Raw genomic sequence first — 72,089 nt, forward strand, 5'->3', positions numbered from 1 at the left:
CCATTTAGGAGAGCATCCTTAACTGTGTATTTGTCTCTCTTATAATTAGTACATACCTTATATGACTATTTAGGATAGTATCTTTGGTACAATGTGGGGTATAAAGACTGTGTGAGAGGGGTGTTTGGGAGGCTTGTGCCCCGATGGGCTGCTGGAGCAGGGCTGGAGCCCTGTTTCTCAGTGTTGCTGTATGCTGTCTCTGCTGAAGTCTTCCGAATAAACAACCTTAAAACTTCATCCGAACGGAATATTATTTTTCCATAACACTTCTACTTATAAACTATTATAGATTATATATTGTTTTATTATTACTTTATACATAATATTATTTATTTTGATTCATTGTTGTTATCTTCTACTTATAAGCTATTATAGATTATATATTGTTTGATTATTACTTTATACATAATATTATTTATTTTGATTCATTGTTGTTATCTTCTACTTATACGCTATTATAGATTATATATTGTTTGATTATTACTTTATACATAATATTATGTATTATCATTATTACCATTAACATTATTATTGTCATTTTATTTTCATCATATCCTTTATTATTATTTGATGATATTGGGCTCCAAGTCTATGCTAATTGTGGCCTTGTCCCCAACCTCAGCCCACTGCTTTGTACATTTTGATTTTTGTTTTGTTTGTCTGTTGGGCAGCTCAAAAGGGAAAAGGGGGGGGGGAAAGAATGCATTGGGGAACTGAATGTTCAACACTGAAGCGGTCATAATGTTTGCACTGTGAATACATAATTTTGTTTTTAAAGAAAGCAGATTCTGTACACTTTACATTCATTGTCATTAGTCACTGTGTTTTTCTTTTTTTTCATCGATTGTCATCAAATCTGATTTCTCCATTTTTGCAACGTCCATCCATGAATTTCATGTTGGGTTCTCCTGTGAAAACTGAATGTTCTACACCAAGTCATTGTCAGCCAATCGGGCCATAGATTAGTGCTTGTGCCTGGAAACGGAGATGACAAGAATGAAATTCACCACTGCCAGTATACTAGGCAAATGTGTGTTATTTGTTTTATACTGCCAGCATTTAACTTTAACAGATTATATTAGAGGGTATCTGTTGTGTAAATTTAACATTTCCCCGGTGAGAGAATGAAGAGTTGATACTAATGTGCATTTTAGTAGATGTATGCAATACAAAAGATGACAATAATCATGTAATATAATAATGAGAAATTTAGAGTAAAGAATGAAAGGAGAAAGGAAAAGTGATGAAAGAAGATGGAAGACAGAAAGGTGGACAGGGTTCGGTTGCCTCGAAAGGTAACGGGAGTCTGACACCAACCTGGATATTGGGGTAGCTTAAATACAGATTCTACAAGGATACAGTACATAAATATTTGTATTATATTTCTGAGGACTGATATTCCTCTGTCTGACCAAAAGATGTGTTCTCAGTACTTGAGAATGGAAGATGTCTTTTGTCTGACTATGAAATGTGCTGCTCCACTCTCAGCAACTGAGAGCGGAGACACTCCCCTGATCAACTATGAACATGTGTTCCATTCTCAGTGACTGAGAATGAACTGCTATACACCAAGGCCATAGTCACTGCCTTAGCAAGAATACTGATGCCTGATACGAGACACATTCCCCTTGTATTTATAAAAGGGTCTGCCTAGCCTGGGATCAACTCCTTTTTCGGTTTTCTGATCCGGTCTAAAGCGGCTATAACTCACGGCGGAACCGACGGCGGAAGCCCAGAGCGCTGTGCACCTCCAGAAATTATTCCCCTAGTTTAAAATGTGTATAGTTTGGTATAATAATTTTGTTTATTTTGGTATTGAGTGATTGATTGAATATTTTATTAGACAGAAATGTAAAAACAGCACAAGTACAATCCAACACTTTGTCCAGCACAAGTACAGTCAAAAACTTTGTCTAAAAGGATATTGGGGTCCTAGGTATAATAATCGTTTGGTATATCTTTTTGACTGTCTAAACGACATTAAGGCTAGGATGGCTCTTAACCTTCTAAGTGTAAATGAGAGTAAAACAGAGGTCATAGTATTTGAGCCTAGTGGTCCTGGTGTTGTTCCCTCTGACCTTGGTTTCCTGCAGCCTTATGTTAAATCCGTCGTCTCAAATCTTGGCGTCAAATTTGACAATGTGCTCAAACTTGATAAACAGATAAATGCTGTGGTAAGGACCAGCTTTTATCATCTAAGGCTGCTCGCCCAAATCAAGTCTGTACTTTCTTTTAATGATTTTGAGCGTGCTATTCATGCTTTTATCACCACACGCTTGGACTACTGTAATGCACTTTATGTTGGCTTAAACAAAGGCTCCATTGCACGTTTACAGCTAGTCTAAAACGCTGCGGCACGTCTCCTAACGGGAACCCGCAAGCATGACCACATTACACCAATTCTGGCTTCACTTCACTGGCTCCCAGTTCGCTTCAGAATTGATTTTAATATTTTATTGTTTGTTTTTAAATCACTGAATGGCCTGGCACCTCAGTATTTATCTGAACTCCTAGAGGTGTATAACCCCCCTAGGTCACTACGGTCTGTGACCCAGTTGAAACTTGAGGTCCCAAGTTTGAAAACCAGAGGTGACCGAGCCTTCTCGGTAGCAGCCCCCATTTTATGGAATGCGCTCCCCTCCCATATTAAACTGGCCCCCACCATCGATACTTTTAAATCTCGACTTAAGTCCCACCTTTATGCCTTGGCGTTTGACCCTGTTTGAGTGTTTCTGTGGTCTATGTTTTGTTTCACTGTCTGCTGATGCGGCTGCGTCGTATTTTCAGTGATGTGTCTCTTTCTGTTGTTTATTTTGCTTCTTTTGTTGTATGTTTTGCTTCGGTGTTTTGCTTTGTTTCTGTGTTTTTTAACTTTCCCAGTGTATTTTTTTTTCTTTCTGTACAGCACTTTGGTAACCCTGAACAAGTTGTAAAACGTGCTATATAAATAAAGTGGATTGGATTGGATATCCATCTTTTACTCTAACTTGTAGCGCAACTAGCGAGACTAAACTAATTAATTCTTATTATGTGGGGAACAAAAACAATGCAACGCCTCCCTTTTTTTAAATCGTGGGATACATTTTTTGATAAAAAAACATTCATTCAGACACACAAGTAAGATGAATAAAAAATCTATATAAAAATCAATAATCAAAAAGGAATATAAATTGTACTGAACATTCCTGGATTTTTTATATCATCCAAACTGAGCTGCACGGAAGCCAAAGCAGACCTCAACCACTCAGTCTAAACCAGAGGTACTCAAAGCGGGGTACAGGGACCACCAGGGATCATTGAGGGGGTTCCAGGGGTTCCCCAGCAAAATGATTTAATATGGCATCAATTATTCATTTCGATATTTGAAAATAGATGATTTACAAGCTCACAATGCATCCCTTCACATGACATCACAAAGCTTGTAAACCTGGTATTTGTCACGCCACCGACCCGGGAATGAAGTGAGGACCCAATATAGGCCTGTGACAAACAGCCAAAAAGGGCTTTAGTTTTCGAGATACCCCTCCCGGAGGTAGGACCAAACACAACATAGTTTTTCCTCATCTATAAGGCCTCCCATACATGAAATGGATTGTTGTATAAAAATATTTTACTGCAAAAGTGGTGAAATTGATATATAAAGTTATACACCCCAAACTAAAAATACCCCCGTCTGGGGGTTGAGGCATATAAACTCATGTAGATTCACAATGGAAGCTCTGATAGGTTTAAAACTTGGCATACTTGAAGCCGGGACTTCCTTCTACATATTAGTGCCAATAATATTTTGTACTTGTAAAAAATAATTTGTATTTGTAAACACATTTTGCATTTGTAAAAAAAATATTTGTACTCGTAAAAATAATATGTACTCGTAAATAAAATATTTGTCTTCGTAAATAAAATATTTGTATTCGTAAATAAAATATTTGTATTCGTAAATAAAATATTTGTCTTCGTAAAACAAAGTTTTGTATTCGTAAGACAAAAATGTGTGTTGTAATTGTAGAATTACATTTACAATGAACATTGTGACCAGAAAAAAACAACAGCTTGCGCGCTCGAAGATCTGTTCTACGGATTGCAAAACTTTATTTTTGGCACTCTGCACTTCCGGGTCTGAGCCAATCACGTGAGGCCTTTTCCACTACCCAATCATAAAGCTCCATAGGTCTCCATGGCAACACGGCAAACGGGGTTGCCATGTTGCAACCCCAAGAGTTTTAACTGCAACATAATTCCATTGCTCAGGAAATAAACAACGGATTACAATAATATAACATTCCCTATAATCAGTAACATGTAGGTGATACCTATGTCTATCAAATATGGTTTTATTGAAAGGCAATCAAAGGCTAGATCGAGTTTAGAAAGCAAACAGGTCATGTCTGGGGGCCTCAGTGCGGCTGCAGAGTTTGATTGAGTGTGAGACTAGGACCCACATGCCATATGTCAAAATGAGCGGCTTCATCGGGAATCGTGCGCGTGTATTTTGCTAAGAGATTGGTTACATAGTTTAATTGATATTAATGTATTAGTGCATTAAATTTCCCCATCCACTTTAATGGGAAAATTAAAAAACTCGACTTCAAGTATTTTTTTTTTCCAGAAACTGTAAGGGCTAGAGTTACAAGACTTGGAGGGGAGGTTCATAATTTAATCCGAAATTATCAAAAAAAAAGAAATACACCAGTCGGCCTCATGGTGGCGCTATAAAAGCCCCCTTTACGTTTTGGCCTATAACTCTTGAACCGTAGGTCGTAAAATAAAATATATTTTTTTCCCCCTAGATTCATTGGGCCATGACGCAACTCCCCATATAGGCCACGCCCATTTGCGCCAGGATAGATTTTCCGCCATTTTGAATTTTCTTCAAAACACACTTTTAGCTCCTCCTCCCACATATTTTGTCCACATTTCACAAAAATCGGTACACATGATCTCTGGACCCATGTGATAAACATCTCCAAACCGAATTTTGATAGTCCATACAGTTCTTCCATAAATGGCTTCCAAAATTTGCGGGAGGGGCCTGTTTTACAAAAAAAAAAACTCCTCCTCCAGCATTATAGGCTTGACAGCACTGCCACTGACCTATAGGGTGTACCAACGTCGCGTCACCAAAAGTTCGCCACGCCCACCTTTTCGATGCTACAGCCCTTGAGGGGTCAGACTGTACATAGAGACACGCTTAAGACTAGAGAGTGACGGTGGTTTGTGTTTGTAAACATTAACTTCTTTGCCGACTACATAGTGATAGGGTGACCACCTTCAAACAGGCCCATTGAGGGACAGATGAAGTGATGAACCCGGTTCGCGGGACACATGCACGCGCGCGCGTGCATGAGGACCCCCTGTGCGCGCGCACATTTTTTTTGAGGTTCTGGGCGGGTTGGGTTCGTCTTTTTTCCAGTTTTTGGTTTCTTTATTTCGGTTTTAGGGTTAGGATTAGGGTTAGGTTAGGGCTATGTTATTTAATTCTTATTTTTGCCTGATTTTACCGATTTATTATCCAAAAAAACTCTTTTTTTTTTCATATCTTTGATTTTCGGGAGATTGCTCTGCTTGTGCGGGACGCGGGACAGAGGGTCCAATTTCGGGACTGTCCCGCGAATCGGGGCGGGTGGTCACCATAGTGATCATTGCACACTGCACATGTGTGGCTGGTCTATGAGAAAGCTGTCGCAGCTCTCCTCTTCAAAATTCAATACAGTGTGAGGCTAACAATGTAGGCTATTCAAGAGACGTAGTATGGCTTGGATCTCAGCTGTACCACACAAAGATTTAACGTTCAAGAACCTACCCAAATACAGCCGTGTTTGTTCACGTCATTTTCTCAAAGGTACATTTTTACCAAAAACATGAAACTGCTATTTTGTTTCTGCTAACTAAAAGTAACTAGGTAATGCAACTATAGGGTGGTCCAGAGTGTTAAGTGACTTTTTTTCCCTCTCTAATGATTTGACACGCGGGCTGCTCTGCTCATAGACCGAACATTCCACTACCGTGCGAGGTCTCCAACTTTAACAAAAACTAGACGCGTAGCAATTCTGGGAAATTGCAAAGTGTGGTTGCGCCGATACCGATGATTTAGTGGCAGCGGTGGCCTAGTGGTTAGAGGGGCGGCCTTGATACCGGAAGGTCCCTAGTTCGATTCCCCAATTCATCACATCAATCATGAATCACCGCTGAATAGCCCTTGAGCAAGGCTTCCATGCAGGGTCCGGCTGGAAACAAGCTTCGTGCTTAGTCCGACACCCTGGGTAAACAACAAACTTTGCTTTGCTTTGCTTTGCCGGTCGCGGGTCTCGGCCGCTGGGACTCGAGGGATACGCCGGGAGGAATACCGTCGCAGGCCGCGCGACGTGCCATTCGAATCCAGTGCCGATCGGATCCTGCGTTCGTGATACGTGCTGTTTTGATTTTAAGAAATAGGCCCCTCCCACTAAATAAATAGGCCCCTCCCACAAATGTAACGGGCCAATCATATTGTCACGTCACTCCTGATATCGCTTTCATTACATTTTGAAAGGATCGTTCCTCCCAAAAATCATGTTTTTGCATCTAACGGTTACGTTTTGTGCATTTGTGAGGCCCCCTATGGGTCAAAGTGGAAATGCTTTTGGGGATTCGTTGAGTAAACCACCCTCGACATGTGATTTAAATTTGGGATTGACCGGAGGTTTCGTTCGTGATTTCTGGCGTTTTTGGTAAAACAGGCCCCTCCCACTAACTTTGGAAGCCATTTACGGACGAACAGTAAGGATTATCAAAATGCCGTTTGGATATGTTTATCGCATGGGCCCAGAGATCATGTGTACCGCTTTTTGTGAAATCTGGACAAAATATGTGGGAGGAGGAGCTAAAGGTGTGTTTTGAAGAAAATTCAAAATGGCGGAAAATCTATCCTGACGCAAATGGGCGTGGCCTATATGGGGAGTTAGATTTTTATTTTACGACCTACGGTTCAAGAGTTATAGGCCAAAACGTAAAGGGGGCTTTTATAGCGCCACCATGAGGCCGACTGGTGTATTTCTTTTTTTGATAATTTCGGATTAAATTATGAACCTCCCCTCCAAGTCTTGTAACTCTAGCCCTTACAGTTTCTGAAAAAAAAATACTTGAAATCGAGTTTTTTGATGGGGAAATTTAATGCACTAATACATTAATATCAATTAAACTATGTAACCAATCTCTTAGCAAAATACACGCGCACGATTCCCGATGAAGCCGCTCATTTTGACATATGGCATGTGGGTCCTAGTCTCACACTCAATCAAACTCTGCAGCCGCACTGAGGCCCCCAGACATGACCTGTTTGCTTTCTAAACTCGATCTAGCCTTTGATTGCCTTTCAATAAAACCATATTTGATAGACATAGGTATCACCTACATGTTACTGATTATAGGGAATGTTATATTATTGTAATCCGTTGTTTATTTCCTGAGCAATGGAATTATGTTGCAGTTAAAACTCTTGGGGTTGCAACATGGCAACCCCGTTTGCCATGTTGCCATGGAGACCTATGGAGCTTTATGATTGGGTAGTGGAAAAGGCCTCACGTGATTGGCTCAGACCCGGAAGTGCAGAGTGCCAAAAATAAAGTTTTGCAATCCGTAGAACAGATCTTCGAGCGCGTAAGCTGTTGTTTTTTTCTGGTCACAATGTTCATTGTAAATGTAATTCTACAATTACAACACACATTTTTGTCTTACGAATACAAAACTTTGTTTTACGAAGACAAATATTTTATTTACGAATACAAATACTTTATTTACGAATACAAATATTTTATTTACGAAGACAAATATTTTATTTACGAGTACATATTATTTTTACGAGTGCAAATATTTTTTTTACGAATGTAAAAAATATTTTTACGAGTACATATTATTTTTACGAGTACAAATATTTTTTTTACAAATGCAAAATGTGTTTACAAATACAAATTGTTTTTACAAGTACAAAATATTATTGGCACTAATTTAAGCCCATACAAATGTCAATATCTGAATGTAACTAGGAGATACAGTAATTTGAACACATACTTACAATAGGCGGAAATGTAAATCTAAAGAAATGTTTTCTTTACTTTGTAGTGAATCTGACATGGATTGTCATAGCAGGACATATGATGTATTGTTGGAAAGGTGTGGTTCTACTGAATCCAGCAATACCAATTGTGTAAAAATAGCTTTAATACTCATGGAGCTATGCCACTAAACGTATAGGTGTCCCAAATGGGGAGAACATGAAACAGTCCTAATGAAATCTACAGTATCACACCGATTAGTTTTATTTTCAATTCACTTATCAAGGGTGGAAAAATATGAACACATTCACTTAGTGAAGAAGTCCCTAAAATGTATGAAATGTCCCAAACTTGAGAAAATGTGAAATTGTTAAATTTTTTATATAATATATGCAACTCCAACAATGCAGAGAAAAATGCAGGCCTACAGTACAACTACTAACAATTATTTAGAAAATTTGGCTGAGGAAAGCCAAGCTCCAACCATTTGATGCTCAAAGTTATCCTCATAACGTCAATTCTGTAGAGTTTATATCATGTGACATATTTGGTTACAGTCAAGTTTTACTACTGTACTATTGCTCTATCTGTATATTATTGCCTATGGGTTTCTTCATAAACTGACAGGTATCATTGCAAATATTTTGAAATGTGAAAAGATGAGAAGGACCTTGCTAAATCAAGTAGCTAATCAGCTAACTGGAGAGTGACCTAGCTTAAAGGAGTAGTTCACCCAAAAAATGACTCAATTACACACAATACTGTCATTTTGTGGGTGAACTATTTCTTTAAAGTTCCATTTAGTGTAACAGAGCCTGTCCAGTGGCCTACATTGGCAAGCACCCTGACTTTGTTTCACCAGAATGGAACAGAGCCTTAATTAGTATCACTGGCAACAATATGGTTACTGTAGAGCCTAACAGTAACTTTTTTCTAACTTTTGGGTTAGGGTTTTTACAGAATGTAGTGTGATGAACAAACGTTGGATCCAAATTGTTGTATCATCTGTGGTAAACATTTAGACAAAGTAAAGAAGCAAGATCCATAATGTCAAAAAGCCCATAGCAGAAGACCTTCAATTCATACTAAATGTTGCTCAACAGACAGACGATGATGTTCATAAAACCCTGTCTTTAAATACAGATAACATACTTTCCTTCAAAAATAAAAGGTAGTATATCTTATCATGTATCATGTAGATCAAACAATACCTGCACCATCTCATCAAGAAGACTGAGTGGGGTTCTTACAACATTGTTAACATATGGAAAGATTGTTTCATGTGTGGGAAGGCCAGAACAAGACCAGAACATCTGACAGCTATTATTACTGGTACAGGTAAGAGTACCAGAGACAATTGGTCCGTCATGCAGCATCAGAAAGGTTGATGAAGTTGTATATCATCGGTTGCTCTCATACCCGTATCTCATTGTGTATGATGCCAGATATCATAAAGCTGCCTTAAAACACGACATCTTTAAACAAAATGCAGCTGCCAGACAAAAATAAAATAAAATAATCAGAACACCAGACCAGTGTCTTTGACAAAGTTTGTATTAAGCTCACTGAAGTCATTGACAAAACTGTTTTCTCTGAAGAAATTAAAGTGATGACACAAAACTTCTTGCCTGAGAGTTATGATGACGTACTAAACACACTGGTCCATGCTTTTTCTCAATATACTGTATCTGCAGCTCTTGTAGTATTTGCCTCTCAAAGAGATCTTGACTTGGCTGTTGTGTTTCACAGTCTTCTGTCTCTTCTGTTTTTTCTTGGAGATGTGCAGCTTCTCTCATTGCATACTGTACCATGGGCACACCTTCAGAGCATACCACATAAGACTTTCCAGCTCGTTCTACAAATTGTAATGCTGTATGAGCTTTTCCTTCAGTTGCCAGGATCTTCATTTTGTGTGTTGGCACATCTCATCTTCTACCTCAGACCCCAGTGTCTTCAGTATGTCATCATAACTCTTAGTTTAGTGTCATCACTTTAATTATTTTAGAGAAAACATTTTTGTCAATGACTTCAGTGAGCTTAATAAAGGCTTTGTTATAGATACTGGTCTGCTGTTCTTTTTCTTTTATCATCTGGAAGCTGCTATATTGCGTTTAGAGATGTAGTGTTTAAGGCAGGTTTTATGATATTTGGCATCATACTCAAAGAGATCTGCATACGAGAGCACCCGATGATGTACAACTTCATCAATCATTCTGATGCTACATGATGGACCTTGTCTCTGGTACTCTTACCTGTACCAGTCATAATGGTTGTCAGATGTTCTGGTCTTGTACTGGCCTTTTCACAAATAGAACAATATTTTTGTGTGTTAAACAATGTTGTATCAACCCTGCTCAGTCTTCTTGAGGAGACTGGTGCAGGTATGCTCTCACTATCTTTTTTTTTCATTTGCAACTGCTCATTATTGTTGGTCTTACTGGAGTAGTTTGCTCTATCATGATACATATTATACTATACTATGATAAGATATACTACCTTTATTTTGAAGGAAAGTTTATCATCTGTATATGGAGACAGGGTTGTATGAACATCATCATCTCTTTGTTGAGCAATATTATTGAAGGCCTTCTGCTGTGTGCTTTTTGACATATGGATCTTGTTTCTTTCCTTTTTCTAAATGTTTACCACAGATGATACAAAGATTTGGATCCAATGTTTGTACATCACACTCCATTCCGGTAAAATTAAAAAGATACACTTCAGAATTTGCATCAGTATCTATGTTGTACGTACACTACTGTCTGTTAGGCTCTATGTACAGTAACCATATAGTTGCCAGTGATACTAATTAAGGCTCTATTACATTCTTGTGAAACAGAGTCAGGGTTCTGCTATTATCAATGTTCATGTGTCAATGACATGCTCTGTAACACTAAATGAAACTCTAAGCTAGGTCACTCTTTAGCTAGCTGATTAAAGGTAGGGTAAGTGATATTTTTTAGTTTTTTTTTGTTAAAAGGTTAAAGTACTATATTCTGATAGTAATCATTGCTACAGAGTGTTTGTTCGGTCACAGGGCCTCTCCAGCTCTTTAGTACACAGATAGTACATTTTCAGGTAGGTGACAACATTTGAGCCAATCAGGAGAGAGCACTGCAAATGCATTTTCTGTTTAATAAAGAGCTGGAGAGACATGGGAGACTCCTTATATGGACAGGACACTCTATAGTAACGAGTACTATCAGAACATAGACCCATTTTGCAATTATTTTAATAATTGCAAATCACTTTTGACCTACCTTTTAACTAATTGATTTGGCAAGGTCCTTCTCATCTTTTCACATTCCAAAATATTTGCAATGATTTACCTGTCAGTTTATGAAGAAGCCCATGTAGGCAATAAGATAGAGCAGGTGGAGCCCAATACTGTAGTATAACTTTACTGTAACCAAATATGTTAAATTGTATAAACTCTACATAACTGAATGACTTGCTGTTATGAGGATAACTTTGAGCATCAAATAAATAAAACTAATCGGTGTGATACTGTAGATTATAGATAGTTTCATGTTTTCCCCATTTGGGACACCATATACGTTTACTGGCATAGCTCCATGAGTATTAAAGCTACTTTTGCACAATTGGTATTGCTGGATTCAGTAGAACCACACCTTTCCAACAAGACATAATATGTCTTGCTATGACAATCCATGTCAGATTCACTACAAAGTAAAGAAAACATTTCTTTAGATTTATATTTCCGCCTATTGTAAGTATGTGTTCAAATGACTGTATCTCCTATTTACATTCAGATATTGACATTTGGTCTTTTCTAGAATGTAGAAGGAAGTCCTGGCTTCAAGTATGCCAAGTTTTAAACCCATCAGAGCTTCCATTGTGAATCTACATGAGTTTATATGCCTCAACCCCCAGACGGACAGGCTTTATTTTTAGTTTGGGGTGTATAACTTTATATATCAATTTCACCACTTTTGCAGTAAAATATTTTTATACAACAATCCATTTCATGTATGGGAGGCCTTATAGATGAGGAAAAAACATGTTGTGTTTGGTCCTACCTCCGGGAGGGGTACCCCAATTTTTTGGAGCCATTGTCACTAGCCTAATAATGGAGAGAGAAACCAGGATAACAGCACGGTAACTTTACTTGGGATATAATAATAATCCAAACACATGGTACACCACACAGGGCAATCGAAGAACTTAACAGCTAACAGAACACTGGGGAATCAAGGTACAAACAGGTGGCAACCTTATTTTTAACTCTATGATGGCAACGCAAACGTTTAGGAACCAGCAAGAAGATGACATAGGAAATCCATTATAAAGCCAAGGCAGTCATTAGGCCAACAGCTTGCAGCTGTGAACCCGGGTGGAACTCTCAGTCTCTCAATCAAGGACTCACACGGGGGAGGGGGCGAGCAGAGAGAGGTAGAAACAGGGAAAGGGCAGGGGACAGACCCAGGACTGACATTTAAAAAAAAAAGAGTCTTGGATAAAATGTGAAAAATTAGGCAATTCTTCTATGGGGGTCCCTGGCACAAAATCTTTTCAGCTGAGGTTCCACACGCAAATATATATTAATTAGTCAATCAGTCGTGGGGCTCGGTGTGTGAAGTGACTTTGACCAGCAGGATGCAGCAGTGGTCTGTAGGACCTTGGCTGTGGGGCTCCTTCACTAGCCTGGTAAACCCTCCCTCCGGAAATCTCATTTCCATTTGATTTCAGGAAATGAGATTTCCGGAGGGAGGGTTTACCAGGCTACTCCTTCACTACTCCAGGGGTTGCTCTATGGAGAAATGAAGGCTCCAATGGACTAAACAGTTCCACTGTGAAGGGAATGAGTCTGTTCTCCTGGACTGTGGAACCTCTCATAGCGGTTTCACACTACGGCCCCGGGTGTGCACCCTGGGCCACTTGGCTGATGTTGTGGTAGTGTGAACGTTGCGTATCGTTCCCCGAAACGGATCCCCGTTCCGTTCCCGAAACCACCTCCGGAGGCAGTCTCGGATCCGAATCATGCGTCCTCGGAGACGGTACGCTGCAGTGTGAAAGCAAGCGTACTGTTTGACGGAAGTGGCCCGCTATTTGGAATAGGTGACGGTATATAAACTCGACAAAAACAGTCAACAAAAACACGTCGCAGATCAATCCACAGGGGTTCAACCATGGCCGGATCCCGCGGGTTAATTTCATCATTAAATTATAAAATGAACCCGCGGGATGATGAAAGATTTAGTACCGCATCATCCCGCGGGTTAATTTTATCATTAAATGACCAAATGAACCCGCGGGATGATGCGCTAAAACCCGCAATATTTATATATAAAACTTATTTATTTATTTATATAAAACATTACATACAGAAATAGAATGAGAGCGCGAGATAGAAAGAGAGGCCGTGTCATGGCCATATAATGACAGCAACAATATATATATATATATATATATATATATATATATATATATATATATATATATATAATAGTATATCTTGTGGATATCTTGTGGAGTTTCAGCTACTATGCATCCCAGAAATATATAGCTTATAAGGCTTTGTAATTTGAAATTTGTAAGTAAATATAACTCATTTAGATGTAGGCCTACGTAGGTTTATGGTTTCCCATGGACTATAGCCGTTTCACTCATGATGCAATTTCTCTTTCACAACAGATGCATACATGTGCCAGATAATCCCCACACAAAGAGAGTAAAAAAAGAAAAGACGTTACTTTATTTAGTAAGACATGAGAAACAGTACATGGAAGTACAATTCACAATACAAGGTTTCAGTCATTCAGTCCGACTTCACTGTATAGGCTAGTTGCCTTTTCATAAATTATATATTTTTGTACTTAAGCTGTCGTGAAAGTTTATAATATTTAAAGAAATGTAAGGTTTCAAATACAAAAGTAGTAGTTGTTGTGAAGGTTAGCAAACTGGACATTTAGACTGAATGTTTCCTGTATCCTCATCTTGCGCAAATGCACACAAGTGTTTCACCAGGTTTTATTTGTGTTGTTTCTCAAAAGCGTGCATCCGTTGTCTGTCAACAACACGCGCGCCAACAACACAGCAGTCTGTGCCTTGACTTCTGTGCGCTCGCGTCGCTGTGCGCTCAGTGCGCTCCTGACTCTCTCCCCAGCGGCAACCCTATATTTATGCGCGACCAGCACAAACATTGTCGCATAGTTGATGACGTCTGTGTCCACTGGGGAAGCACTATGTGCATGCCGCCACCTATAGGATCGGGGGTATATATGCAAGTGTATTCGGGCGCGTTAGAGACTTGGCCAGTGTGAATGCTGGCCAGCCAAGCGCACTCGGAAACGGAGCGGTCTGGAGTGCGCACCCGGAACCATAGTCTGAAACCGCCGTCAGACTGACAGACTCACACCTGCTCACCTGACAGAACTGTTGGACTCACCTGCTCAGGTAAAAGCCAAACTACACTTATTATTTTACAATCAAGGTAATCAATCTTTTTTTGTCTGTGAATTTTTCTCACGTCTGCTCGGAGGCAGACTTACATGGGACCAAAGCTTGGGTATGTCATTAAAATTCCTCATGCAAAATCAATTACAATAGTGTCAAACCTCAAATAAAATAGGTATGTGCCCAACATTTGTCATCAACACATATAAAAAAGAAAGAAAAAACATGTCAAACGATCTTTGTATGCATATTATCGACATGATGCAAATTCAACCGATTTTTATTTCTTTTCAGTTGATGTATTTAGAGATTAATTATTAATTCCCTCAGCATGTCTGCCGTTTTTGCAAGTGTGGCCACAGTTTTGCCTATTGGTCTTTCATGCCAACTCCAATGTTGCTCTATTAATTTATATCTAGCTGTGTCTATTACTCCATTTCCAATTCCGATGTAGGAGTCAGACAGTGGAGGGTTCGTCCAAAGGGCAGATTCCCCTCAGTAATCAATAAAGCTCTGATAAACATTATTGGATATTGGCGGATTCCAGAATCATCTTTTTTTACCTCGGCAAAGGTGAGTGAGCAATAAATATTGTTCAGTAGAAAGGGCTTATATAATATCCATTCCAAGTTTTATTAGCCTTTGGTCGTGATGTTAAACTTTGTAAAGTAACTTCTTATTCATTCATCCATACACGTGAGAGTTCGCTATTACTTTATTAAGGTTCGCTTGGTCTACAAGTTGTCAAATGGGTGCATCCAGCCACATTGTAAGCTTGTAGATCTGTCCATTTTGAGGAGTGGTGATGTCGTATGAATGTATATACTATAATGCATTTTATTTGTTGTGCACTTAAAATCTCAAAGAGTAAAAACATTTGCATAAAAACAACACATTATCAAAGAAGTGTTAAAAAGAAGAATTTTAAATCACATCGAGGCACAAGGCCTAAGAGGTAAAAAAATCAGTGAGTCTATGTCATGGTTGATGTTTTTGAGGTTTCTGAAACGGATTTGGCACTTGGGTTTGGTGTGATATTTCTCTCTAGTAGTTGTAAAAACTCAGATGCAAGGTGGCAGGAGGGGTCAACATGAATATTCAGATCACCAAGGATTGCAATATTGACAGGTGTGGTGCTGAATTATCTGAGGTCAGACATTTCTGAGCTAAAAAATGAGTTTGGCTTTGGTGGGCGGTAGATGAGAAGTATAGTCTTAAATAATTTGCAGCCCACTGGGCTATCTCAGGCTCAGGGAAATTACAATAATTGCAACTCAAATGACAGACATGAGCTGCATTTTCCATATTCGCCACAAGGGGTCACAATAGCCCCATGAACTCACATAACAATATCTCAACTATTTTACATCAAAGTGCAAGGAGCAGAACAAGATGAAATCATACTGATGATCACAGGATGGACCAATGGGTTCCCAGATTGTTATTAAGGTAACACCAATAACCATTGTGCTAATTGGTAGCTCTAGAAGTGTTTTTCTTTCTTTCTTTTTAACATTTTAACATAATTGCAGAGTCATCTCATAACTTTTTTTGCAAATAGAATATAAAAAATGACAATTGGCTGTGCCAGAGAGATGATTGTGAACTCAAAGATCAATTTCACAATCAAGGTCATGGGTAAAATGACACAATCTGCCATATGGCCCATATCTGAGCAACTGAGAGACATATTGAGGCCAGGTTTTGTTTTTATCTATTACATGGTGAATAATAGCCTACTTAAAATCTTGTCTCCAGTAGAAGTTTGATTTTAGTAAAGAATCATTGAAGGTTGTTACACTGACTTTTGATATGTGTCAAATAATCTACTCTGTATGGTAGTTGTTTTACGTTTTTTTTTTTATGTGTTTTATTTCTCCATCTTATATTGACCACAACAGGCAGACAGACAGACAGACAGAAATAAGTGTTTTAGTAAGGTTTCTTCATTGCTTCTTAAAAGGGTGTCCACTAAATGTTGGAGATGTGTGTGTGTGTGTGTGTGTGTGTGTGTGTGTGTGTGTGTATATATATATATATATATATATATATATATATATATATATATACATATATATATATATATATATATATACATATATATATATATATATATATATATATATATATATATATATATATATATATATATATATATATATATATATATATATATATATATATATATATATATATATATATATACATACATACATACATATATATATATATATATATATACGTATATATATATATATATATGTATGTATATGTATGTATATGTATATGTATGTGTGTATATATATATATATATATATATATATATATATATATATATATATATATATATATATATATACATATATACATATATACATACATACATACATACATACATACATACATACATACATATATATATATATATATATATATATATATATATATATATATATACATATACATACATACATATATATATATATATATATATATATATATATATATATATATATATATATATATATACTGCTCAAAAAAATAAAGGGAACACTTTGATCCCTTAATTCTTTTGAGTTTTTTCATGATCTGTGTACATACTGCTAACGAAAAAACTCAAAAGAATTAAGGGATCAAAGTGTTCCCTTTATTTTTTTGAGCAGTGTATATATATAGGGCTTTTGAGACAGAATTTCCCCCAAAAAATACCTAGTGTAAATAAATGAATAAATAAAATATTTCACATTTTAAACACTTTTAAACAATATAAAAAAAATGCAATGTTTAAGTTCAATCTTCATCTCATCAAAATAGTTCTGTCTACTCTACTGTGTTCTGTCATATTTTCCGTTAGCTGTTTATTGTTACCATGACAACAACCAATCACAGCGCGACCATCCGATAGATAGATACCAGCGTTGCCGTTGCCAGATTTTGCGAGAGAAACAAGCAACCGGGTCTATGAAAACAAGCCCAGATGATTCAAAAGAAACCTATATATTTTGGCTATTCAAAAATAGCCGATCTACATCTGCTATTTTCCAAAGAAAGAAGAGGAAAATCTTCCCTATTTAGAGTAATTTTAACAACACAAACCTGGCACAAAACATTTTCAGATGTTGGGGTGTGTGGACAAATATATATTATATTGGTGGTCCTGGACCTGAAAATGTTTGAGAACCACTGGTTTAAACAACATTAGGAAACAAGCCCCAAATAAGCAACCCGCAACCGCCATTATTTACAAGCAACTTTACAGAAAAACAAACCCAAAGTCGCTTATAATAAGCGGACATGGCAACACTGCTACAGAACCCAGAGCCATATAAGAAAGTTACGACACTAGAGTTGACTCCCATGAAGAATGGAATGCGGAAGTGCCCTGTCTGTCTCAATAAGATAGTTCCAATGTTTGGAACTATATCCCATCGCAGCCCGCTTTGCGGCGAGATCAAAGCGTGACGTTACTCTCTCTCTTCTACACTCTGACTGACAGAACCTAAGTGGGCGTGCGGTACGTTGTTGGGTTTTTCTATTTGCAGCCAATAGGAGGACGAGGGCGAGTTCAACAGGCGGGGTGTCGGCGGCGGTTCCGTGATGTGATTCGACGGGAGGCCGGTGCCCCGCCCCCCTGGTGGAGACAGGCAGACGGACAACAACGGAAGGGTTTAGTTGCACGTTGACAGGAGGAGACAGGAGTGTCATTCATAACGGTTCATGGAGGTCGAGGAGGCGCTCTGTCACACACACTGCTGCAGACACACACTCTCTCACACACAACAACACAGACACCTACTCATAACTGAACAGTTGACGATAATTGACGTTTATATTATTTGTCTCATATCATTAGTCGCCGGGTGTAGCACGAGGAGGGCCCGTCGGTAGACAAATATAAGGTTTCGTTCAGCTGGCTAGCAAGCTATTATATAGCTATAGACTATAGTGACTATAACGGTTACACCTGCTGTGAAATACATACCATTCAATCATAGTGTAAGTTGGGTTAATTAGCAGCTGCTTGCCTGCTGTCTGAAGAGGTGATGGACTTCCTTGCTGGCTGCATTGGAGGTGAGTGACATTGATTGATTGATTGATTGATTGATTGATTGATTGATTGATTGATTGAATACTTTATTAATAGTTTGCAAAAAAAAAAGCACAGAAAGTACAGTTCTATACAAAAAGATGCTAAAATTATTAAACCCAAGAAAGCACTCTGGCTTGTTTCCATTGGAGTCCTGTTGTGTAAACAGCTGTCTTTTGCTTGATTTGTTGTGATTAGTCACTGATAATGATGAAATTAAGTTTCATTGAGTATCGGGGCTGCAGCTGTCGATTATATTCTTAGTGATTATTCTATTGATTAGATATAGTTTGGATAGTAATAATAATAATAATAATAATATAAAATAATTAAAACATAGATATTGTTATTATAATCGACCATACATCCATTAGTCTGACTCATTTTGATTATTTAATTAGCCCTATTTTATAGTTTTTTTTATATTATAGTTTGTCGTACAGTAGTGTTTTGCATACATAGCGAAAATACCTGAACATTTATTATTTTATATTAAAATTGATTATTTGTATTAAGTGATTAAATTACTAAATTCCATTAACTGTTGTACCCCTTATTGAGTTGGTTAAGGAACACTTAAATGACAGAATTATTCGCAGTGTTTTATTCTGAGACTCTAATAATGGACCAGTCACTGTCTAAGAGTTAAAACACTGAGGATTTTGCAATTGTTTTGATATATTGGTATCCCTTAATACAGGACAGTCATGCAGTAAAATTCTCAGTGTTCAATTAACTCTGAGAGTGAACACATGGAACCAAATGGACCCGTAAGGGACCATGTGGTTCCATTTGTACACTTTGAGAGTTAAACAATTAATTAACTATGGATTTTAAGTTTCAATGTTGTTTGCACAGAGTCAGACAGCCCCACCTACAACAAGGAGATGGATCACACTTGTCCATTAAAATCGGAAAAGTCATTTTAGATTTTTGCTTTGGCTATTCAAAAATATCAGATCTACAAGCTCACAGCGCCGTGCTGCCTGTGAGCTTGTACATCTGCTATTTTTGAATATTTTTGAAAAATCTTGATAGTGTGAGAACCACTGATTTAGAAGAATCAGCCTCAGGTCTTAAGGGGTTAGTTTTAATATATTTGCATAGGGTCCGCCAGCCCCACCCACAACAATGTGATGTTATCTAACTGTTTAGTTTTAATGTGTTTTTATAGAGCCAGACAGCACCACCCACAACAATGTGATGTTATCTAACTGTTTAGTTTTAATGTGTTTTTATAGAGCCAGACAGCACCACCCACAACAATGTGATGTTATCTAACTGTTTAGTTTTAATGTGTTTGCATAGAGCCAGACAGCACCACCCACAACAATGTGATGCTACTCCATCGCATGAATACAAGTGCATTTTCTAAATTCCACCGCAGGACGGCACAATAAGCACATTACCTACATTCCTTAATCGCTGTTTGTCTGTGTTTGACTTGCAGTAGGGCTGCTGGGCGATATGGACAGCCACAGAATCAAATATCACAATATCGTTGACCATAATACCTCAATATCTATATTGCGACGATATTGTGGGGATGACTATTGTTGCCTTCACACCCCTATTCCCATAATGAGATGGAACCACGGCAAGAACAGTCAGGTATAAGTTTAGAAAAGGACATCGCATTGCTTTAATACAGTCTTTAAAACCTGGAAAAGACTTATGCCATATCACAATATTATAGTATCCAACATTCCCAGACAATATCTATTCTAGTCTCATAGCATGTTATCGATATAATATTCATGTATTTCCCAGCCATAACTTGCAGGCCATTTAGTTTTGTAGCGAAGGTGAAAAGCTGTGAATAAGAGACATAAGAGACACAAGAGACAAGTTTATTTCCTGTTCCTGTTGCAGTGTTTGTGTCAGTAGCTAACAGGAAATAAACTTTGACGCAAGCTGTTCCCTAGCAATGCAATTACACTGACAACAAGTGACATGGTCCATAGTCATGCCTGTCTGTCAAAAGGATAAAACACAATAAAGCTTGAGAGCTTATTTCCATTGTGGTCCTTTGAGAGAGAGAGAGAGAGAGAGAGAGAGAGAGAGAGAGAGAGAGTGTGAGTGAGTGTGTGTGTGTGTGTGTGTGTGAGTAAACTGTGAGTGTTGTGAGTGTTGTGCATCGTGATGTGTATTGTGTTGTGAGCTTGTATAATAGATCAGCTATTTTTGAAAGATTTAGGAAAAATTACATGCCCAAAATAGTGACGTGAAGTGGTTAAGTCTGTCTGACTGTGGGTTTAATAAATATCTAATATACAGGCAGCGGTGGCAGCGGTGGCCTAGTGGTTAGAGGGGCGGCCTTGATACCGGAAGGTCCCTAGTTCGATTCCCCAATTCATCACATCAATCATGAATCACCGCTGAATAGCCCTTGAGCAAGGCTTCCATGCAGGGTCCGGCTGGAAACAAGTTTCGTACTTAGTCCGACACCCTGGGTAAACAACAAACTTTGCTTTTTGCTTTACAGGCGAATAATAAGCATGCACATCCATCCATCTAAAGTGCCAGGTGCAGGGCAGAAGTCAAAATGCATGTATCATGCTCCAAAAGTTTTTAAATGTATTAGCTTCCACCATCGTACGTGACATATCGAGCCTAAGTTGCTGAGTAGGAGCCACTTAGGCTCGATACGTCACGTAATAATAAGTAATTGTTTTGGACATACAACGTTTCCACCTGAGAGCGACGATATCCGGTTGTTATGATGGCCTCCTGCACGCCCATATGTAGCTATACATACATATAAGGGCGTGCATACTATACATACTTTGCTTTCGTGGAAAAGATAACATTATGTACAGTACCGAGGTGCTCCTAGCATGGCTGAGCTAACGTGCTGACAAAGAATGCTGGGTTATTCACAGCGTTATGTTCCAAGCAGTCGTATTTCTCCCGGACGTCCTCTAACGTCTTGGGAAGAATGTAAAGTGTGTGTGGTGCGGGACACGCTCTGCCTTGTAACATTAAATATTGAGGCATGGCAACCGAAGATAGACAAGGTGTTTGGAGCTGGCACCCCCCAAGTGCACACATGCCACACTAAACCCTGCCCACACACACACACACACACACACACACACACACCCATTCACAGACCAATCAAATTCTTGTCAACAGTCAATGATGCGGAGCCTGCAAGCGAGCTAGTTCAGGCAGATACACTTGAAAGGTATACACACACACACGCGCCACTATGTGGGTGTACACTGTACACAGTAGGCTATATGTGACGTGTCATACTACTGACGTGTCAAGCAGACCAATCTGACTGCCTGTTCAAGCTCACTTATTCTCTGTTGTTCCTCTGCTGTCAGTGTCACCGAGGTTTGGTGTGTGTGTGTGTCTGTGTGTCTGTGTGTCTGTGTGTGTGTGTGTGTGTGTGTGTGTGTGTGTGTGTGTGTGTGTGTGTGTGTGTGTGTGTGTGTGTGTGTGTGTGTGTGGTGCTGACTTGGTGGTGCTGACTTCAGCACCACCAGTGTGGGATCTGCTTCCCGCAAGGGTTCTATTTTCCCCTCGTTAGGGGTTGTTAATAACAACCCCTCCCGAGGGGAAAATACATAACAACTTGTTGTGTATATAATGTATCTCCCTGCTCTTAAATGGTTGTCCTCTCATGCGCTCAAAAGGGAGCAGATCTACACAAATATCATAATTTGATATAATATTCGCAGTTTCGCACTTATATTTACATTTTTAGAAATGAGATGTTTTCAATCTATTTGTGAGTTATCCGACTGAAATGGGAGTTATAGTCGTACCCATGTCCTGTCCCATGGGATTAAAATCAACTACTTTCAACCTGGTGTCCCTAGTTTGGCCATGTCATTATCGGGGGAAAAAAATGGAAAAAAGGTATATATAGCAAAAATGGCAGATCTAATAAGCTTGTCGTTCTGCTAGTTTTTATATTTTTGCGTGACACTGCAGTTCGCAGCCCCAGAGGAGTAAAGGCAAGGGGTTAACTAAATAACATGGTTAGAAAAGCTTTAGTTCATTCAGGCCTATTACCGTATAGCTACAGTACAGTGTAAACGTCTCAGCGTCTGCGTAACGTATATCCTCTACAACCTACAATGACACATTTAAAACATGTGCGGTGTGACATTGAGGAAACCCCAATATGACGTCATCAATGCTCCCCATCTGCTATCTTCTCATTGTGTGACCTGTGTTCAAGGTTGTAAATAATAGTACTGTAGTTCAACGAGGATAACGACCCACCACCGCCCTCATCGTCTCAAACTCACTGCATGTCTGGCATGTGTTCTCTCTGCCAAGCTTACTTACAGCCAGGGCCGTGTCCTGATAGGCCCAGTTTACCCTGAGTCATGTGACCAAGCAGGTGATTAGACAGGATTAGCTGGCAAGCTAAGTTTACTAGTTTACTACTAGAGTGATGTCATTGTGAGCAGCGTTTTACCCCCAAATCAATAGGATGGTGCAACAGTTAATCCAACTGATAAATTTAGTTCAATCAAAACATGCAAAAATATCTATATATTTTTGCATTATGTAATCGAACAAACGATTTGGGGGGAAATAGAAATTGGAAAATGACCCCAAAAAAAAGCAAAAATAGCAGATGTACCAGCTCACAATAGATGATGTATCCTGAACTTGTAGGTTAGACAGTCGGTGGAGCTCCGGCATGCTGAGTGAAGTTTTCATGAGGCTCTCGGCGAGGTCAGAGAGGCATGTCGTATTGGGTTACAGCAAAGCGCAAAGAGTCACGAGTGACAAGTTCCAACCTGGCACCAGAACACGGGTATAATGGCATGAGACACTCTAGGTTATGTAACGTCCAGAGAAGTGCTGAGGGTGGTTGGTGCTGGGCCTTTATTCACTATGAGGATGAGGCAGCGTATTCCCTGTGGCAACATCACATTTCTCATGCTGCATGATTGCTGTACTGTACTTGCTGCTGGAAATTCTTTAACCATATGGCCGTTCAAATTCTGAGCCAATCTAGCCAAGCTTGTAGATCGTCTATTTTCGGTGCAGAGATTTGGTGTCAAGATCTGAGGCCGATTATTCTAGAACATTTGGTCTAAATCAGTAGTAAATCAACAGTTTCATGATTTTTCCCAAAAACATGAAAAAAATAGCAAGCTCACTTCGTGCCACACTGTGAGCTTGTAGATCTGCTATATTTGAATAGCCTACACAAAAATCCAAAATGACACAGATGTTTTCCCGGTTTTAATGGTTTAAAGTATACTGTATAGCCTACTGTGTAAAGTTAGGTTTTAAGTCGTTACACTGGTTTGATGTCACATCTACATTTAGAAGGTCTTAACCACATTAACCCTGGTGTCCCTATTTTGGGCAAAAAAGAAAAAGTCAAACATTTTCAAAAATAGCATGTGAGCTTGTAGATCAGGTATTTTTGCTTTTGCTTTAGATATATAAATAATGTGTGGACACAGTTTAAGTAATTTCAGTTGAGTTTTTTATTATGTATTATGAATTATGTATTAATGACCCGTCATTCACTTCTCTGTGTCCAGGTGCCGCTGGAGTTTTGGTTGGTCATCCATTTGACACAGTGAAGGTAGGCAAAGTTGTCCTATTATTATATTGCCTAAATGATCTGTAGTAATAGTATTATGGATGTAGCAGTAAAAAAAAACTGTTCACAAAATGAACAGTTTGGTACATATTGCAGCTTTGGGTCATGGTTCAGTTGTTGAACAATATGTGCCCTGATTTTCAGACACATGAATATAAGAAAGGAGGCATTAAACTCACTATATGGATCGCGACCAGCGCGAACATATCCTATTTTAAGGCTTCCAGAGATGTTGGTCGAACGACACATTTCAGTGCATGTCTCATGACATTCTGAGACCGAGTCGCCACAAAATGTAAACGAGGAACAGGTATTCAAACTTGTCACTTGTTTTAATTTGATATATTTGAATATGTGCGTGATTCATGCAGATCCGTTGAGAAAGGGGATGCGAGTTTGGATGCTCTACTGATTCATTATTTAACTGTCAACCAGAGAGCTGTCAACAAAGGCAGCATACACCTGAAGAGATGGAGCCAATCAGTTAGGTTGTGTTGAGAAAGAACCAGAGTCCTCTTTGGTAGTTCAAAAATTTAGAGTTCTGTGCTCTCGGGAGCACTCAAAGTGCTCACTGGCCACTCTGACAGAAACAAACAAACAAACGGGTTTACCCGAGCATCAGAGTGTTTGTGCCTTTGGTGGAGGAAGTTATTGCAAAATGTGATGGTTGAGACTTGTTTGATGCTCACTGATTCTTTTCTACTTATAAAAAAAAATGTGTACAGCCGACATACGTGTTTGAGTCTGTGTCTGTGTGTGTGTGTGTGTGTGTGTGTGCGCGCGTGCGTGCGTGCGTGCGTGCGTGCATGTGTGTGTGTGTGTGTGTGTGTGCATGTGCGTGTGTGTGTGCGCACAGACGCATGCATGCTCGTCCTTGTGTCCGTTCGTGGCATGAGACACATGCATCACGGATCCAATCAAACTGGTAAATTGATGTCATACTCACATATCGCAACTCGAAGTGTTTTGAGCTTGTAGATCAGTTATGTTTTTTTACACAGGTCGTCCTACTATGGACAGTGTTGGGTTATATTACTTAGAAGAGTAATATGTTACTTATTACTTATTACTCCTTTGAAAAGTAATAATATTATATTACTTATTACTTGGAATCAAGAGTAATATATTACATATTACTTTATATTACTTTCCCCGCGCCCCTCGCAAAAGAAAAGACGTCTAGTTTTTAGCCTTTTAGAACGGAATCCAATTTAATGGAACAATAGAAAACAGTCAACAGTCTTTATCTTTTTAAGTATTTTGCTGCAACAAATTCCATATTTGGAATTGGAACAATAATTATCCTTACAGAAACAACATCAATCTGAACTGCACACACTGGCTGCAGCCTCTCAAAAACCGAAACAATAAAGTAAACTTTTTGAACATTTCTTAACCTTTTCAACATATCTTACACCAGTCAATATTAATTAGCCAAAGTGCAAGGGGGCAAGGAGAGAGGAGAGGAGATATAGAGCAGTGGTTCTCAAACTTTTTTAATGTCAAGGACCCCCAAATTGACACTTATTAGCCCGCGGACCCCCATTTCAAAAGATATGCCAGGGACCCCCATAAGAGAAGATTTTTTACGGCTCTAGCAGTGATTCTCAACCATTATAATTTCAAGGACCCCCAGTTTGACATGCATTAGGGCTACAGACCCCCCATTTAATGGCATTTCTATCACTTGGACCGCAATTTATATTATAAAATCTATGTCAATTTAACTCTGCGAGAGTACAAATGGAACCAAATGGACCCTAACCCACACACACACACACACACACACACACACACACACACACACACACACACACACACACACACACACACACACACACACACACACACACACACACAGACACACACACACACACACACACACACACACACACACACACACAGCTGCCATTAATTAGTGATGTTGATTGCTATGTGGTCAAATGCGCATACAGGCTCAACGAGCCATCGTTAACCAGCTAGTGTTACACAGCTGACTGGCAATAATATGCGCATTTGTGTTGAAAACGCATCGCATCTGATCACTCTAATCTAATCCAAGGAAGTTGGAGCAACTCTCTAAAATGGTGGATTTTAGTTTGGCTACAAAGGTTAGTAGTAGACTTATATTTGAGATGAATGATGATCAGTCAGTTATTATTCCAGTGGTCTATCCAAGATGTTTTACAACGTTGACGACCAGCACTACTCCTCTTGCGTGCGTCTCCCTCTATGAACGCCACGGGGCCACCGTGTGTGTGCGTGCGCGCGTGTGTGGAGAGGGGGAGGGCTGGAGAGCCTGCAGATAGGCTACAACACGTTACAGACAGAGACGAGAGAGACTTCTCATTACGAGGTGTTTTACCGAGGGAGAACACTTCTCCAACTGTGCGCTGGCTGCGTGTTAAAAAGAACTAATCTGCAAGCTAAGAATAGGTTGTTAGCTTGTAGATCTGCTCTATTTTCACATGATGCGACAACTTGCCTCTACGAGAGACGGAGAGAGACTAGAGTAGCCTACATTATTAAATGAGTGAATGAGACAAAAAATGACGCTCGTCATCAGTAACGAGTAACGAGGCCTTTTTTGACCGAGTAATATGGTATTATATTACTGTTTTGGCAGAATAATACCTTACTTTACTCGTTACTGGGAAAAGTAATAATATTACAGTAATATATTATTTTTAATTCGTTACTGCCCAACACTGACTATGGAGTATGCATTTAGCTGTAATCTCACAGACCAAATGTACAGAAGAGCGTTGAGTCTCTCACCGATGATGTCCAGTATGCGATCCTTAGCTGAGTTGTCATCCGCAACACTTTTCGAGTCAGAGATCGATGCCAGGATGGTGTCCAGCTTGTACTCTTTCTCAGAGATCGATGCCAGGATGGTGTCCAGCTTGTACTCTTTCTCAGAGATCGATGCCAGGATGGTGTCCAGCTTGTACTCTTTCTCGATGATGTCATTCATGCCACGCTTCAGTTCAGTGATCACACCAGTCTGAGTCGCCAGCACTCTGCCCAAATCTTGAATCATGACAGGCAGCCTGGGGGCTCCGTCTAGGACAGCTGTCTTGCCAATTTGCAATGCTCGATCCAATCAGCAAAATACCTGTTATCATAAGGCCGAAAAGATAGACATCTTCAATATCTTCCACAGACAGAACTGCCAGACAGATAACTCTCCACTTATCATAGTAGGAGTCCATCATATATCCGGCTGCAAAAGTCCCGTATGGGCAGTTGGGCTCCTCCGATCCCGATTTTGAAAAAAAAAATTGTCTATGGCGTTGAGAGACCAGCTAACAATTTCCATGTTTGCTCCCGGGATTTTTCGTGGGTACAGTGTAGAGAGGCGAGGAGGCGAGGTGGAGAAGAAAAATGCGACCGCCTTCGTTGAGAGCAAGCAGAGAACAATGTATGTGTCACAATGTATGTACATCATACAATCTGGCCAGGTTGATCTTATGATTTTAATCATGTAGTTATGAGTACTATGGTTAGTATATGCAGATGTGCTCTTAACAGTACATGAATACACAACATTGTAATATGACATGTTATGAGCTTGTAAATCTGCTATCTGTGATCTACCTGTGACCATGTGTCTGTTTCCCAGGTGAGGCTGCAGGTCCAGAATGTAGACAAGCCTCTGTACCGTGGGACCTTCCATTGTTTCCAGTCCATCGTACGTCAGGAGTCGGTATGTATCTCACACGTGAAAGGCCTAAGAAGAAATGGCACCCTTTTCACATTGGCCTATTATAGCGCCACCAGGAGGCCATAATAACCTACCTGACCTGGCGGAGACTTGTGCTCCGAGGAGCACTTTTTCTAGTTGATATTGGAAATAATAAAATGTGTTAAGATTCTTCTTTCAAGTCGGTCTTTGGTTATAAGGAAAAGGAATAAGGACACTGTTTAGCATGTGTTTAAACAATAAGGAAACACCTGTTCAGCATCTGGTTAGATTAACTCTTGTTTTATTGTTGTATTGTTGTATTGGATCTTGTTTACTCTTATTTGTTTTAGCTCGTGCTCATCATGATTTAGCTATTTTGTCTCATCTGTTTAAGAAAGTAGGTAGCTGATATATTGCACTTTTACCTTAGCGCTAGGTATACTCTTGGTTGCTTGTTTTTGCAGGAAATGCACTTAAGACTTCTGGTGATTAGTAGTTTCGTTCCATACCTATGTTGAATGCACTTATTGTAAGTCGCTTTGGATAAAAGCGTCTGCTAAATGACTGTAATGTAATGTAATTAACGATTCAAGTCAAAGCAACTTATCAGGGCTCTAGTGCCTGATCCGTTGCTCTCTCTGCCTCGACTCTAACTCTTGATTCTTTCCCCTTCCAGATGTTCGGTTTGTACAAAGGCATCGGATCCCCCATGATGGGCCTGACCTTTATCAACGCCATCGTGTTCGGCGTCCAGGGCAACGCCATGCGCATGCTGGCCCAGGACACGCCCCTGAACCAGTTTGCGGCGGGCGCGGCGGCGGGCGCCATCCAGTGCGTCATCTGCTGCCCCATGGAGCTGGCCAAGACGCGCATGCAGATGCAAGGGACCGGCGAGCACAAGAAGTCGTCGGCGAGGAAGCTGTACAAGAACTCCCTGGACTGTCTGGTGCGCATCTACAAGCGCGAGGGCGTGCGGGGGGTCAACCGCGGCATGGTGACCACGCTCATCCGCGAGACGCCAGGCTTCGGCGTGTACTTCCTGACCTACGACGTGCTGACGCGCTCCCTGGGCTTCGAGCCCGACGACCCTTACATGATCCCCAAGCTGCTGTTCGCCGGCGGCATGTCGGGCATCGCCTCGTGGCTCTCCACCTACCCCGTGGACGTGATCAAGTCCCGCCTCCAGGCGGACGGCGTGGGCGGGGTGTACCAGTACAGCAGCATCGCCGACTGCATACGCCAGAGCGTGAAGAAGGAGGGTTACATGGTGTTCACGCGGGGCCTCACCTCCACGCTGCTCCGGGCGTTCCCCGTCAACGCGGCCACCTTCGCCACGGTCACGCTCGTGCTGATGTACGCCCGGGGCGAGGAGCAGTGTCCCAAGGACTGCGAGACGGCTCCTCCCTCCGGCCACCATGCACCGCAGCTACAGCAGCAGGTTCAGCCCTCCAGCCTCCAAGTTTAAAGGGATAGTTCACCCCAAAAAAAAAGACTTGAATTTGTGGATTTTTTTTTTTTGTCGCATTCCTAGGCCAATAATTTGATGACCAGCGGACCGGTAGGCAGTGGTTCCGGTAGGAGGCACAAAGGAGACTATTTGTGTGTCCTACCGGAACCATCGGTCATCAAATTATTGGCTTAGGAATGCGACAAAAACAAAGCAATATCCATGAATTCAAGTCTGCATGGGGTGACTAATCGATAGAAAAAAAGTCATTTTGGGGGTGAACTATCCCTTTAAATCAGCCGATTCATGTTTAGTAGCGCGTCGTTGTCGCAGGCCACAAATAGCGGATCTAAAAGCCTGCGAGCAGTGAGCTTGTAGATCGGCTGTTTCTGGTGCGCGACACGGCGTGCGACCAAGTAGAAATCAGGCATAATGGAGGTAACGGAGTTGGTCGACTACTTCAACTTAGGCACTTTATCACAGAGCAGAAAGACAGGAACACACAAGCCTGTTAATTACTTTCAACCTGGCGTCCCCGTTTTGGGTAGTGTCATTACTGTACACAGGCGAACATTTCTAAATTATTAATTTTCTAATATAACAAAAATAGCACGTCTACAATCGCACAACGCTGCGATGCATTGTGAGCTTGTAGATCGGCTATCATTGTAGGGCCGGGCGATATGGACAAAATCTAATATCACAATATTTTTGACCAAATATTGTATCAATATTGTGACAATAATTTATTGTGATGATATCTCTTTTCTTTTACATTTTTCAAAAATGTTCTGAAATATCAGAATTTCTTTAAGTAGCCTATGAAAAAGGCTAAGTGATTAAAACCAGGAAAAGACAACACTTATGCCATATCATGCTATTACAGTATGCATTATCCAAAATCCTAGACTCATAGAATCCAAGTCTCATATCACGATGTCGATATAATATCGATATACTGCATTGCCCAGCCCTGATTCGTTGTACAACGAAAGTATAGGGCTTAAGTGGTTAATGCAGTCTGGCTCAGTTTACATACAATACCAGTCGTTCCCAATTATAATACTCAAGCAGCCCGATTTTTCAGACCTCCAAGATAATTGTGAATGGTTCATTTGAACTGTAAAGGCAGTTCTGCTGTTGTAAAAGTTACTGTTATGGTCACAGTGATTCAAGGTAGAGAAACCGTTGAAGCACCATACAGAATCCTGTATCTTGTCCCTATAATTTATTTGGGAGCCAATACTCAAGATTTGTTACTGAGCCAGTGTAGAAACTGAAAGTTGATATGTCTATCTCATGTGTTTCTTTATCTTTGCAGAGTTATACTGCAATTGTCTGTCTGTGTGTGTATATATCTAGAGTTTGTTTTATTTTATATCTTGAAAGAACCATTTTATCCCTGCCTTATATTAATGATGTGTTCTATACAAGAAGTTGAAGCATCAACACTTTACTGTATTTTCTGAAAAACAAAGCAAGAGAGAACTGTTGGATGTAGCAAGTGACAAGGAATACATGAGAAACATGTCCGCTCCATAAAGGGCTTTTCACAAGGGAAGCAAGCGACTGACGCATCTAGTAATTGGTTTTAACCCATTTAGACCTTAGGCCGATTCTAGAAACGTATTCTAAATCCTACCTACGTTTTCTGGAAAAACTTTATTAAAAAAAAAATAATTATGTTGCTATGCATCATCTCTGTCGGGTGGAAACCTGTTATGTCCAAAACTGTTACTTTTCAGGATTCAAATTCAAAACTTTTAAAGGAGTAGTTCACCCAAAAAATGACTTATTTTCCAACCATTACACACCCCATGAAGCATTGAATTCACAGAGATTGTTTAGTTTTTGTCGCATTCCTAAGCCAATAGTTTGATTACCGGCAGAAGGTGCTAATGTATCCGGTAGGAGACTCAAAGAGTCTCGTTTGAGTCTCCTACCAGAGAGACCGTCGGTATCAAATTATTGGCTTAGAAATGCGCCAAAAACAAAAACATCTCCATGAATTCAAGGCTTCATGGGCTGAGTAATTGATAGAAAATAAGTATTTTTTTGGGTGAACCACTCCTTTAAAAGTAGATCCGCAAGCTCAAAACGTGTCGCTTAGCACTGCGTTTCGAGCTTGTGGATCTGCTACTTTTGATGCTTTTGTGTGACGCTGTAGTATGACCAAGTAGGGCGTTAATTTATGGGGAAAAAACACAAAAAGTTAGAATATGGAGATAAGAGGTTTCTGCCCGACAACAGCGATATTAGCAACAGCAAAAATGACACAGAGGCTTTCCCAGCTCTAAAGGTATAACAACATATAAGGTGTATGAGGTTGGAGGCATGGGCAATCTGACCGGTGTTGCGACAAGCGGGCACAATCCTGTGAAACTGGCGAGTTCCTGCACGTCTTACGCACACACCATCACACTGCCAGACTTCAATTGTGTTTATCTGTTTTCTATGTTACATAGAAAACGTCTATTCACATGAGGAGCGCCGTGCGACCCTGCGGAGCCAAACGAGTATGCAGGCATTGTGTCGCTTCCTGCGTGAAAAGCCCTTTACCAATAGAAACACACTGGATTATTTGATGATTAGCACATACTACAGCACTTAGTAGTTTACATCGCACATACAGTATCTTCAAGTCAACCTTACTGGACTAGAGAGAACCAAATGTTATTTTAGTACTGGAGTGGGATGTTTGAGACGCTTGTTAGTTAGCAGTGTGACTGTGTCCTGTTTTACCAACTGATAACTAACTGAAGTTTGGTCATTCTGGCTTTAGCTGGGTATTAACCACATGAACCCTAGCATCCCTATAGCCGATCTACAAGTTCAAGAGTTATGCATCGTCGGTGTGTAAATCCGCTACCTACGCAGAATGTCCGCCTATAGGCTTCTGTGTGACTATAGTCCCGGATTTCCAAAAGGTGGCGTACCCGTTAACTGTCCCTGTTCAGTTTCCCCACCTTCTCTATGATTGGCTTGGCAGGTTTGAGTTGGAAACACTTAAGAACATTTCATGTGCTTCCACTTCCAATTCTGCTGCCAAGCCAATCATAGAAGCTATGGCAAACTGAACCGGAAAAGAGTATGCCACCTTTTGGAAACTTTGGACTACTGTTATACATGGGCGGACATTCTGCGAAGATAGCGGATTTACACACACAGCGATGCATCATAACTCGTGAGCTTGCAAGAGATTTGGTGTAGAGGGCAAAAGAAATGATGGGGCCAAGTACAGACCCCTGGGGCTTAAGTGGTTAAATAGTTAGTCCAGAATGATGTTACATTTATTGGGATGGAAAGCATTTTTAGTGTCTTGGTTGGACTGAATTGATATGAGAATGAATGTCAGTTAGACATTAATGGTGTTTTGCTAATGGTTATGACAAAAATTACATATGTTTTCACTTTTTGTGACAGGACTTTTCCGCCAGTGTGTTCTAAACTTGAAATATGTGTATGCACAGTTATCATAACTTTTAACTTATACCCAACAATCTGGATTGGGGCTTTAATGTGAGATTTATTTATTTTAAGTTTTTTGTTATCATCTAAAATGATTTAAATGTTCCTATTGCTAGAGTGTGGGGGTTGTGTGCTCTGTGCATGCGTGTGAGGTCAGTATCAGATATGTATCCGTTTTCTGTCTTTTTTTGCCTGAATGTTCAAATTATTCCTGCAAAGCAATCTAGTCTCATCTCAAAAGAAATCAACCCTCGTAATTCAATCCCCTGTCGGTAAACCTGATACTCTGCTCTCCATGTTCTATGGTTGAAAGCAGAGAAATCATTTGAACTGATTTTGCAAGCAGCTGTACGTGGCAACCTTTTTGCACAGTGACATACAGTATGTATGTATGTATGTCTCAAAGATTGTGAATGAGATGATGTACAATCTGCCTAAATAGGAAGATGTGAATGGTTTGACTCCAAAGTGGTGAAACGGCTAGTTAGTTGTGGACCTAATGACCACTGACTGGGTTGCACTAAATACTGCAGCATGTTGAATGTAATGCCGCTGGCTGTACTCTGTAGCTCTGAGAACCACAAGCACTTCGAGAAAACCTTTGTTGATTGCAGCCTCTTGTTTGGAAAAGTCATTGATGCTTGACCACTTGAACCCTAGTGTTCCTATTCTGGGCATATGTTTAACCTTCAGTTAACCAGTAAATTCGCATTGAGACAAAGGTCTCTTTTACAAATGCGAACTGACCAAGAGGCAGAGCATATTACACAACTTTGCAAAAACATACAGGACAGTACAACAGCTACAAAGCATCCGTTATGTCATAATACTGTAGGTGAACATTTGGCAAGAATAGCACACCTATAAGCTCACAACACATCCCGTTGCGATGCATTGTTAGCTTGTAGATCTGCTATTTGACGTACAACAAATTATATAGGGTTAAGTGGGTAAAATACCCCGATCACACACTCCTAGCAGCTCGTTCAATTGTACTAGAAAATGAATGACGTTCACCTGGTGTCCTTGTCTTTCTAGTTGGCTAATCAGGGACTAGTACGACCTGGGACAACAGGTAAATGCAGTTATCTTCTTGTTATAATAGCAAGACGGGCGGTGCTGATGACAAAATGAAAGTATAAACCACTGTATGTGGATGTTGTGATATATCTGTTACATTAACCCGGCATTCCACCTCTTTAACACTGACTGTTCTCTATGTAAGGTCATTGTTACATCACTGGATTTAACCTGTGGATGTTAGATTCAAGTGTATCTATCTCACAGAGGTGATTGGTGATTGGCATTTTGCAATTATACAGCTAACAGGAAAGATGCAATATGTACAGAATTGTAATTAAAAGATGTGTGCTAGATTGTTTTAAAGTGTTGGGAAATGTACATATATTTATAATATAAAATATTTTTTCGGTCTACTGTAGCAGTGTGGTCACCTGAATGTCTGTTTAAGCAGTTTTTAAAGTCTCCGATTGCAGTTAGCGGTTACACAACTGAGATTAGAATGCAAGAGCTGAGACAAACTGATATTTTTGTAACATACCTCAAAAGCTGAAACAGTTAACTTGTTTGTCTGGATTTATTCATCATAATCTGTACAAATGGTAAATAAAACATGACTGACTTCAGATTATAGTGGTTGGTTGTCTCTTTTTTTTGGTCCAAACTCACAAGATTTGTGAAGCATTGTATTGTATTGCTGTGATGAATGAAGAACCCTAAACAAAACAAAAATTATGTTATTTCATTATACAGCCATGGGAAATGTGTCTCAACACATACAAACACAAATCACAGTACATCTGATCTGTGAAAACACAATGAAAACATAAGCTATAGAAACAGTTAAACAAGAACAAGTAACAGTCAATAAATAAAAACAAATCAAGGATAAAGATTAAGAAGGGATATGAAGAAAAGTGCTGCAAGATTTAGAAGCAATAGACACTTATTAGTGTTTGCACCATGGCCACAGGGAGTCTGAAGAAACTTCCATCCTGAAGGGAGCCACATGGGGGTGCTGTAGATCAATACAGACAGTAAGTAGCAACAATGCTTTGTGTGTAGAACTACTGTAAAAAATTGAAGGTACAGTGTGTACATGTTAGAGCTTGCCTTATATACTGTATAATTTGAGCAAAGAGATAAACCGATAATTAAATGTTGGGAATGAATATCAGACAACCCTTCATTATTGTTTGATGAGCAATAAAAAAGAAATCGATGAACACTTTTCACCCCATACTTGATCTCGCCTATATTATTAAGCGTGCGTGCGTGCGTGCGTGCGTGCGTGTGTGTGTGTGTGTGCGCGCTTTATTACTCACCTGCGCCCTCTACAGATCAGGTCAATGGTAATTTATATTTATCAGATCTGTAGAGGGCGCAGGTGAGTTAATAAAATAATTTCCGTCTGGCGGACATAATTTATTTTCTCCCCAAATAGTGTATTATACAGAGAAGCTGTGATCCTGAGACGTTTCCCACCGTGGAGGATATACTTTCAACAACACAAAATAGCCTTGTTTTTGATGAGTAGTTAAATAGTTTTCTTTATTTTTACTACAGTTGGACACCTCGCAGAATAGGGACATTTTCAGTCTATGGGAGGAGAACTGCTACTAACAGAGCGGTAGCGAGTTGAGCTACGTGTGTCGCACATATAGAGGTGTGTCGCAGCATCGGCTATCTTCGGCTAAACTCGGAGTCACTCGGGCGTTGCGTTTCGTAACAACACAAGGTCTGTTGACACGTGTCTTCAGTTTAGCAATGAAAACAGGCGGCTCACAGAGCCATAGCAGCTCAATGGCAAGAGGTTCAAGGTTATGATGATTACGGGGATAGAATGGACTGCCCGAGTAGAGCCACAGAACTGTGACCAGCAGGTTTAAGGACAGAATGCATATCGCTGACTTTGTGGCGGGGTCCATTGGAGGTAACTGGCAGTTATCACAATATATGCGCGTGTTTACAGGAAGGCAATGTGTGCAGAGTAGAGATGCCATATGCCTTGCTAGAATGGCTGTGATATCACACACATTTCATGTAATTCAAAATACACAGCCTATGGCTGTGTATTTGGAATTACATGAAATGTGTGTGTGATAGCAGAATGGCTGTGATATGATATCACAGCCATTCTGCTCGAGATGCCTATGCTTACAACTAACAAGCATTGCATTGCAGACAGACTAACTGATTATCATAGCTATATAGCCTAACTATCTCTGCTTTATCATAATCTGCCTGCAGTCCCATGATTAAATAATATTAGGCGTTTTTATTTTATTTGACCATCTATCATAGTCTTCTTGATCCAAGGCTATATTTGACCTACTGTATGTAGGTCTAGTCATCATCTGGCAGAATAATGTTCAAATCTAAAGATAGAACCAGTTTCCTAACCTCGATCTGGACCACATGTCTGGGTTAGGGTTACTCATATTTACACTAATCATAGAATAGGCCCTAATATCTTACACAAAATACAACATGTAGGCTATTCAAAATGCATTGCCCACGATCTGTGTGAGTTATATTATAAGCCTGATTGATAGCCTAATCGTTTGATAAGTTAAGCATGATGAGCAGAAGGAATCTCTTGATTGTATCCAAGTCCCTTGTTATCAGTCTTGTTCTCAATGAAGCAGTGTGTATCTGTTGCTGTTTTTCCATTACTGTTTATATATTTAATGTGTGTCATTGGCCACTTCTGCCACCATGTGGTTGTAATAATGTCTGCAGTGTTTTCATTCATTCATTTAATAATCAGGGGTCTTCAACAGGGGGTCCGGGACCCCTAGGGGGTCCTCAGAGTTACTACAGGGGGTCCGCCAAATCTTTGTGTGATATGAATTTTTTTTTTTTACCTTAATCACTTGAACCCCAGCATCCCTTTTCTGAGGAGAACTTTAGCCAAAAATAGCAGATCTACAAGCTCACAACCCTAACAACGCAACCAATAAAAATTAATATACAAAAAAAAGCTCACAACGCCTCGCAGTGCGAGGCGTTGTGAGCTTGTAGATCTGCTATTTTTGGCAAAGAGGCTATAGGTGTAGAGGGAGAAAAGAGCAGACCACGTAAACAAAAAAAGTTGAATATGAAACACAATTCTATACAATATAGAGGGGGTCCCTGCTTCATCTCTCTCTCAGCTAGGGGGTCCTTGGCCTGAAAACGTTGAAGACCCCTGATTTGATTACTTGTGGTTTTGTTTTTATGTGTCTGTACATTGCTGTATGGATAAATTGCTGTATTGATGCGTGTTGCGTGCGTGCGTGTGTGAGTGATTTTGTCACTTTGTCATTTTATAGTGATTGTGATATTATGTAACCTTCAAAGATGTTATGTGTGTTTTTGTCATTAGGTGCATGTGGAGTTGCAGTAGGCTACCCTCTGGACACTGTAAAGGTCAGTGCAATGAATGCATGCAGCCTAAATTAAACCAGATTTCACAAAATCTGGAGCTCATATTGATTTTTTTTTCTCTCTGCTGAATTCCTCCATACTCAGGTCAGAATACAAACACAGAAGCAGTTCACAGGAATATGGCAGTGTGCAACAGCAACATTTGCAAAAGAAGGGGTGAGTGTGACACACAACGCAAATTCCTTTTGATCATGTAGAGCACCGGTTCTCAACGTGGGGCCCGGGGACCCCTAGGGGTCCTTGAGTGGGTTCCAAGGGGTCCCCAGCAAAAGGAGTTAATATAGCATCAAAATCAGTTTAACTACTTAAAAAAAAGTTCATTACTAAAGGCGACAGATTCTTTCAGTGTGTGGCGCCCAGACTCTGGAATGCCAGGTCTATGTAGCCTCCGCGGAAAAGTTTTAAGAACCACTTAAAACTGTTGGAATGTCCTTTTTCCTCCAGGTAAGGTGTGTTATATGTCTACTGTTTTGCATTCTGAGATGAATGCTGCGTTTGTATTTCTGTTGTACTGTATGTAAAGCACTTTGTGAGCTCTGTGAGAAATGCTATACAAATGAAATTGACATACTTATTGACTTATTTCACCACATTACATGTTCATAAGAGTTGTTTAACATGTTTAACCAGATAGGCCATGTAATTTGTTGGTGTAACCGTCTGGGCACCTAGGCTGATAATCCAGCCTGACAACGTGTCGTGGGTTTGATTGCTTTGCTGTGTGTCGTCCCCCCATCTTTCTCCCCATTTCCTGTCAGCCTACTGTCCTGTCAAATAAAGGCATAAAAGCCCCAAGATTAAATCTTAAAAAGAAAAAATGCTTTCCCTGAAATAGAGTAAAGATATGCTTGAATTTTAATAATACCAATTTTAATTGATTCCTTGAGTCCACATTGTATGGAAAAAATCTGATAATTTGTCTCTGTATGTTGTATACTTCCAAAGATTTGCTATTTTTTCCATTTTGGGACTTTGGGTAGGATATGTGTAAGATAGGGTTAAAAATGAACTGGCCGAAAATATACAAATCCACGTGTGGACCCCTCATTCCATCTAGACTACAGGGGTCCCCAGCTAAATGACACAGCAAACATTGTATCAAACGGGGGTCTATGCGCTAATGCATATCAAACTCGGGGTCCATTAAATTAAAAGGCTTGAGAATCTCTGATGCAGAGATTTCACCACGTGCCTCTGAACACCTTTCTCTTGCTCTGTGCCTTCAGGTTCATGGTTTCTTCAAAGGTATGTCCTTGCCCGTCACCACCATCTCCATGACGTCCTCTGTGGTGTTCGGCACGTACAGGAACTGCCTGCAGGGTTTCAGCCAGTTCAGAGGAGCTCCAGGAGGTTCAAACACCAGAATTGAGGTTTTCTTCTCTGGTATGGCAGGAGGCGTGGCTCAGGTAATCAACCATGGAGCCTGGATTATACATTTATCAATATACATAATGTGTAGCTTGAAGCTCTGTTCTTAGACTGTAGAATGAGCCATTTGAGAAAAAAACCTGGTTTAGATCTCATAGGAAGAAGGGATACCGAGCATGTTCACATGTTTTAAAAGTGTCTTTTAAAGGTGATTTGTAGCAACATTTTCAAATAAATAATTATTCCGCTGTCGTGCAGCAACAATCCATATTCCACCATGAAACAATTCTGCCACTGCCGTTGTCTGGGTGTCTTTTTTTATGACTCACAGAACCGGTGCAATGTCTTATGTCATACGTCAGTTGTTGTAGTTTCAAAAACAAAAATCTCGTCTTGTGGATCTCGAGATCTACATGGGAACGGTGTGGCTTTATGTGCATCGGGGGCTTCATGTGGCCAGTCTGTGACATCAGTCATCTATTACGTATCTATGACTTGAGACTCGCAAGGTTTCAGGCCAATCCGACAGCCACTGACTACCATTATTAAATTGAAGTGTGCACAAGAAATATAGCACTGATCGATCCTGCAGTTTGTGAGATTAGCCCCAGAGACACAGACTGATAGACAGACTAGGACTCAGTCATCTCAAAATTAGGTCAAGGTTTCAGCCCAAGTGACTCCCCAGGAAAAAAAAATAGAAAGAGTGAAGGACACAGTCAACGTTCCTGTACATTCCATGATGTCTGGCTCGTCTGTCCGACTGTAGGGGAAGGACTGCACAGCCTCTGGTGTCATGCTACTTGTTTTATTTCTTCATCTATTCTTCTGTACCTCAAATGATTCAATTTGTAGCGAGGGCATTGTGTTTGTAAACAAAATGACAATATTTGGGCCCGGTTCAGCTCGATCCGAGCCCCATTGACTTCCATTATAAAATGACTGTTAAATATTTCAGAAAATATCAATCCTACTGTATGTGAAAGAGAATGCATGGAGGTACTGCTTCTGCATGCTGGCAGTGTGCACAAAAAAAACGTACAAACCCTTTTTATAGACGGCTAGCCTCCTACAGTCAGAGGCACACTGTAAGAAAATGAACCCTAACGTCCCCATTCTGGGGTTGACTGCAGGTTGACTGTCATACAGAAAGGCCAATTTCACACACATTGAGATCGCACAGCCAATGACAACTCTATATTTGTGTGTATTATGGACCAAGCATTATTCAACATCCAATAAGGAGATTTGTTACATTGCTGTTAGGTAAGTCTTACCAGTGTATTCCATGTGAATATTACAGGTACTGTATCACTGAGCACATTCTTGTGCTCTGCTTTCTTTCCCATCTGAATGAAGGAGGCTTTTTAAGGGCGGTAGATTGATAGATAGATCCAAAATCAGAATCGGCACCGGACCCAAAAATCTAGCAAGTTCAAGTGATACTTTGCTCGTAGGAAGAGTGGACTGATGATTATGTTCTAATCGCCATGTTTTACTAAGTCCCTGTAATGTGCTTGTGGCAGGTATCGGTGATGTCACCGGGTGACATTGTTAAAGTGCGTCTGCAGTGTCAGACAGAGTCCTCGAAAGGAGGCGTCAATGTGCCCAAACCAAAGTACCGCGGGCCGGTCCACTGCCTCCTGAGCATCGTCAGAGAGGAAGGGGTCCGGGGACTGTACAGAGGGGCACTCCCCCTCATGCTGAGAGACGGGCCGTCCTTCGCCACGTACTTTTTAACGTACAGCATCATCTCTGATAGGCTGAGGCACTCTGGCAAGAATGGACCAGGTGAGCCAGAGTCTCCCTTTTGTCTCATTCAAGAAAATGCTTAACCACTTAACACTTAATAGTGCCCCTATTTAGAAAATATTCTTGTAGTGAAATTGTCATTAAAATGTTGTTTTAATTGGTGTACAGTAAATGTCTATGGTTTTCATGTTGCCATAACTGTTTTATGAAAGCAATAAGCCACACAAAGCTGTAATTAACTGTGATTTTAGAACCGCTAGGGCAGTGGTTCTCAAACTGTGGGTCGGGACCACCAGGGGGATCCCCACATGAGTTTTGGGGGGTCCCCAGATGACAGTGAAGTGACAATTAGGACTTTTAAGACCTTTTTTAACACATCAAACAAAGGGGGAAAAAGAAAAAGGACCATTACTGCATCAAAAGTAATCAAACATTGGCCAAAACATTGGTCAAACATTGGCCAAATTGTCAAATAATATAAGAAAGAGACAAATATTGTGAAAATAGCAGATCTACAAGCTCATGTTGCGAGGCGTTGTGACCTTGTAGATCTGCTATTTTTCACAATATTTGTCAATATTTATCTGTGGAACCGATTGTGGGAACTAAAAGGCCTCAACTCCTACAGTGCTTATCAGGGTGGGGGGTCCCCAGTTCAAATATGATTTTTTTGGGGAATCCCCAGTTCAAATATTATTATTTTGTGGGGTCCCCAGTTCAAATATTATTATTTTGTCGGGTCCCCAGTTCAAATATTATTATTTTATAATATTATTATGATTATTTTTGGGGGTCACGGCCTGAAAAGGTTGAGAACCACTGAACTAGGGGGTTGTGGCACTCCACTTTATGTTATCTGTTAAAAAAACAACTGTTAACCACTTTTACCTCATTGATTTATTAAACAATAATGTCTGTTGATTTTCCAGAGTGGAGTGGTGTGATGCTGGCTGGCGGGATAGCGGGAATGACAGGTTGGACCGTGGGAACGCCCATGGACGTGATCAAGGCCCGTCTGCAAATGGACGGAGCGAGGGAGATCAAACGATACAAGGGCTTCTTCCACTGCATCGCCGAGACGGTGAGGGTGGAGGGAGGGGCCGTGTTCTTCAGGAGCTTGGGCATAAACTGGCTCCGTGCGTTCCCTGTCAACATGGTGGTGTTTGTTACGTACGAGGTTCTCCTAGACGTTCTCCGGGCCAAACCTGAAGGTGGTACTGGTATCCAACCCAGACTTGGGTTTGAGTAGTATGTTTTTCTTTTACATTGCATGTATAATACATGTATACATTATGATAGTACAACCACACGCATTGCAGGAAGCTGTCTGTTACATTTTGTCATTGTGTTTCTTGCTAGTTAGTAATTTTCCACTGGATTTCCATGGATTAGGCTGGTATAACATGGTTTAATATTTATTTTGGGGATTAGTTTCCCATGCTCAGGGACATTAAAGGGCCTCGGTATACTTAAAGCGAAATACTATTTGGCGTATTTGCACAGGAAAAATGGCACATTTGCGGCTGAAACAGCATTAGGGTTTGATCCTCATATTGTGCACAAGCTCGCCAGATGAACTAGTCGAATTTATTGACATAATCCTGTACAGGTGTCACCAATGATACTAATTATCTTGCATTGCCGCATTTCTCAGCAGTTTGATGTGCAAACACACCAAACAACAATTTCAAAAGAAGTATACTGCCTGCTTAACGGACACTGTTAGTACTGGTAATCAAACCAGCGACCTTTTGACCACAAAGTAAATGCATTCTGTATTTATTGTTTTATATTTTGATGCCAGAACTGTTGGCAGAAGTTGTTTTGACGGATGTGTTCTCATCATGGTTAATTATTCTCATACTTGCCTTAGGATCAGTGGTTCCCAAACGGTGTGCCGAGGAACACCGGTGTGCCGTAAGACAAGTCCAGGTGTGCCTCGGCCATTTTGGGCAAAGCGATTTGATGTACAGGGAATAAAGGAGGGGGCCTAGCATAGACTTGTCATTAGATAGCCTACACCACATCAGCAAAGACCCGTGATTGGCTAGTCGTCGCTGTGATTGCCATCACATCGTCAATGTACTGTAGTATATTGGGTTTAAGTGGTTGTACTATATCAGTAAATTAACTACTGTTTTTGTGTGCACTAATACAGAGGCAAATTCTATACCCTAAAACAAAGATTTTAACCACTTTCAACCTGGCATCCCTATTTTGGGCATGTATTGTCACAAAAGTTTTACATTTAAATTATTATTTTTAATTTGACATTTCTTTCCTCACTTATTTTTAAAAATCTACAAGATCTGCAAGCTGTGAGCTTGTAGATATGCTGTTTCCGCTATGAATACGGGTGTGCCTTGAGATTTTGACTTGCCCATTGGTTGTGCCTTGGGCACAAAACGTTTGAAAATCACTGCATACAAAGAAACTAAGGGCATTGCTGCAATCTGAAAAATAGCAGTGTATTTGCGTTTAGGACAGGAGCTGTATATTCTGATCAATGCCTCGGGTATCGGCGGTGTCTACTCAAAGTAAGGATGGATGAATGTTAACATCCAATAAGGAGATTACCCTTAAAAAGTTCCCTTCATTCAGATGGGAAAGAAAGCAATAATGTAATATTCACATGGAATTCACTGGTAACTGGTGAGACTTACCTTACAGCAATGTAACAAATCTCCTTATTGGATGTTGTTGAGTGTCATTGAGCTTGCGGGCGCTAATTTTTAGAAAAAAGTGGCCTACAGTAAATCATGTATTGTACTCTTTTTTTTTTACTGCTATTTCTATTGTTATAGTATGTTGCTATTTTGTTACTTTTCCTTGTTGCTGTGATGTCGAGGAGCCTAAACCCAATAATTTGACTCTCTACTTGTATAAAGAGATTGTGTATGTGGGGTGTTGAACGGGAAGAGTAGGACGGGGGGGGGGGGTTACATCTTTCCGGAGAGGGTTCCTCACAGGCAGGTAAACCAGTAGGGTAACACAGAATGTGTGGGTAAGAATTAATTGGCATAACAACTAAATTGGGGAAGAAAAAAGGAATACAAAATAAATGTCTACTCTTAAAATAGCTGACAGCTTGTAGATCAGCTATTTCCGGCGAGCGACACCATCTTACGATGAAGCATGAATCAGTCTTCATTGTCCGGGTGTCCAGACCAAGACACATCTTTAGGAATGAGATTTGAATCACATTTCAAACCACCTAGGAATGTGGTTCAAATCCGATTAGCAAAAATCAGTTTCCATAGTTTTTTTTGTTTTGTTTTTCAGTGATTAAAACAATCAAATTCCAAACTAGGCCAAAAATCGGATGTGGGATACCAGTGACTCAGGCCCGGTGTGACTGTTTTTTCATGACATGTAATTACATGTTTACATGACATGTCATTTTCATATCATTGTCACAATAAAATAATGCTGAATCTTGATAAGTTAAGCACATAGCATGATTCACAGCCATGCTAGTACTTATACTGTATGTGTTTGTATTTACATAAGTCTTGCTGTATTTAATAAGCTGCAAAGCGCACAATTTTAACATGGACTGACAAGCATATAAATGTGCACCTGAAGTGGCTCACGGTCTTAACAGCAAATGGAAAGTGCTGCTTAGATGATGGAAATGCTGTATACAATATCTCAGATTATTTATTCTCAGTTTTTAGTCTGTTGAGCATGCGTACCAGTATTTTGTTTTCCTCAGATGAGTTTCACCGAGTTCTCTGATTAATCATATCTCATTTGATGTGCTTGTGGTAAAGGCAAAGTTGTACATTTTAACATGAATGTATGCTATTTAAAAGTGTCTTGGAATCTATGAATGAGTTTTGATTGATTGAATACTTTTATTAGTCAGAAATGTAAACAGCACGTGGTACTGTAGAGATTAAAGCTAAAAGCTAATAAAAGCTAATACAAAAACGTCCTGGGGACTTGTTTCCATTGTGGTCCTATGTATTAGCATACAGAATTAACACAATAATACATGTCATCAACAAATACAAACACTATATGTGCAAAAGGGGACGTTACATTTATCTCCCCTTTTGGTCTTCTGATAGATTTTCAGCCCAATTTAGAAAGAAACCAGTGTACACATCCTTTAACTGGAAGAAATGTCAGGCAGACCCTAGGCTCTAGGGTGGGGGCCTTCTGCCTCGACCGTGTCGGGGGAAAAGAAGAGAGAGAGAGGGAGGAGAGACAGAGAGATACAAGTAGTAGAAATAATATCAAATATAGTAGTGTAAGATAGTATATGATAATATAATATAGTACAACAATAATGTTTATACAGTATATAATGGTATAATATAAGAATGTTAAGATAATATGCAGTATAGTGGTATAGTGTAATGTAGAAAACCATGGTTGTGCTCCATGGAGAGGGCCGGTCCTCAGTCACACTTGATCTGCAACTGGGGGTCCGTAATAACAGTCCATGGAACTGCGACGTGGGAGATAAAAGAAACTCCGGGCAGCGGGTCCGCGGATGTGGAATTAGTGGCAGGCCTTACTGAGGCGTGAGTCCGTACAGTGTTAATTACAATTGCACCAGTGGGACACAAACAAACCCACACAACCAAAGGGAGGAGGAGAAGAGAGAGGACGAGAGGAGAGAGGGAAGGGATGTAAGGAAGAGGGAAGTGGGAGGGAGAGGGGAGAGAGGATGACTACAGGTGACTGAGTACTGAGAAATACTATACAATTACAATTCACAATGTAGGCACTTCGCAGATGCTCTTAATCCAGAGCGATTTACAGTAAGCAAGGACATCATAATACATCAATAATATGGCAAATGCATAGAAGTAATAATCCAATAAAGCAGTACACAAGCAAAACAATAGTCAAAACTATGAAACTATACACACTATGGGATGCCAGGTCAACAATGACCTGGCATCTGTCTGCTTCTGTGTGTCTGCTTCACTGCCTGAGAGTGGGAGAAGGTTCCACAGCTAAATGCTCTGCCGCCTGTTCTAACCTTTTTGGGGTTTCCTGGAGCCTTAAGCATGTTTGCATACTGTGAACGCAATGGTGTTCTGGCTGGGTCATAAGGCTCAATGAGTTCTTTGAGATACACTGGTGCCTGTCCGTTGCGAGCCTTGTAGGTGAGGAGGAGTACCTTGAACTCTATTCTGTATTTAACCGGGAGCCAGTGCAAAGAGGCCAGTGAAGGAGTGATATGATCTCTTCTTCTGGTTCCTGTCAGTATGCGCGCAGCAGCATTCTGGACTAGCTGCAGGCTGTTTAAGGACTTACTTTCGCAGCCTGATAATAAAGAGTTGCAATAGTCCAGCCTGGATGACTTCTTCTGACTTCTGACTTCCTCCACGTTATTAGCCTACCCTCTCCACCAGAGCTGTCGAGGGGCCCGCAGGTGCTAGCAGCAGCCACCGGGCTCCGCCAAACTTCGGTCAACTCAACTGTCATTGCATCTCTGTATGTATTTATTATTTTAATTTACCAACGCGGCACGGGTGGGCCCCAAATGACTCTGGGCCCCAACGCAACTGCGTTGTCTGCGTAACGGTAGTTACGCCGCTGGAAAAAGGTTAAGCACAAAATGGGCTAGATCTGCAGAAAGGTGTTAGGACATAACCCTTCAGCTACTGTCAGCCACAACGAGGCCTCCTGCTCGGAGGAACTTTAAGAGTGAATTGTATGCTCCGCTACAACAGCAGACATCGCTGCAGATGAACAAAAATTGCATTGTGTCAGGTTAAAACCTGACAATGCCCTAGCATGGCAACCCAACCTGTCAGAGATATGCACCCTTTCTAGTTACACATTATTTTGGTCACATAAAGTAGGCCTAATCAGATGAGCTGCTATCGATCAAGAGTCCATTTGCTAGGGTTTTCACTGTGACCCGGTCCCTTTGACTGTTGTTCATAGACTGTAAAAAAGAAAATGTGTACAGACCGGTAACCAGAGGTGGAAAGTAACTAAGCACATTTACTCAAGTACTGTACTTAAGTACAACTTTACTTTAGTGGAGTATTTCCAATTCTCAATACTTTTACTTCTACTCTAAAAAATATTGTACTTTTACCCCACTACCTTTATTTGAAAACTTTAGTTACTTTGTAGATTTCGATTTTTATTACTAAACATGAATTAACCTCTTAAGCTCTATATTTGGGCTATTTGAAAATAGCAGATCTACAAACTCACAACACGTCGCATCGCGATCTGCTATTTTCAAAATATTTTTTATACATTTTGAAATGGGACATTCTGCTTGAAATGGGACATTCTGCATAATGAGTACTTTTACTTTCGGTACTTTAAGTATATTTTCATGCCAATACTTTTGTACTTTTACTCAAGTACAATTTAAATGCATTTTTACTTGTAATAGTAAGTGTGGAGTATTTCTACATTGTGGTATTGATACTTTTACTTAAGTAAAAAATGTGAGTACTTTTTACACCACCGCCGGTAACGTTGCATGTCTTTACAGATGACTTTCTCTACAATCCCTGCCCTCCAACAGAGAGAGAGAGAGAGAGAGAGACAGAGAGAGAGAGAGAGAGAGAGAGAGAGAGAGAGAGAGAGAGAGACAGAGAGAGAGACAGAGAGAGAGAGAGAGAGAGAGAGAGAGAGAGAGAGCGAGAGAGAGAATGGGAAGTCCTAAGGGCCAATATGTATTCATAAGGTTGTAACCAGACTGACACAGGTGTGACGTCGATTTGAAAGACAGACCTAAGATTAAACCCAGAAACTGTAAGTTTAATTTACCACCTTATTTTTAATGCTGTTGTTAGGCTTCAGGCAGTTGGAATACACCTGAGCAGTTGTCACATTTGTGTATGTATTTTTATTTAGTATGAATAGGGTATGATTTATACAATTCTGAATTTTGTTTTTATTATTCTGAAAACAAAATCGGCATCAGACCATTTTATCTGCTGTTAAACAGTTCTGCCACATCCACATCTGTTCATAACATTTTAAACAGAGCTAGTGTTGGGCAATTAATTCAGGAAGAGTAAAGATACCAGTTACTTATTACGTTTTTTTAAACGTTTTCTTTTAATTCCGGACTTTTACTTGTAACAGAGTATTTCTATATTGCAGTATTGATACTTATACTTAAGTAAAACATTTTAGTACTTTTTCCACCACTGAAGGTCAGGGTCATTACGTATTACTTGGTATCAAGAGTAAGATACATTACATTACTTTTGCATGTTCACATTACATCATCATTTTGTGAAAGGGTGCATGCTTAAAAAGAACAGATATACAAGCCATCAATGAGTTGCATTGCAACATGTTGATAGCTTGTAGATCTGTTATTTTTTTCCAGCGCATGCTCCTATGGAGCATAAATGATAGGCTTAATATCTTGGACAAAAAGAAATTGTGTTCATTCTAATGTAGTAACTCAGACTTAATATTATTACTGTTTCGGCAGTTGTAATAAGTTACGCTACTAGTTACTGGGGAAAGTAATTACTGTATATTACATGAATATATTAGTTACTGCCGAACACTGGCTATATCTATTAAAAGGCACAGCATTATGTAACTGACCATATGGAAAATACCCTACTGACCCTACTGACCAGCTTTAACCCATTAAAAGTTTAAAACATCTGTGTAACCACTTTAACCGGCTATTCAAAAATAGCAGATTTTTTAAAGCGAACATTTTTAACTCAAATCTTTGCTTATGGGGGGTCCCTGGAACAACATATTTTGAGATATATAATTCAATAAAGTTTGTTAACCACTGATAATAGCAACATACCTTTTTTCAAAAAACGGTCTTATTTAGGCCTAGAGGGGATTTGTAGAATCCCCCAGAAGCAAAGATTTGAGTTAAAAATGTTCACTTTTAAAATGTAAATATATTCAAAGATTTGCACAAAATGTTCACGATTTAAAAAAAAATAGCAGATCTACAAGCTCATAGTGCGGTATAGCCAAAGAAATCTAAAACAACAGGTGCGTTCCCGGTCTTAATGGGTTAAATAAGAATATCTATTTGATTAATGTGTGCTGTGTTTGTACATTATGGTATGGCATGTCCAGCTCTCTTATCTGATATTTCAAAGTCCATGATGTCTGATGATTCAAAGTCCAATCTTTGCTCTACGATAACATCATGTGATTGTGCATAAAGATGAGCTCAATTACTAAATTGGCAATCTGTCTACTTTTACTGTAGTGTTCATGCATGGCCATAAAAACAGACTTTGGACACTTGATTTAAATTGCAGGTATTTCGAATCAGTCATGCTGCTGTCAGGCTGTAGCCAAGTAGCTTGTGACACCAGGCCCATAAAGCTATTCACTTCAAAGTAGGGATGGTTGGAGTAACCCAGAGACAGATCTAATATAAAATCTTACAACTTTTGTTGGCGCTTGCCAGATTACACACAGTGGTGGAAAAAAGTACTTACTTAGGTAAAATTACCAACACCACAATGTAGAAACAAGTAAAAGTCTTGTATTCAAAATATTATTTGAGCAAAAGTATTGGCATCAAAGTATACTTAAAGTACCAAAAGTAACAGCAGAATGTCTCATTTACAAAAGTAAAAGCACAATGTCTCATTTACAAAAGTAAAAGCACAATGTCCCATTTCAAAAGTTTTCGAAATGTGTCAAAATCTTTCAAAAATAGTCGATCTACAAGCTCACAGGCCACATTTCAATGTGCTGTGACATTGTAGATCGGCTATTGCTCATAATATGGTACCATTTCTGTTTACTATGTCTCAGAGGACGGGTGTGGACAGTTCAAAATCATAAACCTGCTTACCAAGTGACATCATCAATGGGGAATCCACTGCAGGCTTTATATTTCTGGAAAGTTAGCATGATATAATAGAAGCCATTGTTCTCATATTATTGCAAAAAAGATAATAATAATAATAATAGTATCGAAAAATAGACATCAAGTAAAGTAAAAGTGCATCAAAATTGTACTTAAAGGGATTTTTGTGGGGTGCTCACAAAAGCCTGAGTAGACGTTAACATGACCCCAAACATGTTTGTGTTACAGCAGTTGAGTAGATGTACTTAGTTTCTTTCCACCAATAATTACGTAAGAATTTTCTACAGCTCTAACGCTGTCCCTTCTTTATCATGTGTAGAACTTCGGTTAAATACATAACACATGCACTGAGCAAATGTATTGAAAACTATTTCTTTTTTTTGTCACCACACAGTTATTCTGAAGCAAAGAATCTGCTTGCACAGAGCATGAATATTGAGTTCCGATTAGTTCCTCCAGGGACCACAGCTGTCCCAAGAGAAACACATCCTGTAATACAGTTCATTATGGATGGCAACTCCAAGAAGCTGGAGAAATCAATCAGAGACAAAGACATTAATGGCCTTTACCCATCCAAGGAGTTCAACGATGATATATGTCCTTTGACTGCTGCTGTGGCATTTCACAGGGAGGACATTTGTGTGTTTCTTCTGAGTAAGCGTGCAAACCCAGATCAGTTATCCACGAATAACAATACCCCTCTGCATTATGCCGCTCTTTCCAAAACACCACTTGATTTTGTGCAGAGACTGATTAAAGCAGGAGCAAATCCAAATGGTATCAGAAATACTCCCTTCGTTATGACACCACTTCATATTGCTGCCCTCAATGACAGGGATGATATTGTTAAAGTCCTAATCAAAGCTGGAGGGATTTTAGATCAAATCCCTGCTGCACATCCTCAACATGTTAGTTTTAATGTAAAACTATCTGAAATGATGCGCATGCTTGCATTGAGCGGTGGTGACTTTTATTCTAAAATAAAACATTTTCTAGATCTGGGCATTGCTATTCAAGAGAAAACACTAAGAGAAGTGTTCCACAGTTTTGATCGTAATATGCTGGAGGAGAATCCTCAGACCCATCTGACCATGATTGACACACTCTTTACTGTTAGCGGACCATCAGCAGAAGACTATCGTCAGAGAACTATAAAGTGGTTGAAGGACAATGGAAAGCTGAACTGCTATATTGAAAATGCAGACAAGCGGCTTCCAAATATGCCCAATACACTGCAGGCTTTAGTCGTTCAAAGTCTACATGCAGTTTTCTGCACAATGAAAGAGATATCCAATGAGGTATCACTGTCTATGATCCCCAAACTGCTGAAACTCCTTTCCACAAGCACTCAATTCCCTCAAATACAGCAAGGAGGTCTGATCCAAACACTATATGTGATTGCACAAAAAACTAAACTTAAAGATGACTGGAATCAGAACCTCATGCACACATTATGCACAACTTTGGTTCCTTTTGTGAGGAAAGAGCACTCCTCTGATATCAGAGTCTATACATATGGCATACTGGCAAACCTGCTTCCATGTGAACATGCCACTGACATCTTAGCATCAGTGGGAATAGATCATGTGCCTGAGGATATAATTACATCTGCAGAAATGCGGATGGATAATAACCTGAAAGAAGAGCTTACAGAATTGCAAAAGTGTCTAAACAAGCCAAGCTCAGAGTGTGAAGTTTCCACAACTGCCAATACTGAGCCACCGGGATCCAAAAAGAAGAAGAGAAGAAGGAGAAAAAAGTCAGGAAAGCAAGAGGAATTGAAAGAGGAAGTTCATGTTGATGCAGATAAGCCAACAACTGTTCCTGTTGAGGAATCTGGTCTGAATGAAGGCTCACATGTGCAACCTGTCCACCCCGTAGCCAGTGTGTCACCAAAACCTCGAAATTGGCACAGAATCAGTCAAAGATGGAAGAAACCGTTAGAGAAGCTTGCAAACATAGACGAATGTAAAGTTATCAAAGTTGGTAGTCTTGTGTTTGCGAAAGATAATGAATTCCGCATCGCGAAGGGAAGTGATGGAACTGAGGTCTTCTTGGGGTTAAGAGATGACGGCACTGAAGTCGCAGTTAAGAGAATGCCCAAATCCAACTATGATGTGCTGAAGAATGAGGAAGGCTTTTTACGTCTTCCAGAGCTTGATGATCCTTCGATTGTACGATATGTCGACTTTGCAGAGGATGAGGACTTTGGGTACCTTGGTCTTCAGTTATGTGAATACACGCTGGAAGAGTACATCAATGAATCAATCAAACCCTTTCCTGAAGACAGCCTTGGTGAAAAGAGGAGGGATCTTGCAAATCAGGTTCTCAATAGCTTAAGCATTCTTCATTGCCAGAATCCTCACATTCTCCACAGAGATATCAAGCCCCAGAATGTCTTCATTGGTACGATACAGAAGAAATTAAGAGCACACAGTTTCAGAGATTGAAACAACATACAATAAATGTAATTTCCATCAATAAACACTGTTTATTGTATTGATCTACCTGATTTGCCTTACAGATGTTAAAAATAGAGCAAGATTAGCAGATTTTGGAATAAGCCGACGATTACAAAAAGGACAAACAACCCTACACACAAGGAATGCAGGAACGAGATGCTGGAAGGCAAAGGAGACTATACCTGCACAGAGTGATATTGCTAAAAGAAGCGCAGATATCCAGGTTCCTAAAAACACATTAAAAAATATGTGAGTGAGACAATTTTAATAAATGAGAACAACATAAAAAATATGCTATCCATTTTCATGCTTCTTCTTAGGTGGCTGGGATGTTGATGTATTACATCCTTTCGGGAGGACACCATCCGTTTGGCAGTGACTTTAGATGTGAAAGCAACATCTATGATGGAAAGTACAACCTGAATGATGTTCAGGATGTGGTTGCCAAGGATCTCATTGAGTGGATGATCAATGAAAACCCAAAGAAAAGACCTAAAGTGAAGGAATGCTTGGCTCATCCCTTCTTTTGGTCAAAAGAGATGTAAATTAAAATATTTTCCCTTCAATTATTGTTCATGCATTCTGACATCTAAAAAGTATTTTCAGCTATCGGTTTGATCTGACAGTATAAGGTACTTAAATTCCACCAATATGTTTTAGAGTAGCCTAATGTTTTCAGTATTTTCTTCCAGGAAAGTAGCATACTTGAGAAAGATTGGAAATCAAAAGGAGGTTGAGAATTGTCGAAATGCTGACATGGACCTCATGGGGGCGCTAGACCAGTGTGGTGAGATGGAACTGTTCAACACGTGGAAACGCAAGGTACATGAACTAAATTATAACTAAAACTGCAAGTGCACTTTTACATTTATTTCTCTATTTTATTTCTTCTGTTCTTTATTTCTCCTCAAATGCCTTTGCAAACCTTATGTAAAGCACTCTGAAATGCCTTTGTGTGTAGTATAGAAACAAATTCGCTTTGCCAAGGCAAATAAAGAATAATTTCACGCTCACATTCATCTTTAAGTCCATTTGATCTTTAAGTTGTATGTTTTTATTCCAGTTCCCACCTGAGTTGGTCCAGAAGATGGATGGCAAAAAGAAGCCCTACCCTGAGAACACATTTGGATTGCTGCGCTTCATACGCAATCTCCATGAGCACTAGTAAGGCAAATTAGATTTATTTTTTAAACGACACAAAGAGAAGTCAGTTCTGTCCATGTAAAAATCAATTCATGTATCTATTATTTTTTTCACGGCGCTGGCGAGTGGCCAACAAGTTGTCGGCATACAATTTGAAATTCAGAACTCTCATGGATGCAATATAAAGACGCATGAACAAATTCACAAAGCACCATGGGCTTACATGTAATGTAGCGTGTGTTCTAAAACACACGCAACACACTAAAACAGTCTCAAACATTTATTGAAAAATGTACATACTCAAGTAAAGTAAAAGTAACTCAAAATTGTACTTAAGTACAGTAATTGAGTAAATGTACTTAGTTTATTTACACCACTGAAAAATTGTGACTTATGACTTAATTTCTGTGTTCACAGCCCTGAGGATGCAGCTGGCATTGACCTGATGGAGATGTTTCCTGCTCTGTTCGGCTGTGTTTACAAGTTTGCCCAAGATCAAGGCTGGAACTCAACGACCACCCTGAAGAAAATGTGTCCCAGAGAAGATGTGGACAGCAGTTCTGTGTGCACGCCCACACACCCTGACAGAGAGACCAGTGTCAGTCTACCGGTGCAAGAATCTGGACTTAAAGACTCTGGTTCTCAAAGTGGGGTCCTTGAGGGGGTTCCAGGGGGTCCTTGAGGGAATTCAAGGGCAACCCGAGCTAAGTGTGTTAATTTAGCATCAAAATTAGTCATCTGCTATTTTGGAGAAATCTCGGAAAATGTTTAAAGTAGAAGAAGTCATTTGTAATAATTTTTAATTTTAAATTTGTTTAACCAAAATAAATATTTCATGGAGGTCCCTGCCACAAAATCTTTTCAGATGGGGGTCTGTACTGCAGCCAAATACACATATATTTAGGGGTCCATGACATGACAAAATAGTGACTGATCTGACTGGTGACTTGAAGGACAATTTGTATCAGCCTGTGTGCTGTTGTTAAAATGATTTAACATAATTGTCATTGACATTTTGTTCGGTAAAAAGCATTGGTGGAAAGTAATTAAGTACATTTACTAAAGTACTGTACTTCAGTGCAATTTTGAGATACTTTTACCTTACTTTTACTTTACTTGAGTTGAGTATTTCCATCTTTCAAAAAAACGTGTGAAATGAGACATACTTAGTATGTTTACTTAGTACTTTGAGTACATTTTGATGCCAATACTTTTGTACATTTCTCAAGTGAAAATTTGACTACAGGACTTACTTGTAACAGAGTATTTCTAATTTTACTACTGTGTAAAAAGGAAGCTACATTTACTTTCTTAGCGATTGTTCTATTGATTATTGCTTACATATTGGATTCATTGAATAATCAAGTAGTATGTTCTTCAATAATATCTATAAATCAACTTTTAAAAAATCTAACTGAGTTTTTCTTTAAATTATATATAATAGATTAAATGGATTAGTCTGAATACGTGTTGCAGCTCTATGGTCCATTGATATTATTTAACTTAAACCAGCGGTTTAAGTTAAATAAAGTGGGCAACTTTGATGATGGAGAGGGCCACTGTATTTCCACACTCACTCCAAGGGGCCACATTGCATATACTGTTGGGCAGACACCTCTTATCTCCGTATTTCTTTTTCCTTGTAAATTAATGCCGTACTTCGCCATTATTTGTCACACAAAAGTAGCCGATCTACAAGCTCAAAACAATATAATTTTAGTACTAGCCATTAAGCTACTAATATAGACTGAAGTAATTAAAGCGGGTCATGTTTGCATGTTTGGAATTGTAACAGCTGAAATCAATAATATAGCAGTATTCCGGCCCCATATTAACCTGTGGGCCGCATTAAGTGAAGGTGGGGGCCGCATGTGGCCCCCGGGCTGCCAGTTGCCCATGTATGACTTAAACCCTATAGGGGTCCCCCAGGGCTCTAAACCTGCCCCCCATCTTTTTTCCCTCTAAACCAAATCTCTTTGCCAAAAAGCTGTGTCGCAACTCGCAACACAACGCAAAATCAGTCAAATCAGTCAGACAGTCAGTATATTCCTTGGCTGCCTGGGCCACAATGAATCAGTGGGATTCCTATTTAGGATCACATGTTTATAGTATTTTGTCACCCTGATAGGCTCTATGCACAACAGCCACATTGGAGAGAAATGTGGCCTCTTCTTAATGACTTCCTTCACAGGTGTTACCAATGATACTAATGAAGGCTCTGTTCCATTCTGGTCAAACAAGAGTCATAGGTGCTGATGTTGTGCATTTTGACTCACTGGAAACACTCTGCTACACCAGTGGGTCTCAAAGTGTGGTCCAGGGACCCTCATGGTTCCTTGAGGGGGCTTAAAAGGTGTGTAACTCTGAGAGTGTACAAATGGAACCAAATGGACCGTAAGGGTCCATTTGGTTCCATTTGTACACAATATGGCTGCTGTGCATAGAGCCTATTCCTCATTGTGCCATGATTGATTTTTCTAAAGGTTGTGTGGCGATCGTGCTGAAATGACTGTAAAATAATTAAAACAGCTGCTGAGCCTAGGAATGAGTGACAGGTATGACCTCTAATGGCAAACTAATTCCACACACCAAAAGGGATTCAGGACAGTGTCATTAACTAACTTACTTTGTCACTTTTTCATTTGAGCTAAAAAAAAAAACATTATTTTACACTATGGCTATTCAAAACTAGCAGATATACAAGCTCATAGTGCCACCGAGTGCCACGCTGTATGAGCTTGTAGATCTGCTATTTTTTTTAAATCGTGAAAATGTGTGCAAATATTTGAATATATTCTTTTTAAAGCGAACATTTGTAAGTCAAATATTTGCTTCTGGGGGTCCCTGGAACAAAATATTTTGAGATGGGGGTCCACGGCCAAATACATATACATTTTGAGGTCCTTGACATGAAAATGTTTGAGAACCACTGACATAGCACATACGTAAAAAAAAAAAAAAAACTGTGACAAACTGACATTTTGTAGAATCTGCCTCAGGTCTTAATGGGTTAAGTGTGGTGCTAAAGCGACACCTAGTGGGTTAAAAGGGCGTCATCAGTGTACGTCAGGCAGGGTTCCCCACATGTGCTGTGTTATGCAAAGTTGACGGGGGTAGCGTAGCCCCTCCCGCCTACTGTATGCATGTTATACACTGACACTCAGGCTTCGGTTGTGACCACTGAGTTATGTAACATAATATCATACACACCCAGCCTGTTTGCTGCAGCCAATTACAGCCAAGACGGCTTTTCAACTGAATGACTGTGATTTGTGGAGCCAAGACAGACACTGACCTATAAGTGCTGTGTTACAGGATGAATGCCTACAGCAGAGTGACATAAGGACACACTGCCTTTATATAATTCATAGTACTACTTGTACACACAAGGCGGCAGTGGTGGAAAGTAACAAAGTACATGTACTCAAGTACTGTACTTAAGTAAAATTCTGAGGTATTTCTTTGCTTTCTTCAGTATGTCCAATTTTCAATACTTTTACTTCAACTCCACATCTCAAATATTGCACTTTTTACTCCACTGCAATTATTTGACAGCTTTAGTTACTAGTTACTTTGCAGATTTAGTTATTATTATCACAAAACATACATTAACCACTTCAGCCCTATACATATTTCAACCATTTGAAAATAGCAGATCTACAAGCTCACAATGTGTCGCAATGCAACGCATTGTGAGCTTGTAGATCTGCTATTTTCAGAAGATCTTTTATACATTTTGAACTTGTGAAATGGGACATTCTGCATAATACTTTTGGTACTTTAAGGCAGTGGTTCTCAAACTTTTTCATGACAAAGACCCCCAAATGGACACTTATTAGCCCACGGACCCCCATTTGAAGATAAGCCAGGGACTCCCCATAAGAGAAGATTTTTACGGCTCTAGCAGTGATTCTCAACCATTTTAATTTTAAGGACCCCCAGTTTGACATGCATTAGGCTACGGACCCCCGTTTAATGGCATTTCCATCTCTGGGACCCCAATTCATATTGTAAAATCAATGTTAACTTAACTCTGAGAGCGTACAAATGGAACCAAATGGACCCGTTAGGGTCCATTTGGTTCCATTTGTACACTCTCAGAATTACAGACCCATAAGGGTCCATTTGGTTCCTATCCATCATTTAGCTGGGGACCCCCTGGAACCCCCTCGAGTTCCCCTGGGGGTCCCCGGACCCCACTTTGAGAACCAATGCTTTAAGGAGTATTTCTACAATGCAGTATTGATACTTTTACTTTAGTAAAACATGTGAGTACCCACTGCAAGGCTGGACTCTCCCAATCTCCACGTGATTTCAGAGCAAGCTTTTGTTTTAATGGATAATAACATAATAACAGGTGCTGCTGTGGTGAATCCTTCACTAAACATTTTCTGCTTTTCCGTTGGGAGGGACCATATGATTATGGAATATAACGCAATGCATAATGATGTATACAACACTCTTAAATTATAATAGACTATAATATAGCTTGCTCTATGGTATATACGTCTATAGGTCCATATAATCGCGTAGGCCTATAATATACCTCTATGGGAGTGACCTGTAAAGGAGAGGATAATTGACAGACAGCACATAGGCCAAGAATATTGCAGTTACTAAGTTTAGCCTCTAAGGGGCTCCACTGATTTGATGAATGAACAGTGGAGCTGGTGATGAGCATTGTCCTCTATCTCTGCAGGACACAAGGAGAGGTTGGAATGTTACTGTCAACATGTAACCCAAGTTCAACTTTATTACCCGCATAATTGTTATCGATGGATGTAATCGTAATCGTAATCGTAGGCTACTATAAGTCTGACTGGTTTCATTCATTCATTAAAGATTGAATTAAAAGATTTAACCGTTATCAGTCTTTAATTAAAATATTTAACTGTTATCAATCTTTAATTAAAGATGTAACTGTTATCAAACGCATTAATAATGTATTCAATCACACACTGTGATTGAATACATGCGATGCGACGCGTTGTGAGCTTGTAGATCTGCTATTTTCAAATAACCTAGGTGTAAAATAGGGCTAAAGTGGTTAATGTATGTTTTATAATGTAATCATTTGTGCAAAGTAGTAACTAAAGTTTTCAAATAATTGTACTGGAGCAAAAGTACAATATTTACCTCTGCGATGTAGTGGACTAGAAGTAAAAGTAATTATTTTTTTAACTTAAGTACAGTACTTGAGTAAATGTACTTTACACCACTGCTAACACCCCTTCCAAATCTCTTTAGCGCTCAATAATAATAATAACAAATAGTTTCCCCAAATCTGTTAGTCACTCACAGCCAAGAGCACCAGTATGTTCCTCCCCAACCTCTTAGTGCTGCGGAGACAAACAAGGTTATTGTGAAATAATCTAACAAATCTGATTATAACAGAACCAATATGAAATCCAGGAATCCAGACAACATTAAGAGATTTTTAAATGAAACACGCGCGTGCGCACGCACGCACGCACGCACGCACACACGCACACGCACACACACACACACACACACACACACACACACACGCGCACGCACGCGCGCACGCACGCACGCACGCACACACACACACACACACACACACACACACTGCATGTCTATTCTTACTGCTCCTTTCTGGTATTAAGAAGACCTTTTATTTGTATTTGGGGGTCCTCGCCAACGGTGATTGGAACTTGAGTGTGTGTACTGTACTTGTGTACTATGGGATGCACGTTGAATTAATGCTTTCACATTTCCTGTGCATGCTAATCACCTCCTTGCCTGTTATAAAGACTCACAGAATAGAGCTTTGGCCGTAATTAACTCTCCCAGACAACGGATTTAACTCAATGAATGACTTGGGATAAGCCTGACAGTTATCTAGGATTACCTAGGACATACAGTATATGTATACATATAGGCCTATACGGGCATGTTTACAGTACACATACACTTCAGAAGCCTCAGCGTCCTGTCTGCTTCCATTCTATGGAAGCAAGGGGGTGGAGCATCCGGGTGAGGCGTTTTGTCATGACACTTTCAACGCTCATGAGTTCAACATGTAGTATATAGGAAAGCAGTACCATGGTTGACCCCACTTGGTAGACAATTCGTTTTCTTTCAGTGAGCCCGCCACTCCAACGTCAGTTAAACGAACGACGCAACTCACAAGACAACATGGGAAACCGACGTATCAGATGCCTCAGCATACGCACAACTCCTTTAACGCTGATGTCTGACCGAACCCTTATACTGTATATCGTCGCCGTCGAGGCAGAAACCTCTAATCTCCATATTCGAACTGTGTTTTTGCGTAAATGAACGCCCTACTTTATCAGACTACAGCGTCACTCAAAAGCACCAAAAGTATCAGATCTGCAAGCTCGAAACGCAGCGCGAAGCGACACGTTTTGAGCTTGTAGACAAACAGTTAACTGACTCAGCTAATGAAATGCAATGTTAGTCTCCTTAATCCATTAAGACCTGGAACTGTGTCATTTTTAGATTTGAGCTAAAAAAGCATTATTTTACACTTTGGGCTATTCAAAATTAGCAGATATACAAGCTCATGCCGCTATGCCGCGCTACGAGCTTGTAGGTCTGCTATTTTTGAAAAATCGTAAAAATGTGTGCAAATCTTTGAATATATATATTTTTAAAGTGAACATTTTTAACTCAAATCTTTGCTTCTGGGGGTCCCTGGAACAAAATATTTTGAGATGGGGGTCAGCGGCCAAATACATATAATTTTGGGGGTCCTTGACATGAAAAAGATTGAGCACCACTGATATAGAAACAAACGTTTTTCAGAAAACTGTTGAGATTTAGGAGACATGTAGAATCGGCTTCAGGTGATAGCAGTTACGCTGTATCTCTGTATTGCTGAGCTGATTGATTGATTGATTGATTGATTGATTGGTTGATTTCTTATGTCAGTCAGGTTAGATTTGCGTGCACTCCATCCATATATACTAACATCTGGCGAACATGATGCTATGTTCATTTATACTAAACTAAACTTAACAGTGAGGATTTCACAGTTTTTGTTTCAGTCTGGGCTCCAAAAGCACATGCCAAGCTTCATTAAAACAAGCAACACAAAACAAGAACTGTACCAACAGAGGAATGCTTTGTGAACTGCTAGGAATCACAGGAGTCTGTCTGCTACTAGAATGATGATGCCTTTGGCAGCTGCTATCAATGAACCCGTATTCCCCATGCGTTACTCTCTTATGCAACAACGCCTTCCAATTATGCAAACATCTGAAGATGTCGCTTCGCAGTGACTTGCCGTGACACCTTTTCTCACTTATTTGAATGGATCAGCCATGTGTGAATGTCCCGTTTCTGAGATTAAAGGCCATAATTTACATACATCATAGAGCGGCATATTTATGCATTCTGACTGTCTTTATGTAAATCCATAGTCATTACAATTACCTCCACCAAGCAGGTAATGTTTTCCGCCTGTCTGTTATAGCAGGATATCTGGAGCTGCTGCAGTGTGAAGGGATTTGCACAGAACTTGAGGTTGGACGGGATAATTGGCCCCGGGCCCAGACATAACGGATTAAGTTTTCACGCCTATTGGCCAAAAGAGGGGATGGTATAGTGGCTGAGGCTCATCACAAGATCCACATAACATCTGAAAAGATTAACTTAACGCACAAAAAGAAGAAACGGCCCGTCTTGGGCTCTAACCCTGTGTCATCTGTGGAAAGCTTTTTTTCTTTTTTATTTATGGTTCAGTGCTCATATCCGCTCTGAAACATATATGAATAAAAATTACATTTCTGTTTGGCTTTTAGGCTTTGAAGTTGCACAGGGCAGATATGACAAATATCTGCAAGCTCACAACGCATCGCGATGCCACGCGTTGTGAGCTTGTAGATCTGCTATTTCCACAATTTTTTTAAATGTTTGAAAATATAAGAAAAATGTTCAACATGGAAACGATTATGACGATTATGCTAAAGAATTGCTATTATCTCAAATAATTGCGATTAGGCAATAATGTAATAATTGTGACAGGCCTATCTGGTCATTTTCTCACACACACACACACACACACACACACACACACACACACACACACACACACACACACACACACACACACACACACACACACACACACACACACACACACACACACACACACACACACACACACACACACACACACAGTTTCCGTATCTACTGCAAAGCAAATTGACTGACACGTCTTTAGAAATCAGATTTGAATCGCATTTCAAACCACCTAGAAATGTGGTTCAAATCTGATTAGCAAGAATCTGTTTCCATGTGCTTTTTTTTTGCTGTTAAGACTTGGAAAAGTCAGGGAAGCTGTCAGAACCTTCCCTAAAACATCCAGGACAACGCTCCATACGTCCCAGACTCTTCTCCCTTCTGGCTCCCAAACTGTTGAACGAACTCCCCATTGCAGTTAGAAATGCAGACTAACTCCCAATCTTCCACATAGTCTGAAGACTCACCTCTTCAGACTCCACCTTAGCCCGTAGCACTATCTAAAATGTAATTTAGATAGCATGTTATGTAGACAGGTGCCAGGTCATTTGTAGACCTGCCAACCTAATTTGTATAGTTTCAATGTACAGATTATAGATTTTTTAATGATTATATCATACTGTTTAGACTGATGAGCCTGTTTAGCCTACCTATGATCCTAGATTACTATTTTTATGCATTCACTGTATTAGGCCTACCTCGTGTTTTCCTTGCTTACTGTAAATCGCTATGGATTAAGAGCATCTGCTAAATGTCTAAATTGGAAATTGGAAATTGGAAAGAAAACAACAATTTGATTCCAATCTGGATTTAGCCTCGCATAGCCAGACTATATCACTGCGTGGATATGAGTCTGGTGCTTCCATGAGGACGTTTTTTTTCCCAAGGGGCAGGATCAAATCAATCGCAGAGTGCAATTTTTTTTTACACTCGCAGATTCGTCTGGTCCCAGGCTAATCTGGATAGGCCAGGAGTCTTCAACGTTTTTCAGGCCAAGGACCCCTTAGCTGAGAGAGAGAGATGAAACAGGGACCCCCACTACATATTGGATGTTTTCAGACATTTAACGACTTAAACCCTCAATATTTTGTAAACTTGACCTTTGGCTCTGTACTTGGTCTGCTCTTTTTTCCCTCTGCACCAAACCTCTTTACAGAAAACGCAGACACGTTGACGTTGTCAGCTTGGAGATCTGGTATTTTCGGCTAATGTTTCCCCCAGAATTGGGATGCGAGGGTTCAAGTATAGTTAATGTTGAAGACCCCTGGGATTGGCCAAAAATGGGATTTGGGCACCTTGATGGAGGAGTGGATGAGCAGCACAAGTCATGTAATAGATGTTTTCATCATGGACCTCCCGTTCATGTGTTGGCAAGCTCAAAATGAACACCTTCTGTTCTGAACATACACTCTTTTTTTTTTTTTTTTTACATTTCCTGAAAAGTAACGGTTTCAGAAATACATGGTTTCCACCCAAATGCGACAATATACATCAACATACTGTGCGTGCGTGCGTGCGTGCGTGCGTGCGTGCGTGCGTGCGTGCGTGCGTGCGTGCGTGCGTGCGTGCGTAGTAGGTCCTATATAATAGACAAACATTTGGCAAAAATAGAACAATCAGCTAAAATACAACATTTGATGACAATAGCAGATCTACAGGCTCACAACTCATCACATTAAGACATTAAGCTTGTAGATTGGCTATTTCCGCTTTTTGACGTACAGCAAATTATAATGGTGGTTAGCAGGCTTTGTGTTGGAACTGGTACCATGTTGTTACGTTAAACAGAGCAGCCTGGAAGCTTTTCACCAGTGTTGCCAGATTTAGCGAGAGAAGCGTACAGGTCTACGAAAATGAGCCCAAAAGAAGCAACCCGTTTTACTTGAGCCCTATAAGTCGACTATTTGAAAATAGCAGATCTACAATCTCACAATGCGTTGCGTTGTGAGCATGTAGATCTGCTATTTTCCAAAAAAATATTGGGGAAAAAAGTGGAATAGTGGAATAACTACACAAATGTAGTGTGTGGTGGTCCCTGGAATAAATGCCACAGAATCCAGGGAAAAAATATGTTGAATGTAAGACCTACAGATCAAGAGTTATAGGCCAAAATGTGAATCTGCCTATAATAGCGCCACCATGAGGCTGATTTAAAAAAATGGGTGGAATGTCTTCCTTGGCCTAGTGGGGATGTGTGTACAAAGTTTCACAGCAATCGGACAATGTGTTCATGATCTGAACCATTTTGTACAAAACGGGCCACTCCTGCAAACTTTGGAAGCCAATCCTAGGCAATCAGGATGGAATATGAAAAATCTGACAGATCTGTCTTGATCACATGACTATAGAGATAATGCCTACCAATTTGCGTGATGTTTGGACAAAATCTGTTGTAGTAATGGAGTAACTTGGTCTCCGGGTGGCGCTATAACAGGCTTATTGTGTAAAAGAAATGCATTTTTACCAATTACCCAAATGCCCCCGCCCCCCCCCCCCAGTTAAAAATTGCTATGATGATAGAAAGCAATAAATGAAAAAAATAATAACATTCATATTTTATCCTTTAAGAAACAAGCCAAAAAAAGACCACAACCCGCAACTAGCAATAGGCTATTTACTGTACAAGCAGCTTTACAGAGAAACAAGCTTATAATAAGCGGACATGGCAACACTGCTCTCCACCCAATCTGTCCAATAATAAATGTTCCACAGTGGAACACACAACAACCACATTAAGGAATAAAACACATCCAGAATAACTGCTAGTCTAAACATGTCTGCCACACGTCGTAACCGTCCCATTAGATCAGTACAGTACAGACCATATTCAAAACGCTGGCTTTGCTCAGCCAGCGCCGGTGTGTTTGAGTTTGTGTGAGCGTCTGTGTGTGCATAATACTATACTTGTGAGAGCCAAACGTCCCCACAAGTATAGCAGAATTCGAGAAAATGGACATTGTTGAGGAGCATTTTCCTGGCGCTCACAAGAAAAAGTCTGTAGCCTACCATAGATTTAGGCTAGATTTACACTTATTTGTGCACTGCTGTCGCAAAACTGTGTGACTCGTTGTGTGAGCTTGTAGGTTGTCTATTTTTTGTAGTGCAAAACCGGTGCGCAATTAAACTCGCACTGGTCCAATTAAAATGGCACACAAAAATAGTAAACTGTAATAAAATGACCTTCCTAATTCTTCCTGGTTCTTCCATTGATGTCCTCACATGTATAGTAACATGTGTGTGGTCGGTGTGTGTGTGTGTGCGTGTGCGTGTGCGTGTGCGTGTGTGTGTGTGTGTGTGTGCGCGCGTGCGTGCGTGCGTGCGTGTGCGAGACCTGTTAGGAGACGGGATGGGTGACGCGCGCTCCCTTCCAGCCTGAAAGGCCTCATTTTGTTGTCAGGAGCCGTCCTCTGTAACGACCACTTGGGCCCCCATTCACTGGGTTCTCTCGTCCGGGGCTATTTTAGGATGTCTGTCTACGCTGGCAGTGACGTGTGCTGCTGCTGGGGAAAATTTGCAGCTCTTCCCGTGCCTCCTGCTACCTCAGATAGCACCATGTGCACCAAGAGAACCACGGCCAGGGGGGGGTTAGGGGGGGGGCAGAATCAGTACCACAGAATATGCTAGACACAAGGAAATGGCTTCGAGAGGTGACAGAGAGGAGAGGAAGGTGAGGAAAACATCCCAAAATAACTGCAGGTGCACGTGCGAGGAGGAGAGGAAGAGAGACTCATGGGAGAAATGGAGTGGGAAGGAGAAAAAAAAAGTTTGCTTTGGGATCCAGTTGAATCTTAAATGAGGGAGAGACGGACGGACGGACGGACGGACGGACGGACGGACGGACAGACAGACAGACAGACAGACAGACAGACAGACAGACAGACAGACAGACAGACAGACAGACAGACAGACAGACAGACAGACAGACAGACAGACAGACAGACAGACAGACAGACAGACAGAAAAAGAGAAAGAGATGGACAGAGAAAGAGAGATGGACAGAGACAGACAGACAAAAAAACAGCCAGACAGAGAGACAGAGAGACAGAGAGACAGAGAGACAGACAGACAGACAGACAGACAGACAGACAGACAGACAGACAGACAGACAGACAGACAGACAGACAGACAGAAAGAGATGGACAGAGAAAGAGAGATGGACAGAGACAGACAGACAGCCAGACAAAAAAACAGACAGACAGAGAGACAGACAGACAGACAGACAGACAGACAGACAGACAGACAGACAGACAGACAGAGATGGACAGAGATGGACAGAGAGAGTCAGCGAGTTCAGAGGTAAAAAAAAAAAAGACAAATGAACCGTGGATAAAGGAAGAGCACAGAGGGAGATAGAATGATGAACAGTGCAGGAGGAGAGAGGGCGCTGTTGTACTTTCTTCTGTCTGCTACAACAACAACAACAACACAGTCAGTGCACGTCAACAAACAAACCGTCTCTCCAATGTTCGCCTTCAGTCCTGATGCTGTCTTGGGTCATAGATTCTCTCTGTACCGCCGGCGTTGTTGTTTCTTTGCACAGGAGACACGTTAACACCGACCAGATGTTCAGTTAAAATAAACCAAAACGTTGCCGTCAAAACTTCCACCAACTCAAAGACTAACAAATCTTTGGCGCTGGTAGTCGATGTGGACACACTGTGCCCCGAATTCTTTTTTTTTTTTGCGAGCGTTTGAGCCAGATAAATAACGCACAAAGACATTCCAAAGTGTTTGCAGACATGATGTGGCTTTTTGTAACACCAAACTAATTGAGTGTCTTGGATTTTTATGGAGTGCTTGCGTTTATCCAATTTTATCAACAAAATTGAAGACACGTTGTATCTGAGCACACGTCAGACTAGATTCTCAGGCTTAGCTTTTATGGTGCAACAGGTAATTAAACATGTAAACACACACTAAAGTTAAAACAGCATTTCAAGCGCTTAAACCACATGAACCCTAGCGTCCCTATTCTGAGCATGTAATAGTAGGCGAACATACGACGAAAATAGAACTCTGTGAAATTAAGTGAACATTCTGCGAAAATAGCTGCACATTTGGTGAACATTTGGTGAAACTAGGCAAACATTTGGTGAAATTAGGCGAAGATTCAGTGAAAATAGCAAATCTACAAGCTCACGATGCGTCGTGTTCCGATGCTTTGTGAGCTTATTGATCGGCCTTGCAGAGAATGCGAGCTTGCCGTGGCATTCTGATGAAATTACCACTCTCCTATATATTTTATGTATATATGAGGGGTTCCAAATGGACCCTTACATGTCTGTTCACTGACATGTAAGGGTGTACAAATGGAACCAAATGGACCCTGTACATTCTCAGAGTTATGGTGGTCCTTGAAATTAAAAAGTTTGAGAACCACTTTGTAATTGTATAGCAGACGATAAGTCCACATACCAGCTCTGACAGGGTGAAAAAAATGGGAAAAAATGTGATGGAACGGATTCTGGTCCCTCAATTTTCGATCTGGTTCCTCCGGGTTCCAGATCCCAACCCTAGTTGCCTCTGCCATTGGTATGGTGTGTGACACAGCACATTTGAATGGTCAAAAAGACTAGAAAAAGCTCTATGCTTTGAGACACACATACCGTTATTTAGTATTTTTCTTTCTGTCCTAAGCACAAAACTATGGTTATGTGTTGTAGTGCAGGGACCAGCAACAACCACCATATTGTGAAAGAATAAAGGTAGGACGTACATGTACTCAAGTACTGTTCTTAAGTAAAAAAAATTAGGTACTTTTACTTTCACTGGAATATTTCCAATTGTCTATACTTTTACTTCTACTCCACTACATCTCAGAGGAAAATATTGTACTACAATTATTTGAACACGTTACTAGTTACTTTGTAGATTTTAATTATGATTACAAAACATACATACTTCAGCCCTATTTAAACTTTGTAGCCAATCTAGACAACCGCGATGCAACACGTTGTGAGCTTGTAGGTCTGCTTTTTTCAAAAGATTATTTTATACAGTACATGACATATGTGCATAATGAGTACTTTTACTTTTGGAACTTTAAGCATATTTTGATGCCATTACTTTTGTACTTAGTACATTTTGATTACCAAGTGTTTCTACATTGCATTGATGCTTTTACTTAAGAAAACTATTTAGTACTTTTTCCACCACTGCCAAATATTCATTTTTCAACCTCCTGAGCCAAGAAAATGAGAGAGAGAGAGGCCTCGCTCTGCCTTGAGGGAGTCATCATGCAGGCAGGTACTGTGTACAGTGAGCTTGCAGATCGACTATTCCCGGCGCGCAACACTGATGCGTAACTAAGTATAAATCAGCCTTTAGCAAGCCCAAGCAACCTTGATGTAAGGATCTCAAATCACTCTAAGATCTTGACAGCCTGGTGCAATGATAGAAAGTTCAGGCCAGGTCACCCCCTACCTACCACACACACACACACACACACACACACACACACACACACACACACACACACACACACACACACACACACACACACACACACACACACACACACACACACACACACACACACACACACACACACACAGGAAAGTCTTAACTCTGACAACACACTGAGAAAGGCAGAGGAAGCAAAACAATGTTAAACTCTGAACATAAACCGTTCAATTCTGTACAGAGCCCTGTGTGGCATTGCTTGTCCTTCACCCTCTCTGTGTCTACTCTCCTATCTAGATAAAGCAACAAAAAACTAGTCTAGTGCAAGGGTGTCAAATGTATTTTGGGTCACGGGCCAGGTTGGGCACAATTTGACTTCATGTGCAGAAAAAATAAGTTGCTAGGGGTAGTCTGAAAAGTTGCTACGTCTTGTAACACAATTACTAAGTTGGCAACACTGACCACTTGGCTGCCAGCTAAGAAAATAATTGTTTTAGCTAAATTTGGAAACTCATTTGAAAATAGTACTTTACAAACATTGCTGTTTTTTGGACTGCTGGGAAAAGCTATAGTCTAGGCTGCTTTCTATCATTTTGAAGAAATGACTGTCCTCCATTAAATACGGAGGACAGGACAATTCAGTTTGGGAAAACCCTAAAGTCTAAATCCTACTGAAGTCTTATGCTATGTAATGTAACCAATCTACTTACAATGTGTCACATCACGACACATTGTGACAGAGTAGATCAGCTAATTTTCGCTGTTTTTCTTTTCTTTCATTTATTTATGTTTTTTTTTACATTTACATTTCTTGTAATTCTTTGAACATTTTTTGAAAATGTTTGCCAAAAATAGAGAGGCCACGGTTAATGTCGTTAAAGAGTCAAGGTTAGGCTTGTGTGTTCGTGTCCTGTGTCATTGCACATGGCTGAGCTCAGAGAATGTGGAGGCCGGTGAGACCATGAACTCCATCCATTCAGGATGTTGTTCACACATAATGCTGTGCTTCATGCCCGGCTCACACTCTTGCCAGCCAGAGAACATGACCGGATTCCACGAGGCCTGCCTGTCTTTATCAGGCACTTTATCTACCATTTGCTACTGTGATACTACATCTGCTCATTATTATCAGAGGCGTAATTTCAGAACAAATAAAAACATGCTTTGAGTTTGTAGAGCTGGCATTTTCTTATTTATTTATTCATTTGAAAACCTTGGGATGCCAGGTTGAAAGTGGTTAATGAAAGTGTTTAACCCATTAAGACCTGAGGCCGATTTAAAAAAAAAGGATTCTAAATCCTAACAGTTTTCTTAAAAACGGCTTCTACAGTATATCAGTGGTGCACAAAAACCTTTTCATGTCAAGGACCCCCAAAATTAAATTTATTTGGCTTTTTTGGCCACTTTCCCAGGTGGAGAAAATATCATAAAATAACAGAATTTGAGGTTAAATGCGAACACTATAGGGGGTAGCAATTGCCATCTCCTGGGACCCCAAATGACACCCCTGATTATTATTAACATCGAGACCTCGAGAACATCGATTAAAATACTTTCAATAGAATAAATCAAGGAAGTAAATGAACGAATCTCAGTTATATAAGCCACAGCACATCAGTTGACCAATTGCCTTCAAAAGTGGCACACAATTATAGCTCATGGGTCTGGCCTTTGAACAGGCTACTTTCCGCTCCCCTTTCAATTTGTATCCAAATATGTACACTTTGTATTAACAGGGCCTTTCAGGTATGAAAAGGCCAAACGACCAAAGGGCGTTTTTTTTCTAGTTTGCATAATCAGAATCCACGTTTGAACTATTATCTCAAATCATTGAGACCCCAGTACAGATGGATGGTCAGAATAATGTGGCATTCTCACTATCCAAACTACACATTCTCATCCCCGCCTAGGCCTTGACTGACCAAGCTATAGTATCACTGGTAAAAGGTCTTGACGCATAGTGCGGACCATGCAGACTCAGCATCAAACACGGCATTAAAAACAACATTGAAAGTGCGCGATCAGAAGCAGGCTTGAGCCCTGTGTGAGAACCAGTGCACTACCATTTTCGCACTTGCTACCTGTTACAAAGGAACTCTTCAGAATCTCTGTTCCAAACTGTGTCGCACATTCTATCAGCAACAGTGACTCATGTTTAAATTTGGAGTGGCCAGTCCCAAAATGTTCAACCAATAGAATACTAAGTAGGGCCTAGCAGGGCCTGTCCGATACGATCCGGTCAAATTGTCAATGTTATCATTGTTTGTATAAATGTGTCTAAATCAGACCTTTAACCACATTAACCCCGGTATCCCTATTTTGGGTACAGCGTTATAGCCTATTATGAAATACAGTATGCCCTGGGATGCTATAGGGTAAGTGGTTGAATTGTATGCGTATTAGACCCAAATGTCACAGAATATTGTATGTATGTATGTATTCATTAATTCTGCATGTCTCTGCTACCCCCCACCTTTGGCGCTCAGTTTATACAAATTCGCACTCAAAGGACCACAATGGAAACTAGAAACGTGCAGGTGTCCGCCAGGCCAGGTTGCCTACCCAGGTCCCGTAAACTTTGGAAGGCAGTCATAGCCAGCTGGAATGGAATCTGGGAAATCTGAGTGATTCGTTTTGATCAAATGACCCCAGAGATAATGTGTCCGATTTGTTCGCACTCAGCCTGAATTGCAAGCCGATTTGTGTGAGTTTTGGAAAAACTGTAGGAGTAGTAGCAAAAAGTGTGTTTAGAAGAAAACACAAAATGGTGGAAAATCATGTCAGGCATAAATGGGCTAAATGTCCTGTGTTGTGAGTTTCTTCATGATCCAAGGAATCCAGAAGAAATATTTGTTTACTGTACGCCCTACGGTTCAAGAAAGCCAAAATGTGAAGCAGCATGTTATAGCGGCACCATTAGGCCGTTATAGCACCACCACTTGTGGCAAAGGTATTTCCTTGGCCTCCTGTGAATGTGTGTGCAAAGTTTCACGTCGATCAGTCCAACTGTGCCGGAGCTTATTCGCAGACACACGGATGGACAACGGACGGACAGGGACGAAAACGTAATCTCCGGCTTTTGGCCGTCCGCCCTGGCGGAGACAATAAGCTCTCAAGCTTCATTGTGTTTCATCCTTTTTTGACAGATATTTACAATGACATGTTCATGTTCAGTCAATAAATAAAACGCAGAATCAATCAATCAAATACAAGTCACATTTTATGCTGTCAGAGAGAGTGTGGGTGAAATGGGATTATGTGGAGAGAAAAGTGACAGACAGGCCGGGAAAAGGTGACTCAGCCATTTTCTGAGTCATTTATAAACCTATCTCGTGGGTCTGGTTATCCATCACACAGGCCCCGCTGGGCAGAATTCTATACGCTTATTGCACAAAATCCCTTAGCAGAGCCTCTTGTGTAGAGGTTTCTCTCAGGTTAACTGTCGGCTCAGTGGCACGGGCAATGTACATGACATGTGAGCCCATGAACAAACACACACACACACACAACCACGCACACACAGCAAATTGACACAGCATGTTAGTGTTGACATGGGGGCCACGCGTCCGCCTCTGGGTAATTATTAGAAAGCTCTCATGGGCAACACAGTCCTCACATGAACACGCACTGGGCTAAACATTAACTCGTTCAAACCGGGAAAGCATCCGTGTCATTTTTAGATTTCTTTAGGCTATTCAAAAATAGCAGATATACAAGCTCATAGCGCGGCACCGAGTCCCGCGCTATGAGCTTGTAGATCTGCTATTTTAGAAAAATCGTGAAAACTTTGTGCAAATCTTTATACATATATATATTTTTTTTTAAAGCAAACATTTTAACTCAAATCTTTGCTTCATTCTGGGGGTCCCTGGAACAAAATATTTTGAGATGGGGGTCCGTGGCCAAATACATATCATTTTGGGGGTCCTTGATATGAAAAAGTGTGCACCACTGATAGAGAAACATAACGTTTTTCATAAAATGCCTCAGGTCTTACAGAGTTAAACACTACAGCCATACACAACATACTGTATGTGAGGCCGCCTGCCGAGGACGACATATCGTCACTGTCGGGCGGAAACCTTGTATCTCTATATTGCATCTTTTTTTCTTCTTTTATAAATGAACGCCCTATTATTTATTCTTTGTAGTATGACAGTGTCGCACAAAAAAAGCGAAAATAGCCAATCTACTATAGCACAAAACATGCACACCATGCAGGTTGAAAGTGGTTAAGTGTGTCTGTGGGTTTTATAAATATACATATATATGTATATCATATATATAATAAATGTAAAGTATTAATAAGAGCTTGGATACATTGGTTCCTTTGGACTGCTATGTTTATTGGTTTCCCCTTTTTATGTTTTTGGCCTCACTGGCCTCATTTTTTTTTTTTTTTTTAGCTTTATTATCTTTTTATTACCTAACCTGTTGTTGTTTTTATTAGCTGTTTTTGTGTTCTTTCCTATGATGGCTGTTGTAACTTTAAGGCAGCTGAATTTCCCTCGAGGGATCAATAAAGGTCTTTAGGGTATTTTTTCCCCCCATTTCCTGAGAAGTAACGGTTTTGTTCATACAAGGTTTCCACAGGACAGCGACGACCAATGTTGCCAGGTCCGCTTATTATAAGTGACTTTGGGCTTCTTTTTCCAGTAAAGTCGCTAGTAAATATTGGTAGTTGCGGGTAGTGTTTTTTTGGGGGCCTTGTTTCTAAAGTGTAGTTGCTTATTTTGGGGTGTGCCACCTAAATGTTATTCAAACCAGTGGTTCTCAAACCTTTTCATGTCAAGGACCCCAAATGAATAGGCTGTATTAATGTATTTGTCTGCAATCTGCAGACTCCCATCTGAAAAATATTTTGTGCAAGGGAAATGTTTTTAAAATATTCCACATTTCTTCCAAGATTTGTTTATAGAAAATAGCAGATATACAAGCTCACAAGCTCATAGCCGAGCTCACAACGTGTCGCA

At 40.2% G+C, this 72,089-nt stretch overlaps 3 protein-coding genes across 3 annotated transcripts; all 3 read left to right on the plus strand.

Annotated features, from left to right (window-relative positions):
- Positions 1–18,227: 18,227 nt before the first annotated feature.
- On the plus strand, positions 18,228–32,340 carry LOC311063719 (mitochondrial basic amino acids transporter-like). The gene is made up of 4 exons (XM_084083270.1): positions 18,228–18,521; positions 24,063–24,106; positions 27,750–27,833; positions 28,489–32,340. The coding sequence occupies exons 1-4, from the start codon at positions 18,494–18,496 to the stop codon at positions 29,275–29,277; spliced, it is 945 nt and encodes a 314-aa protein (XP_083939396.1). The 5' UTR covers positions 18,228–18,493; the 3' UTR covers positions 29,278–32,340.
- Positions 32,341–35,550: 3,210 nt separating this feature from the next.
- slc25a47a (solute carrier family 25 member 47a) lies at positions 35,551–44,143 on the plus strand. The gene is made up of 6 exons (XM_084083271.1): positions 35,551–35,680; positions 37,115–37,158; positions 37,261–37,332; positions 38,403–38,582; positions 40,071–40,335; positions 41,226–44,143. Exons 1-6 carry the CDS (start codon positions 35,644–35,646, stop codon positions 41,543–41,545), a joined length of 918 nt encoding a protein of 305 aa, XP_083939397.1. The 5' UTR covers positions 35,551–35,643; the 3' UTR covers positions 41,546–44,143.
- Positions 44,144–51,890: 7,747 nt separating this feature from the next.
- On the plus strand, positions 51,891–54,107 carry LOC311062988 (uncharacterized protein; the record flags this gene model as incomplete). The annotated part of the gene is made up of 4 exons (XM_084082207.1): positions 51,891–52,102; positions 52,254–52,383; positions 52,625–52,725; positions 53,122–54,107. The coding sequence occupies 4 exons, from the start codon at positions 51,891–51,893 to the stop codon at positions 53,384–53,386; spliced, it is 708 nt and encodes a 235-aa protein (XP_083938333.1). The 3' UTR covers positions 53,387–54,107.
- Positions 54,108–72,089: the final 17,982 nt, after the last annotated feature.

The sequence above is a fragment of the Gymnoscopelus microlampas genome, assembly GCF_963454915.1.
Source record: "Gymnoscopelus microlampas genome assembly, chromosome: 16".
Lineage (NCBI taxonomy): Eukaryota > Metazoa > Chordata > Actinopteri > Myctophiformes > Myctophidae > Gymnoscopelus > Gymnoscopelus microlampas.

Excerpts from the sequence above, each read along its gene's own strand:
- slc25a47a (XM_084083271.1), top strand. The coding sequence starts at position 35,644 with ATGCATATCGCTGACTTTGTGGCGGGGTCCATTGGAG. Across the intron at positions 37,159-37,260 it reads ACCCTCTGGACACTGTAAAG|GTCAGAATACAAACACAGAA; the intron begins GTCAGTGCAATG and ends CTCCATACTCAG. Across the intron at positions 37,333-38,402 it reads CAACATTTGCAAAAGAAGGG|GTTCATGGTTTCTTCAAAGG; the intron begins GTGAGTGTGACA and ends CTGTGCCTTCAG.
- LOC311063719 (XM_084083270.1), top strand. The coding sequence starts at position 18,494 with ATGGACTTCCTTGCTGGCTGCATTGGAG. Across the intron at positions 18,522-24,062 it reads CCTTGCTGGCTGCATTGGAG|GTGCCGCTGGAGTTTTGGTT; the intron begins GTGAGTGACATT and ends CTCTGTGTCCAG. Across the intron at positions 27,834-28,488 it reads CCATCGTACGTCAGGAGTCG|ATGTTCGGTTTGTACAAAGG; the intron begins GTATGTATCTCA and ends TTCCCCTTCCAG.